The following is a 71372-nucleotide window of genomic DNA, read 5'->3' on the forward strand; positions in this document are numbered from 1 at the left end:
TTGCACTTCTGGGCACTAAATAAAAATGCATTTTGGATTGAGCAAACTGAGTTGTCCCCCGCTGTGTCTTTTGCGCCTTGAGATCCCTAAAATGAATCATCAGGTTCCCCGCATATATTTGCGGACCCTGACAGCTTTTCAGCTGTGGGGGGGCAAGGGACAAAGGCAGCGTTAGAGACACATTGGGGCCACTGGGATGGACTGGGAGGCAGGGGAAAGCAAGGGGGTACCTGGGAAGAAGCCTGTGGGGAGCAATGGGGGGGTGCAGGAGCTGCTGTGTTCCTGCCCAGAAGTTGTGGGGTCCTGACCGAGAGGCACAGATGGGGCAGGGGCTGCGTCCTGAGTCATCCAGTGGGGTCCTGGGGTGACAGGGGCGAGAAGGCAACAGGGGCCCTGGGAAAGGGGGTTCCCTGGGAAAATTCCATGGGGCAGGGCTGGTGTCTAGGCGATCAGCAGGGGTGCACTGGGCCGTGTAGGACAGACTGGGATGACCTGCAGTGTGGTGGCCCTGTGGGGGTAGGGTCTGAGGCCGGCAGAATTCATGATACCCACAAGCAGTGTTTTCACTATTTCAACATTGTCTAAATCAATCTCCAGAGGGACCAGGAGACCTTGCAGGTCCCTGGGATGACCCTAGTGTCAGCAAGGGACAATAGGACCAAACTGCCCCTCCATTCCTAGAGGGGATGCCCTCCAATCCCAGCACCCCGCTCCTCATCCAGTGATCATTTTCAGCCCTTTTCAGGAGTGCCTGGAAAGGATTGCAAAGGTCTGGGCTGGATTGGGCCTTGTAGGGCTGTGGGGGGACACGGGTGCATGGATCAGGGTGGAGGTGCAGACAATGGGATGGGGGTTGAGAGCCTCCAAGGAGATGAAAGACACTGAAGTGGGGTGACCTGAAGAGCCCAAGGGACTGGGCTGAGGGTGTGGAAGGGGCCCTGTTGGATACAGGGGAGAAGAAAGGAATTCCATTGTAGGGACATGGGATTGCAAGGGAGGGGCTTGATGGAGACAGAAGAAACAGGATAGATGAGGACAAAACCAGAGAGGCTGGGAGATGGTTTGGGAGTAGGTGAGGAGTCCAGGAATGGCATCAGGAGATGGTGCTGCCGTGGACAGGGAGATAGGCAAAGGACTGAGGGGGAAAAGGGGGGAAAAAGAATTGGGAATGATCAGTGGGAGGGAATCCAGCCAAGAGGAGAACCTGGAGAGGAGATGTCTGAGGAGGCCAAAAGGATGGGATGGTAGGCTACATAGGGTAGGATATAGGGACATTGTGATATTGGGCCTCATCTTGGCCTGTACTGGGAGGCACAGCAGGATGGGGAGGAGCAGGGCCATGCTGAGCAGAGCCACCTTCATCTTCCTATCACACTGGGCAGCTCTGGCTGAGGTGGCACCAGAGCGGGAGCACCTTAATCCCCTCCAGAACTTCTCCCTGCCCCCTCCCGTACATGCCTCAGGCCAAAACCCAGTTTAGCACAGCCCTCAGCCCTGGCTATGAGCCCAGCCTTGGCACAGAGTCCATCCCTCCTGCGGCCCTGGCATCTCGCCGACTTCCTGCACGGGCCGCCTGCCCCTGTAGGGCCCAAGTACCTCTGGGGGCCAAGGGATTTGGCAGGGAGCTGAAGGCAAGTGGATCCCTACTCCAACACTATCCATCCTCCAACAGTCCCCCAGATCCCCGCATCTCCCAGTGCTCCTCCCCTCTGGGAGCTTTCCCTGCAGGACACTCTAGAGCTGAACCCAGCCCCAAAGTGGAATGTGGGAGAACAATGGGGTCATGGCTAATAGGATCAGCCGCATAACTGGGATCTCCAGGCAATGGGGAATGGTGAACACCTGCAGACACAGCTGAAGCTTTGAGAATTACTCAGCTGTAGCACTTGCCACATCCACAGCGCCCCATTTCTCAACCCTGCAGACACCAAACTGCTTCTGTCTCCAGCCCCAGAGCAGATTCCAGATGGGAGCATACCCTGCCTTGCCTCTCGCCCTGTCACACCTGCAGCCACTCTGCCATCTCAGAGTACCTGGCTCCCTCTCTGCACAGCTGCCCCGCACAAAGACTCCCAGGGATCCCATCCCCAACAAGGCTCTAACTGCCCCAGGCTGGGACCTGCCCACAGCTCCCCAAGGGCCCTTGTCCCCACAGAGGGTCTCTGCAATGCCCTGGCAAGCCAAATACTAGGACAGTAGACATCTAGACACGTCCACACACACACACACACACGCACACACACACACACAGAGGGACACAACTCTGGATTTGCTGAAGGGGTTTATTGATCATTCAACAGGAATGTCCCTGGGCTCAAGGGAAAACAGGGGAGTCACTCAGGGACGATCATCTCCTGATGCCTGTGGAGCTCCCTGGGCGGCTGCTGGAAGGGGCCGAGCCGGGGACAGCGCAGTTCCCGGCCGTCCAGCAGCACCCGCTCCCTGTGCAGCAGAAGGAAGCCGTGGGGCGGGCGCCCGGGCGGCAGCGGCGGCCGCTCCCTGGGGAGCTGCTGGGAGCCGCAGGGCGGGCGCCTGCGCCCCTCCCGCCCCGCCGCCGGCCGCTGCCTGTTGGCCGCGCTCCGGCGCCTGAAGCGGAGACGGAGGTCGGGGCGGTCGCGGAGAAACCAGGGGTTCACGTAGTGGAGCCAGGCGCCGGCATCGCCCGGCGCGGCCGCGCCAAGCCAGCCCGGCACCTTGCGGCAGCCGTAGCAGTTGAGCTGGTGCAGGAAGTTGCGCAACCGCGTGGCCCGGAAGGTGTGCGGGGCCGGCCCCCGGGAGCCGCCCGGGCCGAGCAGCTCCCGCTGTCCCAGCGCACGGAGCAGACGCGGGGGCTGTTCGCCAGGCGCCACAGCTTGGCGGGGAAGGAGGGGAAGGAGAAGAGAAGAGAAGAATGTGACAGCTACTTTAAAACTGTCATGCCCATCACCAGTTTAGAGATGAATTGTAGAGTAGGATTATAGATAGGATTTTAGAGTAGGATTGTAGCAAGGATTTTAGTGTAGGGTTGTAGCATAGGTTATAAACAAAGTTTGTGAAACCTCAACTCCTTTCAAAGATTCCCCTCCTTCTGAGCCTGTGAGAATGCTCAACATCTCCTTCTGAACTGTTCATTTTTGCTTAGAGGTGGAATGTGACATTGATGCCTTCTTTGGTACGGTTTGAAGGGGGGGAAGGCTCTTCTTCCATCATGCTCTCCAGACCGCAGTGCCTTTGGAATATGGCCCACTGGCTGGGTTTTACCTAGCTGTGGCACTTGTGTTTGAGGCAGAAAGGGCAGTGGCATTTGCAGGCAGAACCAAAGGACGAGTGGGGCAGCCCAAATACCCTGTGCAGATGCAGGCCTTGAGCTCTGACTCGAGAGCATTTGGGTTCCTGCTACTTGCATTTGTATCCCTAAGTGCAATCTCTTTGTCTGGGGGACAGTTTTGCACAAGTGAGACAGCAGAGAGACCACCGCCCGCCCCTCTCTCCCCGCAGAGCAGCGCTCACCCTGGGCTGGCCCCTGCCCCTGTATCCCCGCAGAGCAGCGCTCACCCCGGGCCGGCCCCTGCCCCTGTATCCCCGAGAGCAGCGCTCACCCCGGGCCGGCCCCTGCCCCTGTATCCCGGCAGAGCAGCGCTCACCCCGGGCCGGCCCCTGCCCCTGTATCCCCGCAGAGCAGCGCTCACCCCGGGCCGGCCCCTGCCCCTGTATCCCCGCAGAGCAGCGCTCACCCCGGGCCGGCCCCTGCCCCTGTATCCCGGCAGAGCAGCGCTCACCCCGGGCCGGCCCCTGCCCCTGTATCCCGGCAGAGCAGCGCTCACCCCGGGCCGGCCCCTGCCCCTGTATCCCCGCAGAGCAGCGCTCACCCCGGTCTCCTCCCTGCCGTCCGCGCCGCCCCACGCGGGCAGCAGGGCCGGCCGCTCACTCGAGGCGCACGGGCGGGAAGAGAGGAAGCAGCCGCCCCCGGAGGCCAGGCCCGTCTCCAGCCGGGGCCGGCGGGTCCGGGCCGCCCATCCCGCCCCGCCCAGGCGGGACCCCGACCCTCAGGGGCGGAGCGGGGCGTGTGCTGCCCGGCCGCTCGCTGCACCGCCATCGCGGCCCGGGAGGAGGGAGGAAGGTCGGAGGGGTCTTCTACTAATCCAGGTTACTTCAAGCTCCGTTCGGCCTGGCCTTGAGCCCTTCCAGGAATGGGGCATCCACAAGTTCTCTAGGCAACCTGTGCCAGCACTTCGCAAAGGGTTTCTTCCCAATATCTAATCTAAACCCGTCCTCTCTCAGTTTGAAGCCATTTTCCCGAGTCCGATCGCAACGTGCCCTTGTAAAAAGTCCCTCTTCAACTCTCTTGTACCTTTAGGTACTGGAAGGTGCTCTGAGGTCTCCCCAGAGACTTCTCCAGGATGAACAACTCCAGTTCCCAGCCTGACCCTATAGCTGAGGCGCTCCAGGCCTCTGAGCATTCTTGTGGGCATAATTACCCACAGATGAACCAGTAACACAAGTTTATTTCATACAAGTTCAGGAAATGGCTGTGGGAGCTATGCAAAAAGCTGAGATTTGATACATAAAATTGATGCATTTGTATTTTAAAGTATTTGAATTTTGCCCTGCAGCCGAGAACGTACATCACTTCATCTCCCATTTCCAACCTATTCTCATTTTCCTTTGTCCTTTTTTCCTCTTTCTCTTCTGTACAAGGTGTTTTTTCCCTTTTCTTCAACTTTTGTTTCCCACCTCCATGTCTCTATCTTCATGGGAAAATACACTTCATCCTCAAGACTGCTGCAGGTTTATGCTGCTAGTCAGACGTGATCTCAGGTGTTCCCAATGCCGTGCAATTAAGCTTTCACCAAAAACTAAATTAATCTGATCTATTTTAGTGCCTAAATTGTTGTACTTATTATTGAAGTGGAGAAAATCACTGATGGATTTTATTGTTACATGTTCTGTACAGCAGGGAATAATTATCTCTGTTCACAGAGAAGTAGCTGAAGCACGGCTATTTTGCCTTAAGTCATTTGGCATCTGGCTGTGACAGTGTTTCAGTCTAAATCATCTGTATTTAAGTCTAGGATCCTGTCTGCTAAACTAAGCATTCTCAAAAGTGAAAAACACATCTGAGGACTGCTGAGTTTTCTCTCAGTGCTTTAGATACCACCTACTAAAGTCAGAGGAAAGGCTTCTCCTGGCTTACATGAACCTCCAGCCCCTAGCTCTAGCCTGAGCAGAAGCTGGGTGGATCAGAGGCTGCTCTTACAAGGAGAAGGAAAATTAGGTGGGATTTGGTGGGATGTGGTGGGATTTCAAGAAATCCACTTGCCAAAGCACTCAGCATTGCATATCAGAGTAGGCACACTTGTTATGTGGGAGATTGCGAGGAGACAGGGCAATCATGATCATACCGCCTTCATCATCTCCCTGCCCCTTGTCCCTCTGTCCCTAAGATTAGCCCAGTAATCTTCATGCCTAGGAAGAACTAAGAAATAAGGCACTAAGAAGTACTTCTCTGTCATTCAAACCTCTTAAAAAAAAAAAATTTAAAAAATTTAGGCTTTCTTGTAGCTTAAAACATCTAGACAAGGTGACCCAGCACCCTGTCCAGCTGAATCTTAAAATTGCCCAGTGCTGGGGAATCCACCACTTTCTTGGGGAGATTTTTCCAATGGCTGATTTTTCCTATTGCGAAGCATTTTACTCCTGTGTCTAACTGGAATCTCCCCAGAAGTGGTTTGAATCCATTATCCTTTGTCTTTTCCATGGGAGTCCATATAAAAAAAGGATTTTCCACCTTCTCTGTAGCCACCCTTTAAATACTGGGATGTGGTGCTAAAGCTTTCCCTGAGCCTTCTCTTCTGACAGCTGAGCAAGAACATTTCTCTCAGCTGTTCTTTCTATGTCAAACTTCTCAAACCTTGATGTTCTTATTTTTGGCTCCTTTTGGGCCAAATTTTGGACATTTTTGACATTTTTGATCTTTTTTATCATTTTGGGTGGTTTTGGCTCCTTTTGGGTCAATTTTGGACAATTTTGACTCATTTTTGAATATTTTTGGGTCATTTTTCAGCCATTTTGGGTCAATTTTGGGTCAATTTTGAACGACTTTGTGTCTTTTCATCATTTTTGGTACATTTTGGTTCATTTTGGGTCAATTTTGACGATTTCTGTGACTTTTTCTCTCCCCTCCCCTCCTGCCGCAGAGGAGGCGCCGGAGCTGGAGCTGCCCCTCCCCCCACGTGAGGAAATGGGGGGAAATCCCTCGGATTTGGGTAAAAAATGGGGAAATTGGAGAAATTTGGGTGGAAATTTGGGAAATTTCGGGGGGACATGGGAAATTTTAGAGGATTTGGGGTAATTTGGGGAAAAATTGGAGTCAAAAATGGGGAAATTTGGAGAAATTTTGGGGGAAAATTGTAAATTTTAGAAAATTTGGGCCAAAACCTGGGAAATTTCTGAAAAATTCTGGAAATTTTGGTGATTTTGGGAAATTTGGGGGAAAATGGGAAAATTTAGAGGATTTTGGGAGCTTTTGGGAAATTTTGGTGGAAATTTGGGAAACTCGGGTCAAAAATGGAGAAATTTGGAAAGGGTTTTTTTGGAAAATAGGGAATTCTGGGAAATTTGGGTCAAAACTGGTGAAATTTGGGAAAAATTTCAGAAAATTTGGGTCCAAAATTGAGAAAATTTAGGGAAAAATTTGGGGAAAAATTAGGAAATTTGGGGAAAATTTGGGGATTTTTGGGATAATTTGGGGGAATTTTGGTGGTTTTAGGTAATTTAGGGAAATTTTAGGGAAAATTGGGGATTTTTGGGGAAATTTGGAGGATTTGGGGGAATTTTGGAGAATTTTTATGGATTTTGGGAGATTTTTGGGAATTTGGTGAAATTTGGTGATTTGGGGTTTTTTCGGGGATTTTGGGGGAAAATTTTGGGGGATTTCAGGAAAATCAGGAAAATGTCTGGAAATTTGAGGGATTTTGAGAAAATTTTGGGGAAATTTTGGGATTTTTTGGGAATTTTTCGCTAATTCTGCCTCTCCCCCTCCTCAGAGCTTTTGCTGGAGCCGCTGGAGGAGGAGCCCACGTTGAGGCGGGGCCTAAAACGGAAGTGAGAGGAGCCAGAGCCCCAAACGAGACTCGGGGGCAAGGCCAAGACCAACGATGGGGCGAAATTCCCAAAGAAATCGTAAAAATACTGAGAAATTCTGGAGAGAATGTATAAAATAAAACGGTGAAAAAAACCAACATGGCGGCCAACAGCAGGTGGGGCTTAAACCGGAAGAGGGCGCGGCCTAAGCAGAACTTGAGTCGGGGCGGGACCAAAAACCAAAAATGGGGAGAAATTCCACAAAAAAAATTTGGGAAACTTTAAAGGAAAACTGAGATAGAGAAAGAAAAAACCCAAATGGCGGCCGGGTGGGCGGGGCTTAAACCAGAAGTGTGGGCGTGTAAACAGGAAATGGGTGGGGCTTCGAACCGGAAGTGGGCGGAGAAATCCGGATGTTGAGATTCTGGCAATTTTAATTGTCCCTAATGAGTGGGAGGAGCTTCAACAGGAATTTGGCGGCGTGAAATCCGGACGTGGGCGTGGTTTAAAAAGGACATGACACCGTTTAAACACAAAATGAGCTCAGGGTGAGAATGTCAAGAAGGGGGCATGTCCTGATGATGTCACGACTTCTCTCCCTCATTACCATCCCGCCCCTTCCGGCCCCATTCCCCGAGGTTGTCCCGGAAGTTCCGGAGCCACCAACGCTCGATCTCAAGAGGTGAAATCCTGAAATTTTGAGGGCGAGATTTGGGAATTTGGGGAAATTTGTGGGATTTTTGGGGATTGTTCCAAGTTTCTTGGGATTTGGGGGAGAATTTTGGGATTTTTTGGAGATCTTTTGGGGGGGTCGGTGAAAATTTGTTGGAATTTTGTCAAAATTGTTTTAAAATTTGTCCAAAATTCATCAAAATTTTGGGAAAAAATCGGGAAAATTTGGGGGAAAAATTGTGAAGAAAAAAATTTGTAGAAATTTGGTAAAAAAATTGAATCAAAATTCTTCAAAAATTCATCCCAAAACCATCAAAACTTTGGGAAAACTCGGGGAAAAATTCGGGATTTTTTTCCTGATTTTCCAGGAATATTTTAGGGAATGTTTTGTTAAACTTTTTCGGGATGATTTTGGTCAAGTTCAGTTCTGGTGTTTTTGGAGAAATTTTTCGCGATTTTTTGAGTCAGAACTTTGGATCAATTTTTAACAAATTTTTAAAAACAAATTATTGAAATTTAATGAAATTTGAATTAAATTTTTCCCAAATTTTGGCCAAAATTCCTCCAAACTTTACCTGATTTTCCTGATTTTGTTAATTACAATGTTTTAATTTTGGGGGGAATTTTTTGGGAACTTTGGCAGTTTTTCGGGGAATTTTGGGAATTTTTCCCCAAATTTCTCCTCCTCCCCCTCCCAGGCTGCTCCTTGACCACGCCCAGCCCCCGGAAGGGGCGGAGCTTGGCGCCATCCTCAGCCGGATTGGTCACGCCCCCTGGTGGCCGAGCTTGGGTGGGCTTTGGCCACGCCCCTTTCTCCTAAACCACGCCCACTTCCCCTTCAACCATGCTTTAAGCCCCACCTCTTCATTTCCCTCCACATTATCCCCCACCCACTTTACGCCACGCCCACTTGTCATTCAAGCCACGCCCACTGAAGCCCCGCCCACTTTCCTCAACCCGATTTTACGCCCACTCCCGTTTGGCCACACCCATTTAAGCCCCACCCCTTTACCTTTAAGCCTCGCCTATTTCCACTTTAAGCCCCGCTCACACAAGCCCCGCCCACTTTCATTATCCCTGCTATAACCCCACCCCTTTAAGCTCCTCCCACTTACATTCTGCCCACTGAAGCCCCGCCCCCTTTCCCCCAGACCTCGGTGCCGCTCATTGGCTGCAAGTGGAGCAGCCCCGCCCCTACGGCCCAATCAGCATCAAGCTCCCCCCACGGCGTCAATAAACCATGCCCACATGGCCGGAAATGGAGTTGTGAAGCTCGGGGGGCTGCCCTCGAGGGGCTGCGGGAAGCGGCGGGGGCTGGGCTCAGCCCCGCACGGCGCCAGAGGAGCCCGTTCAGCGGCCGGGCGGGGAAATGCCCATTGGTGGCAGCGTCCCCCTCGAGCCCAAGGCTCGGCAGCGCTGCCGTTGCCCCAGAGCTGCTCCCGCCCGCACAGCGGCAGCTGCTGCGCTCCGGCCGCGCTCTGGCTCCCTCTGTTTCTCGGTCTCCTGGCCCAAAAGCAGCGCCGGCATCCTGGCTTTGCAAGGCCGGAGCCAAGGCCGCATCCCCCGCACGGCATTTCCCCAAGGCTGAAGCCGCCGGGTCGCTCCGAGGGACGCCGCGCTTAGGGTGGATCCCTGCTCCGGGTTAGTTTGGGGGACCGGGGGCAGGGGGAATGGCGAACAGCAGCAGAGCGAAGGGAGCGGGGATGGGATAGGATGGGGCGGGAGGGGATGGACGAGTGGTTTAGGGTCCGTAGGGTGGAGGTGTCGGACTCTGAGGTGCCGTCCTGACCCATGGCAGGTGTGAGAAACCGCCTTGCTTGGTGGGAGGGCAGGACTGGATTCGTGTTGTTTGAGGGCGGGGAGGGGATGTTGATTTTCTTTCATTCTTTCTGCGGCCAAAACCTCGCCGGGCACTGGGCGGGGTTGGCTTTGGGGGGCCCGGGGACGCGAGGCTTCAAGGGAATTTCCCCGAGGCTCGGGGCTGCTAAAGCTCCCCCCCGGGGCGGACGTTGCGGCTCCCGCGCCCAGCGCCCCGGGGACGCGTGCCACCCAGCGGCACCGGGGACACCCGGCGCTGTCCGGGTGCTGCTTCTCGCTGAACCTCAACCCTCTGCCTCTTCTCCCTGCAGCATCTGCCCCGTGCATTTTCTGCCTCCACGTGAGCCCTGCCCGGCGCCGAGGCCATGGCGAGCCCCAGCCCCGTGCTCGAGGCTCAGGAGCAATCCAGCTCCAGCCAGGAGCAGCAGCAGCAGCAGCAGCGCCGCGAGGAGCCCAACATGCTGTGGCTGGTCAATCTCACGGGCGCCGACCTCGGCCTGCCTCCCATCTCCGAGGATCCCAATGATCGCTGCAGCATCTGGGAGAACCTGGTGAGCCTGGTGGACTTCCAGAGCCCGGGTTTTCCCCTGACCTCTGAGGAGCTCTGCGACTTCCTCGACATTCCCAGCACGGCCGCGTCATCCTCCTCCACCTCCAGCGCAGGCGAGGTGACTGCGTCCCTGCCCCAGACCGTGCCCAGGTCCCCTCCGGCCGCCGAGGACGTCGACTACAAAACCAGCCCGCATGTCAGGCTGCCCTATTCCTACGCCACCCTCATCTGCACGGCCATGGAAGCCAGCGGGAAGCCCAAGCTCACCCTGGCCGCCATCTGCAAGTGGATCCGCGACAACTTCAGCTACTTCTGCCACGCTCATCCCAGCTGGCAGGTAGGAGCCTTTGGCAGGACTTCAACCCTGGGGTTTGTTCTCTTTTGCATCTAGAGCGCCATCCGGAACAACCTGTGCGTCAACAAGCGCTTCGTCAAAGTTCCCTGGGACAAGGGGGAGCCGGGCAGAGGCGCCTATTGGAAGTTTCACCCTCAATAAACCAAGTGGCCCAAGAGCAGCAGCTCCGAGGGCCGCGGGGCGTTTCCAGAGCAAATCCCGCCAGCCTCCAGCAAGCGAGCCCAGCCAGCTGCTCAGCGTGCGCCCAGCCCGGCCCATGGCAGCCTCGAGGTGGGCGCGGAGCTACAGCAGCCACTCCAAGAGTTCGAGGAGTTTGGGAGCAACCTCTACAGCGATCCCATGGAGAACGAGGAAGGGCAGCAGGTCCCAGAGCAGTTCCCACAGCAGGTCCCGGAGCAGTTCCCGCAGCAGCTCCCGCAGCAGGTCCCGGAGCAGTTTCCAGAACAGTTCCCAGAACAGGTCCCGAAGCAGTTCCCAGAACAGTTCCCAGAGCAGTTCCCGGAGCAGTTCCCGGAGCAGTTCCCAGAGCAGTTCCCAGAGCAGGTCCTGGAGCAGTTCCCGGAACAGTTCCCGGAGCAGTTCCCAGAGCAGGTCATGGAGCAGTTCCCAGAACAGTTCCCGGAGCAGTTTCCAGAACAGTTCCCAGAGCAGGTCCCGGAGCAGTTCCCGGAACAGTTCCCGGAGCAGTTCCCAGAGCAGGTCCCGGAGCAGTTCCCAGAACAGTTCCCGGAGCAGTTCCCAGAGCCCTGCCCCACAGCCCTGGTGGCCGAGGCTTCTTGCCTGCCCAGCGATGCCCCGGGCGACCCCGAGGAGCCGCACGAGCTGACCGCACTGATGGGCAGCATTGACTGGGAGGCTCTGCTCAGCCCCTCCCTGGAGCAAGATTTCCTCGCTCTCGACAACCTGGAGCTGCCACCTTCCACCCTGGCTGAAGTGTTGCCCCTGTGCCCGGCAGGGGAGCAAGAGCAGCAGCAAATCCCCGCCGAGCCCGGCCTCACCACGCCGGGCTTGGATGAAAACCTGACGGCCACGGCTTTCCTGGAGGTTGCCTGGAACGAGGAGACACCGGAGAATCTCCTCCCCAGCTGCAGCTTCCTGGAGCAAGGGGCTGAAAACGTCCAGGCCTCGCTGCCCAACATGGATGTCATGGACTTTGTGGTCGACCCCTTTAAATCTTTCGTAGAGATGGGCGATTAGACTACATTAGATAGGATAGGATAGGATAGGATAGGATAGGATAGGATAGGATAGGATAGGATAAGATAAGATAAGATAAGATAAGATAAGATAAGATAAGATAAGATGCTGCTTCCCCTCCTGGGTGGGACCCGGGGGCGTGGGGGGGAGACAGGACCTGAACAGGATGGGGGGACACGGGCAGCGCCCCCCTGTCCCCGCTGTGCCTCCCCTGTCCCCGCTGTGCCCAGCCCCCCAGTGCCCCCCCCCCATACCTCCCAGCGCCCCCTGCCCCCCCCAGGCCCCTCCTGACCCCCTCAATGCCCCCCTGCTCTGCCCCCCTCACCTCCCCGGCGCCCCCCTGCCCTGTCCCCCACCCCTCCCAGCTCGGCCCCCCCAAATCCCACCCGCCCCCGCGTTCTCCGCTGCCCCGGCGAGCGGGGGGGGATGGGGGGAGTGAGGTTTGAGGTGAGGGGGGGTCTGGGGTGCAGGGATGGGGACACGGGGGTCAGGGAGTGTCCGGGGGGGGTCACCACTCACCCCAGAGTCCTGCCGGGGGGAAGGGGGGGCTCCGTCCGGCACCTGGGGAGAGGAAAAGGGGGAGGATTCCAGGGAGGGAAGAGCAGGGCAGGCAGGATGCAGGCTGGGGGGAGAGGCCAAGGAAAGCCCCCCGGGGTGGGGAGGCACAATTTAACCCGGAGTTTTTGGTGTTTGGTCCCAAAGGGATCAGGGGATGGCTGAGGTTGGAAAAGGCTGTGGTCACCCCTGGCCACGTCCCCAAGTGCCACATCCACACAGCTGTGAAACCCCCCCAGGGATGGGGAGTCCCCCTGCTCTGGGCAGCCTGGGCCAAGACTGCCTTTTCCAGGAGGAATTTTCCCTCAGATCCAACCTAAACCTCCTCTGGGAGCCTTTCTGCCTCACCATGTCACCCGAGAGCAGAGCCTGACCCTCACCTGGCTGCCCCTCCTGTCAGGGAGCTGTAGAGACCATGGAGGTCCCTCCTGAGCCCCTTCACATCCCTCAGCCTCTCCCGGTGCTCCAGCTCCATTCCTGAAACATTCATTTTGAAGAATTAAAGATTTTAGTTGAACCAGATATTGCTGAAGTAAGACAGATAGACTTCCCTTTTGATAAGCAGAAGCCGGATTTAAGGAACTGATAAATCATGGGGCCTGTCAACTTATGTTTGTGTATTCTGACTAATCAATAGGCTTCAAGAAGGACAATGAATTCATAAATCAAATACTCCTGGGAAAACAGGATTCAGTTGTCACGCAACACTAAAAGGTTAAAAAGTCAAAGCAAAGAAGACTCACTTACTTCATCATTTTGAGACCCCGCCCCATAAAAAAGACCACCGACCCATTTCAAAGAACAAACCACGCATGCTTAATAGCTTTTGGCTAATTACCATACGAAGCGGGGAATGGGATGCACTAAAGTCATGAATATACATTTGTGTTTTGGGTATTCAATACTTCTGTAGATAAAAAGACCCTGTGATCTTCTGTGAGCGCGCGTGTGTTTGGGAGCTATCCCGCAGGCTGCCCGGCATCGTAATTAAACATACACTTTCTAACTTTAAACTCTTAGAGAGTCTTTTGTCCGTCATAGTTGGATATCGGCATTAGGGCGATATTCATATTTTTTTAATAATTCATTATGGCGAGCCAGGCAGGAGCCTGCTCTCTCTCGCCAAGGGGGCCATCGGGGTCTAGGACCCTTTTGGGCGCCCCCCAGGATTTTCTGGGTAGAAGGCTCCTGCGACCCCCTGACGCCCCCGGACACAGACCAGAGCCTGCTGGAACTACGGACAAAAAGGTATGTTTAAAAAATAAAGTAAAGAACAAATACTGAAGACAGGTACCTTTGAATAGAGGCAGCTTGTAAGTCATAAGAGACGTCTTATGCAAAGCAGAGGCCTGAATGAGTTTTGGAAAAACTCCGCGGAGTATCGTAGATGGTTGTTTTGTTTCCAGGTAAAGAACCTGGCAGTTGGTGGCTGCATCCCGAGTGGCGGGGCAGCAACGGCGGCAGCAGAGCCGCTGGTCTAGGGTCTTGTTGGTTCTAAAGCAGTACTAGCTCCGGTTTCGGCTTGTAGTTTAAAGGTGCACCTTGGTAATGCATAATCTGAGGGGCTAGCCTGAGTTTTGAGATGCAAAGGGTCCCGTTTTGAGTCGTGGGCCCGCGCACCGGATGTGTGTGTGTGTATTGCGGGCAGATCTGTGTCTGCTTGGCGATCCCGAGGTTTTGTGATTGTGAATCAATTTTGTACCGTTTGTGCTGCGGTTTGTGAAAGCTTGTAGAGCAGTCGTTTCTGTTTGTGTAATTTTGGAATCTGCTACTAATCTCTAATCTCTGTGTTTTTGGAAATTCTGCAACATGGAAGAGATTTTAAAACCCCCGCTCATTGGCGGAGAGATACCTCTGTCTGAGAAGGAGAAGGGATTTGGGAAGGCTGTGGCGTCTCACGGGAAGGCTGTGTGCTAGTTTTGATCGTTTAACTGATAGTGTGACTTCAATTAGTTTGTTGTTCAGTAGAAAAGCCCCGTGAGTGAATAAACTGTTTGTAGAGAAAAAAAAAAAAAAAAAAGGAAAAAAAAAAGGAACAAAACAGGCAAGGAGGTTTTTTCCCCCTCTCTATCTATGCCTGACATAGCTGGTGATCAAGGGTACTTAGTGTCACCTTGGTAGTCAGACAACAGGCTGAACTCACAGCCTAAGGCTATGTTTCCCAGCTCTTTGTAAAACGCCCAGGGATTTTTGGCAAGTGGAAGTTTGCAATTGCCAGTGTGTGATAATATCTTCAAAGTGCTGTAGTCCTCGGCTGCAACTGCAGAAGAGCGAAGGGGGAGTGTGGGATCGAGCCCCGCCCCCCCTTTCCTGCAGGAGGGTCTGTGCTGTGTCCCGGCCGAAGTCTGTAGGATTTTAAGAATGTATTCAGAGTCATAGAGGATCTCCCCCCCACCTTGGCTGCTTCCTTTGCGAGCCTAAAACTGTGCCTGACTGATTGGAAAAGTTTTCGTTTGTCTGTTTTTGCTTTTTGTTTTTTTGCTTTAATAAAAAGACGTTTATCCTTTTCTTAACCATAAGTTCTTGTCTCAACAGGTAATGCTTCGAGCCTTAGTTTGAAAACATCTGTTTTGCTTTTTATGCCTCGAGCCTTGTTTTGATTTTTCCTTTTTTGCTTTTTAACCATAATTCTTTCCTCAACAGCTGAAAGTACAGCTAACTTTTTCCTTTTTAAAGTCAACAAACTGGTTTTTGTTTCGTTTTGTTGTTTTTTCTCTCTTGTGTTGATTTTGATATATGCCCAGGAATAGGAGGCACAAGAATTGGGAAGCTGGTTCAAAAGAGTTCCCCTGCCCAAGGAGGGGCTGCTACTGTAAGCAGTGGACTGTGCTTCGTGGTGCACTCTGTCAAGGCTCGTGGGTCCGATAAGGGTACAAGTGGCTAGTACCTAAGAGTGGAACCATAAGCCCGCGCAGCAGTAAAATATTTGAGTTGCTGGAAAACGAAATTTCAAAGATCTTAAAGAAACCAGTACAAATTCCTAAAGTTGAGTGTGGCCAGCATATTTTTGTACCAGAATAATACCAGGTGAAACTTAAGAATTAGAATAAGATCAAAAAGCATTAAAAAAAAAAAAAAAAAAAAAAAGAGAATTCTTAATAGACACAGGGGCAACATTTTCAGTGCTGAATAAGGCCCTAATACCTGTAAACAACGACTATGTTATGGTAAAAGGAGCAACTGGCCAATCTGAAAAAGCTTATTTTTTTTGCAAACCATTGAAGTATAAATTGAAAAACAATGAAGAATTCATTGATTTTCATATATGCCTAAAGCTCCATCTGCACTTTTGGGCAGAGATGTGCTAGAGCAGCTGGAGACAAAAATAGTATTTAAGAATTGGAAAATTATTTTGGAGGTAAAAGATCAACAATATGTAGAACTGTTAAGCTTAATGATGATAACCAAAGAAACTGAAGTTGCCAATGAAGAAGAGAATTTCAAAAAAATAATAAATCAAGTGTTTCCTGGGGTGTGGGCTTCTGACATACCAAGCAGGGCAAAGAATGCACTATCCGTATAGGTCAAACTTAAAGAAAGAAGGCAGCCAGTAAAAGTTAAACAATAGCCCCTAAAGAAGGAAGACAGAGAAGGGATTAGTCCAATTATTGAAAACATTTGAAGATAAGACTACTAAAAGAGTGTCAGTCTGATTTTAACACTCCTCTCTTGCCAGTGAAGAAGCCTAAGAGATCATACAAGCTAGTACAAGACTTAAAGGCTGTTAATAAGATAACTGAAGACTCGTATCCAGTAGCTGCTAACCCTTACACCTTTTTAACTCGTTTAATCCCTGAACTAACCTGGTTTACTGTTTTAGATTTGAAAGATGCTTTCTTTTGCCTCCCTCTCCATGAAGCTGGCCAGAAAATCTTTGCATTTGAGTGGGAGAACCCCAAAACTAGACGAAAAACTCAGCTCACATGGTGTGTTTGCCTCAAAAGTACAAAAACTCCCCCACCATATTTGGGGAACAGCTTGCAAAAGATTTGGAGTCTTGGGAACCTCCACCAGGAGAAGGACAGTTGCTCCAGTATGTGGATAACCTAATAGCCACCCAGACCCAGGAAACATGTGTGGACTGGACGGTAAGCCTCCTCAACTTCTTGGGCCTGCAGGGGTATCGGGTGTCCCAGAAGAAAGCCCAAATGGTGAGACAAACAGTAATTTACCTGGGCTATGAAGTGAGTGCTGGACGGAGAACCTTAGGGCAAGATCGCAAAGAGGCAATATGCCAGACCCCAAAGCCTCAGACAGTGAAAGAACTGAGAACCTTCTCAGGCATCACAGGATGGTGCAGACTGTGGATTTATAATTACGGATTACTTGTTAAACCTCTGTATGCCTTGATCGCGGAAGGAAGCAGAGATCTTCAGTGGACCAAAGAAGCGGCTCGAGCCTTCGACCAGCTAAAGAAAGCCCTCATGTCAGCACCAGCCTTGGGACTTCCAGATGTAAGTAGGCCATTCTTTTTGTTTTCTCACGAGAAGCAAAGGATCGCTTTAGGGATACTAGCACAAAACCTGGGCCCGTATTGAAGGGTAGTTGCCTACCTCTCTAAGCAGCTGGATACGGCAGCTAAGGGGTGGCCAGGGTGCCTCAGAGCCGTTGCAGCAGTGGCAGTGAACATCCAAGAGGCACGCAAGTTCACCCTGGGCCAGAAGACGACGGTGCTAGTGTCTCACAAAGTGTGTACAGTCCTGGAAGCGAAAGGGGGGCATTGGCTCTCCCCACAGAAATTCCTGAAGCACCAAGCTATACTGGTGGAACAGGACGATGCTGAGATTGTGGTAACTAACATTGTGAACCCAGCTTCCTTCCTCAGCGGAAGCATGGGAGAACCAGCGATCCATGATTGCTTGGAGACCATTGACGCCACCTACTCCAGTCGCCCGGATCTGAAAGATAGCCCACTTGAAAATGCCCAGACCTGCTTTACTGATGGGAGCAGCTATGTCAACAGTAGGAAAAAGCATGCTGAGTATGCAGTTACCTCAAGCAGAGAGACTCAAGGTATGCATTTGGAGTTGTGCATGCCCACGGAGCCACTTGGAGAAAGAGAGGACTGCTAAACTCACAAAAGAAGAATATTAAACACGCACAAGAAATATTGAGACTGTTGGAGGCAGTACAACTACCTGAGAAGGCAGTCATCATGCATATCAAGGCACACCAGAAGGTGAGCTCGGAATTGGAAGAGGGGATCATGCTGGCAGATAGAGAGGCAAAAGAAGCAGCAAAAAGTGAGATACCTAATGAGACAATTGAAGCAGCATTAATTCCAGATGGAAAAATTTCTATTGAGGGTAAGCCAATATACAATAAAGAGGATAAAAAACTCATTAAGGCAGAAAAGGCAAGTTATAACCAGGAGGGATGGGCTGTAACAGAAGAAGGGAAACTTGTAGTACCCTCCTATTTGTTGTGGGTATTAGTACAGACGGAGCATGAGAAAACACACTGGCGAATGGATGCCCTGTCTAACCATTTCAAAGAAAAGATCATGGCCAGGAAATTGCAGGGCACAGTGATACAAGTAACTCGTCAGCGTAGCCTTTGCCTCCCAACTAATCTCAAAAATGCTCCAAAGCCTAAAGTGGGACAAATTGGGAAAGGCTGTGGACCTGGGCAACAATGGCAAATTGACTTTACAGAGCTGCCCAGGAAGGGAGGACATCGTTACCTATTGGTGTTAACTGATACCTTCTCAGGATGGCCAGAAGCCTTTTCTGGCCGGACAGCTAAGGCCCGAGAGGTAAACAAGCACTGTTACAAGAAATAATACCGAAGTTTAGAGTTCCAGCCACCATATCCTCAGACAGAGGCCCACACTTTATTTCAAAAATTGTGCAGCAAATAAGTAATCACCTGGGAATAGATTGTGAATTGCATACCCCATACCACCCTCAATCTAGTGGTCAAGTGGAAAAAATGAAGCACTTGATTAAACAACAAATTGTGAGATTGGGGCAAGGAGTAAATTTGCCCTGGCCCCAGGCTTTCCCATTGGCACTATTGCAAATTCGAACAAAACCAAGGGCAAAAAAAGAAACTAAGCCCTTTTGAAATACTGTATAGAAGGCCATATGCAGTTCAAAAAAGAACAACACCCATGCAAGTAGGGGAAGAAACCCTACATGAGTATATAAAGGCCCTAAATAAACAACTTCGAGAAATTGAGAAATACGTGGCCGAAGCTCAAAACCGAGAATTAGATAAGCCAGTATGTATATGTTAAGTCTTTTGCAGAAAAGACCTTGGAACCACAGTGAGAAGGACCATTCCAGGTGCTTCTTACTACCTTCACTGCAATCAAGATCAAAGAACAGAAAGCCTGGATCCATCACTCCCGAGTGAAGAAAGCCCCAGAAGGAATCTGGAAGATCACACCAGGTGATAACGAACTGAAGCTGAAGCTCACTCAGAACTACGAAGAGATAGACTAAGAGTTATTGCGGACATTATGTGGAAAATTGTAATTATTGCAGTAATTACTGTAACTTATTTCCTTCAAAGAGTGAATGAGAAATTATTTTGCACAGCAGAAAAAAAAAATCCCTAGTGATCTAATTCTGAAAATATACTGTTTCCTTTAGAAGCATCTTGCTCAACACTCGATTTCAGAGTTTCACCCACAGATTACAATTCTTTGCATTTTGATGTCCCTGAGCTCCCCACCTTGTGGTTTCCAAGTGCAAACAATTTCCTCAGTGTTATTCACGGCCTGAGAGAAGGAAACGAGTGTGTTCGCCTTGCTGTTCCCCACAAATGCCAAGTGTATAAAACACAAATCCTACAGGTGAGTATCTGAGATATTCCCCTGGCCTTTCCTGGCACCACAACCAGCTCATCCCCGCTCAGGAAATGCGAAGGGAATTATTCCCAGCCCAGAGTTTCAAGGAAAGATTCATCCCAGCTTCCTTGGCTTGCAAAATTTGGTCATTTCTTAGGGGACCTCCAGGACTCACCTTCTTCCCCCGAGGCAGGAAAAATGGTGCTGTGCTTTCACCTGAGTCACAGCTGGGCCTGGGCTCCACATGCTCCTTGAGAAGGAGGAAAAAGAACAGGATTCATTGACAAGAACCTGGTTTGAGCAGAAGGAAATGAGTAAAGCAAGTTCTCGGATTGTTTTAGTGGAAATTGTGAGAAGCTTTCCCTCACAACTTGGTTTTTTTCTATTTTTAGTTCTTCCATTTGGGCAAATCCTGAATTCCACCCACCCCTGACCACCAGCACGAGGAATGGATCCCAGAGACTTGGGAAGGCCACAAGGGATTTTACCTCTGCCTGCTTCCACTGGGAACAACATTCCCAAAGATACTAAGATGTAAATGACTGTGACTGCACATAGGAACCAGTTTCCCCTTGGATGGGGAAGGAAATCCCACCAGGCTGACCTGGCCATGCACATCTCCTGTGGAATCTGCTTGGGTTACAGCCAGAGGAGCTGAAACCCTTTGGAACCACCAGTTCTTTGTCCTTTTAGAATCACCCCAAAATCCCTAAAGTTGGAAAAGACCTCCAGGAGCATCAGCCCAGCTGTTAACCCAGCACATCCACAGGATTGTGAAACCCTTTCAGGGCTGGGGACTCCACCACTCCCTGCATGGGAACCAGGAGATGAAGTCAGATGAGAAGAAACTGAAGAAAAAAGGAATGAATTTTTCCTTTTTTTTTTTCCTTATCTGGAAGGTAAATACTGTTTTGTTGTTGTTGTTGTTGTTGGGTTTGTTTGTTTGTTTGTTTGTTTGTTGGTGTTTTTTTTTCCTGGAAATTTGAGATCCACATCACAAAACATTCATAGAAAACACAACTCCAAGTCGAAATATCTGACATTTGCCAACCAGTGCCAAGGGTATGGCTCTGGAAAGCGATAGGGAGGGGAAAATGGGGAGAGAAAAGTGACCTCAGGAAAGGGAACAGATAAAAATCCCGCTTTAGAGAGCCACGCCAAGTCAGAACATCCCAGCCTGCAGTGGGGTGTTTGCTGCCTTGTTTGAGCTGCCTGGCAAACTGGGAACTCACACTTCTTATGTTCCACCCCAGCAAGAAAAGCTTTGGGGTAGGCCTTGGCTCCAGGATGTCCAGCTGAATTCCCTGGATCCAACTGAACATGGAGCCTGCTGGGGAACAGACTCCTCATTCCTTTGGGAATTCACCCCTGGGACTCTGCCCAAGCCCTGCGAAGCACTGGGCTCTTTTCCTTGGCTTCTCTGAGTTTACATCCCCACCCAAAGAGGAGAAACAACCGATGAGGTCTTTTGTCACTCCTTCAAATCTGATTCTTGCGGGGAATTGGAGCCAGCAGATGCACCGGAGATAAGGGGTGGGATGAGGCCCAGCTGAGCCCTGCTCTGGGGGTGCTGGGGAGGAGGGGATGGAACCACCACAAAATTCACAGCACAGCTCTGACAGTCAGGGACCCCAAATCTGTGTCTTCAGGAGCCCAAACACGCTGCGAATCGGTCATAATTCATCAGCTCTGTATAAATTCTTTTGTCTAGAATTCACATGTTCAAGCTTTCTCTTCTTTTAAGGCTGCCTGTTCCTTCCCTGCTGAGCATTCCTGCCTCCAGCCCGAGCTGTCCCAACATCATTTCAGCTCCGACTCCACACATTCCCAGCACTTTTTCCTGCACTTTCTGCCCACCAAGCAGAAATGGAGCTTTTTAGAAGCTTCTTACAGTGACACCTGAAAGAGCAGTGCTGCCGTCAGCACGTTCCCAGCCTTTCTTCCCTGGGAATATTTCTTTCCCAGAGCCAGCCTCACACCCTGTGTGCCCCGTAGGAAAAGTGCTTTCCCTTCAAAGCTGAAGGGATTTTCAGGGAGTCCCACCCAGCAGAAAATGCCTGAGAGGGGCTGTGGATGGTGTCCAGCAGCTCCTCGTGGCCCAGCAACCTTCCCCAAACACCGAGCGCTTCCAGGAAACGGGAAAGAAACACACATCCCATGGGCCTGGGAAGAGGGCCTGGCTGAATCTCTGCTCCTCACACACATCTTCAGGGGAAGGAGGAAAAATAAACGGGCTCCAAACAGGATAAATGGCTCCCTGCGGGGCTTGGCTGGGGGTTTATCCTACAGCCACAGCATCCCAGTCCCAATGGATGCAGGGCCTGGCTCAATCCCAGTTTGGGGCTGGAAGAAAAGCACCAACAATCAGCTTTGCTGAGGCAGAAGCCTGTGGTGGAGCTGTGAGAAAACCTTTGTGCTGTTGCAATGTTTTCCTCATTGCTTTTGTGCGCTCTGCAAACAGATTTGGCAAGCAGGCATTGTTACCCTGGGATCCTCCTCCAGGATTTATTGGGGGTGTTTAATACCTGCCACAACCACCCTGCATTTCCCTGAGCTGGCACTAAATGCTGGCCCTGAAGTGACAATTTATGGTTGGGTCTGTTGTCTCAGGATAAACCACAAAGCCAATAGTGGTTGTAAAAGTGCCACTCCCAAAGCGTCCCACTCCCAAAGAGTCCCCTTCCCAAACTGTCCCAAAATGTCCCATTCCCAGTGTCTCATTCCCAAAGTGTCCCATTCCCACAGTATCCCAAAGAGTCCCATTCCCAGTCTCCTACTCCCAGTGTCCCATTCCCAAAGTGTCCCATTCCCAAAGTGTCCCACTCCCAGTGTCCCACTCCCAGTGTCCCATTCCCAGTGTCTCACTCCCAAAGTATCCCGTTCCCAAAGTGTCCCACTCCCAGTGTCCCCTTCCCAGTGTCCCACTCCCAGGGCCTGGGGAAGATCCTGCTGGTCGTTCCCATCACCTCCCAGCTGAGGGACAAGGAAGAAAACCCAGGGATAAAATGTCTGCAACTCCTGTTCTGATAACAGCTGGGAAGGTGCTTTAGCCCCCAGGCACTGCCGCCTCCAATCCAGGTTATCTTTGGGTTGGAATCATGGAATTTGGGGTGGAAGGACCTTCAAGCCCCACCCTGCCACGGGCAGGGACACCTCCCACTGTCCCAGGGGCTCCAAGCTGGCCTTGGACACTCCCAGGGATCCAGGGGCAGCCACAGCTGCTCTGGGAATTCCAGCCCAGCCCTCCCCACCCTCCCAGGGAGGAATTCCTTCCCAAGATCCCATCTAAATCTCTCCTCCTGTAGTTTAAAGCCATTCCCCCTTGTCCTGGCACTCCAGGTCCTTGTCCAAGGTCCCTCTGCAGCTCTTTCAGGCTCCCTTGTGGTCTTGGGAGGCCCCAATGAAATCTCCCCAGGTCTTTCTCTTCTCCAGGCTGGACAGCCCCAACCCCCGGTCTGAGCAAAGTCTCCTGCCGCCAGCTGCAGAAAAACGCAAAAATATCCAACAACTTCTCCAATTCTGCATTTGTAGTTAATGAAACAGATTGATGAGGGAAAACCCAAATTGCTTTATCAGCAAGGCTGAGCTGAACCAGCCCCTCCTAAACTCTTGAGAAGTGACTTTGTAATTTTTTTCTCATGTGTAGAAAGCTTAAGATTCCGTGTCTGGAGTCCTTCAGCAAAGAAAAGTAGACTTTTTACCAGAAAGATCTTTCTTGTCCCAGTATCTTTTCAGAATACTTTTAAATAAGTAAATGCTGCACATTGTAGTCTCTTGATTTGCCAGCATTTCCTGTATCACTACTGGTATCCCAGGTTTTCCTCTGGCATAGAAATTGCAGGAGTAAACTTTTACTGCTTTTTTTTGGTAATACAGTACTGCTTGAAAGTAAAATTACTCATGTCAGGAATCTAAAGTTATTTCAGCATCAGACTCTTCTCTGCCGTGCAATGCTATGATGTTGTTTTTTTTATTTTTTTATCCTCCAGAATTATTCAGAGCTATATTTTGAGGGAAGAGGCTGGAACCCTCTCATCAGAGGCCTCTGACTTCAACAAAGTTCACTTGAGCAGGCGTGGTGGGATTATGGCATCTCTGTATACATCTCACCCTGCAGACAGTGGGCTCACCTTGGAACTCTCCTTAGAGATAAACAGGAAGCTTCAGGCTGTGTTAGAAGATACATTCCTGAAGAATATTACATTGAAAGTGAGTAGCTGTGCCAGTTCTTGTGCACATTCTTGTGGTTCTTAGATGCTTCCTTCACTGCATGCTGTGAAAGGCTTTTCAGAAGTCAGCTCATTGTGATTTGGTGCCACTGATAGCATTGAGGTTAACCGGGGAGTTACGTGACATGATGCCATGTTCCTCCAGTTTGGTACCCTCAGAGTATGCTGCACTAATGGGCTGCTGCTTGAGATAAGACCTGGAGTGCCTGTGCCTTCAGCAGGGCAGGGTCTCTCCATGCTCTCCCCTGGGCATGTGGAACCAGGAGCATGGGCTCTGCCTGCCTGGCCCTCCTGAGCTGCTGGGGCAGCACCTCTGCTGCCACGGAGAGCTGGCAGGCTGGAAAATGGTGTGCAGGCTGCCAGCTGGGCTGCAGGGTTGTGCACAAGCTGGAGATCTCTTCCTGTAATCATCATTTCCCTTAAATGCTTAGGGGAACTAGCATTCTACCTTCTGGGCATCCTGTGGAGTACTGGTAACTGCAAAAAAGGACTTGCCAAGAGCTTTGAGTTTTTTATTGAAATGAGTTTGGTTTTTTTCTGACTCTGATAATTTGCATTTGTTCTGGATACTTGAAAGTATCAACCTGCTGACATAAACACTAATTTTGACTTATTAGTGTATTTTGTGCTGATGGATTAATTTCCCTGTATAACTTATCTTATCATTTTTTTCCCTCCCACGAAGGAAAACCTGCAAACTTTAGGAACAGAAATAGAACGGCTTATTAAACACAAGCATGAACTGGAACAGAGAATAAAGCAGACATAACTAAAACTTCTGGGGACTAACCAATGTGAAGATGCAGAAGAGGCAGGTGCTACAGACCACTGTGTTTTGCATTCTGCCTGCCAGCACAAGCATCTGGGTTTTTGCAAAAGAAGCCTTTGGCCACATAGGCTCACTTGTGTGAGAGATCAGCAGGGTTTGGCATCTGTGTGGTTCCGTCTACCCAGTACCCCAGAGCCTGAGGTACTGCTGGAATTCACTGCACACTACATTTATCTGAAACTTCTATTTGAATTACAGATGCTTTGCAGTGCAGACTGTTTGGAGTGAGTTGCCATGAGATTTTAATTTCTGCACTGTGTAATTAATCAGTCTCTTAATGATGGAGCTTGAAAAAAAAATAAAGCCAATTATGTCTTAGTTGCTATTGAACATATCCAGTGTTACTGAGCTTTAAAGGCTTTCAGATGTTTATTTCCTTTCTTGCATATTATTTCTGATCTTTGGGTTGATTAAGCATTTTTGACATGTGCATGGAATAATGCTTTATTACAAAAGTTTGGGTTTTAAGTGGTGGCCATAATATTGCATATTTTTTGCTTTAGATTAACATTCAACTGGTCAATTTCTTTATTCCAGAGGAGTGAAACAACAGTAAAACTAAGGAGAATTTGAAAGTGTTCTGATTCAGTTCTTGAGTTCATTTAGTTGAAACCAATGTCAGTTCAGCAAATCTTGTAAACCCTTGATCCTTAGACATGCGGATCAAAAGAAGTTTGATACCAGATAATTGGTTAATAAAGTTCTCTGGGCTTCTGCATCACTAACAGCATTGAAGGAATTTAAGCTGCCCATTGTAAATCTATGTAAGTATATGCACACATGATGATTACATCTGTTTTCAAAGACAGCTGGAAGCTAATGAAACTTTCTCATTAGCTGTGACTAGACTAACTAGTGACAATATTGGTAAGAAATAAGAAATAGATCTAAATGGGATTCTAATCTATTGTTGTGAAAGTGGCACAGAAATCTGTGCGACTCCTTGATTTTACTGTCATGAAGAATTAATTGGTCAAAGTAACTGAAAACTGTTGCTTAGTCCTTCAGTGGCTGAGAGGGTGATGGGGGAAGAGTGACAAGGTTTGGTTTAGTCACAACATCATGTTCACATTTGAATTCCAGGATAAGTAATGTACAGGATCTGAAATATCTTTATTCCAGCAGTAAATGTGTAGTTTCTGTATCTATCACCTTTTGACCAAAATCAATTGATCAGATCACCGTGTAAATACATACTTCAGGTTTTTATTAAATACTTGAACTTCCTATTGCCATGTAAAAAAGAGTCAATGTACATTTACAATAGCAATGCTTTAGCTACTTTAATCAAAATGGGGAGTGTGGGGAGAATCCGTCTTACTGCAGGTACTGTTTGCGTTGTACACAAAACAAGGGACCTGAATTTGGCAGCACAGAGAAGGATAATTGATCAGACATCTGGGTGACTTAGGGGTGTGAACACTCGGCTAGAAGCAGCTGGACTGTCTGCAGACTGTTCTGGCCCCCACCAAGACTCTTCTTGTTGCCCTCGAGTGCCTCTTGCTGTAGGCAGGGGCTCCGAGCGGTGCTGCGGGGTTCTGCCCCTCCGTGCTGGCTGCCGGCCCCTGCTCGCCTATTGCATTTCACCTTTTTTTTCCTCATTTTTTTGGGTCAATTTTGGTCAATTTTTTGATCTTTTTTTTTGGCTTATTTTTTGGCTCCTTTTGGGCCAAATTTTGGACATTTTTGACATTTTTGATCTTTTTATCATTTTGGGTGGTTTTGGCTCCTTTTGGGTCAATTTTGGACAATTTTGACTCATTTTTGAATATTTTTGGGTCATTTTTTGGCCATTTTGGGTCAATTTTGGGTCAATTTTGAACCACTTTGTGTCTTTTCATCATTTTTGGTACATTTTGGTTCATTTTGGGTCAATTTTGGGTCAATTTTGACGATTTCTGTGACTTTTTCTCTCCCCTCCCCTCCTGCCGCAGAGGAGGCGCCGGAGCTGGAGCTGCCCCTCCCCCTACGTGAGGAAATGGGGGGAAATCCCTCAGATTTGGGTAAAAAATGGGGAAATTGGAGAAATTTGGGTGGAAATTTGGGAAATTTCAGAGGGACATGGGAAATTTTAGAGGATTTGGGGTAATTTTGGGAAAAATTGGGGTAAAAATGGAGAAATTTGGAGAAATTTTGGGGGAAAATTGTAAATTTTGAAAAATTTGGGCCAAAAACTAGGAAATTTCTGAAAAATTCTGGAAATTTTAGTGGAAATTTGGGAAATTTGGGGGGACATGGGAAATTTTAAAGGATTTTGGGAGCTTTTGGGAAGTTTTGGTGGAAATTTGGGAAACTTGGGTCAAAACTGGTGAAATTTGGGAAAAATTTCAGAAAATTTGGGAAAATTTGGGTCCAAAATTGAGAAAATTTAGGGAAAAATTTGGGGAAAAATCAGGAATTTCGGGGAAAATTTGGGGAATTTTGGGATAATTTGGGGGAATTTTGGTGGTTTTAGGTAATTTGGGGAAATTTTAGGGAAAATTGGGGATTTTTGGGGAAATTTGGAAGATTTGGGGGAATTTTAATAGATTTGGGGAGATTATTTGAGGAATTTTTGGGAATTGGGACATTTTGGGGAAATTTTGGAACAATTTTGAGGGATTTTGGGAAATTTTCAGGAAAATCGGGAATTTCCGGGGAAATTTGGAGGATTTGGGGGAAATTTTGGAGAATTTTTATGGATTTTGGGAGATTTTTGGGAATTTGGTGCAATTTGGTGATTTGGGGGTTTTTTGCGGATTTTGGGGGAAAATTTTGGGGGATTTCAGGAAAATCAGGAAAATGTCTGGAAATTTGAGGGATTTTGAGAAAATTTTGGGGAAATTTTGGGATTTTTTGGGAATTTTTCGCTAATTCTGCCTCTCCCCCTCCTCAGAGCTTTCGCTGGAGCCGCTGGAGGAGGAGCCCACGTAGAGGCGGGGCCTAAAACGGAAGTGGGAGGAGCCAGAGCCCCAAACGAGACTCGGGGGCAAGGCCAAGACCAAAGATGGGGCGAAATTCCCAAAGGAATCGTAAAATTATTGAGAAATTCTGGAGAGAATGTATAAAATAAAACGGTGAAAAACCCAACGTGGCGGCCAACAGCGGGTGGAGCTTAAACCGGAAGTGTGTGCGTGTAAACAGGAAATGGGTGGGGCTTTGAACTGGAAGTGGGCGGAGAAATCCGGACATTGAGATTCTGGCAATTTTAATTGTCCCTAATGAGTGGGAGGAGCTTCAACAGGAAGTTGGCGGCGTGAAAAGTGGACGTGGGCGTGGTTTAAAAAGGACATGACAGCGTTTAAACACAAAATGAGCTCAGGGTGAGAATGTCAAGGGGGCGTGTCCTGATGATGTCACGACTTCTCTCCCTCATTACCATCCCGCCCCTTCCGGCCCCGCCCCCCGAGGTCGTCCCGGAAGTTCCGGAGCCACCGACGCTCGATCTCGAGGTGAAATCCTGAAATTTTGAGGGCGAAATTTGGGAAAATTTGTGGGATTTTTGGGGATTGTTCCAAGTTTCTTGGGATTTGGGGGAGAATTTTGGGATTTTTTGGAGATCCTTTGGGGGGGTCAGTGAAAATTTGTTGGAATTTTGTCAAAATTGTTTTAAAATTTGTCCAAAATTCATCAAAATTTTGGGAAAAAATCGGGAAAATTTGGGGGAAAAATTGTGAAGAAAAAAATTTGTAGAAATTTGGTAAAAAAATTGAATCAAAATTCTTCAAAAATTCATCCCAAAACCATCAAAACTTTGGGAAAACTCGGGGAAAAGTTCGGGAATTTTTTCCTGATTTTCCTGGAATATTTTAGGGAATGTTTTGTTAAACTTTTTCGGGATGATTTTGGTCAAGTTCAGTTCTGGTGTTTTTGGAGAAAGTTTTCGCGATTTTTTGAGTCAGAACTTTGGATCAATTTTTAACAAATTTTAAAAAACAAATTATTGAAATTTAATGAAATTTGAATTAAATTTTTCCCAAATTTTGGCCAAAATTTCTCCAAACTTTGCCTGATTTTCCTGATCTTTTAATTACAATGTTTTAATTTTGGGGGGAATTTTTTGGGAACTTTCGCAATTTTTCGGGGAATTTTGGGAATTTTTCCCCAAATTTCTCCTCCTCCCCCTCCCAGGCTGCTCCTTGACCACGCCCAGCCCCCGGAAGGGGCGGAGCTTGGCGCCATCCTCAGCCGGGTGGCCACGCCCCCGGTGGCCGAGCTTGGGTGGGCTTTGGCCACGCCCCTTTCTCCTAAACCACGCCCACTTCCCCTTCAACCATGCTTTAAGCCCCACCTCTTCATTTCCCTCCACATTATCCCCCACCCACTTTACGCCACGCCCACTTGTCATTCAAACCCCCCCACCGAAGCCCCGCCCACTTTCCTCAACACGATTTTACGCCCACTCCCGTTTGGCCACACCCATTTAAGCCCCACCCCTTTACCTTTAAGCCTCGCCTATTTCCACTTTAAGCCCCGCTCACACAAGCCCTGCCCACTTTCATTATCCCTGCTATAACCCCACCCCTTTATGCTCCTCCCACTTCACTTCCCACTTACATTCTGCCCACTGAAGCCCCGCCCCCTTTCCCCCAGACCTCGGTGCCGCTCATTGGCTGCAAGTGGAGCAGCCCCACCCCTACGGCCCAATCAGCATCAAGCTCCCCCCACGGCGTCAATAAACCATGCCTACATGGCCGGAAATGGAGTTGTGAAGCTCGGGGGGCTGCCCTCGAGGGGCTGCGGGAAGCGGCGGGGGCTGGGCTCAGCCCCGCACGGCGCCAGAGGAGCCCGTTCAGCAGCCGGGCGGGGAAATGCCCGTTGGTGGCAGCGTCCCCCTCGAGCCCAAGGCTCGGCAGCGCTGCCGTTGCCCCAGAGCCGCTCCAGCCCGCACAGCGGCAGCTGCTGCGCTCCGGCCGCACTCTGACTCTCTCCGTTTCTCGGTCTCCTGGCCCAAAAGCAGCGCCGGCATCCCGGCTTTGCAAGGCCGGAGCCAAGGCCGCGTCCCCCGCACGGCATTTCCCCAAGGCTGAAGCCGCCGGGTCGCTCCGAGGGACGCCGCGCTTGGGGTGGATCCCTGCTCCGGGTTAGTTTGGGGGACCGGAGGCAGGGGGAATGACGAACAGCAGCAGAGCGAAGGGAGCGGGGATGGGATAGGATGGGGCGGGAGGGGATGGACGAGTGGTTTAGGGTCCGTAGGGTGGAGGTGTCGGACTCTGAGGTGCCGTCCTGACCCGTGGCAGGTGTGAGAAACCGCCTTGCTTGGTGGGAGGGCAGGACTGGATTCGTGTTGTTTGAGGGCGGGGAGGGGATGTTGATTTTCTTTCGTTCTTTCTGCGGCCAAAACCTCGCCGGGCACTGGGCGGGGTTGGCTTTGGGGGGCCCGGGGTCGCGAGGCTTCGAGGGAATTTCCCCGAGGCTCGGGGCTGCTAAAGCTCCCCCCCGGGGCGGACGTTGCGGCTCCCGCGCCCAGCGCCCCGGGGACGCGTGTCACCCAGCGGCACCGGGGACACCCGGCGCTGTCCGGGTGCTGCTTCTCGCTGAACCTCAACCCTCTGCCTCTTCTCCCTGCAGCATCTGCCCCGTGCATTTTCTGCCTCCACGTGAGCCCTGCCCGGCGCCGAGGCCATGGCGAGCCCCAGCCCCGTGCTCGAGGCTCAGGAGCAATCCAGCTCCAGCCAGGAGCAGCAGCAGCAGCAGCAGCAGCGCCGCGAGGAGCCCAACATGCTGTGGCTGGTCAATCTCACGGGCGCCGACCTCGGCCTGCCTCCCATCTCCGAGGATCCCAATGATCGCTGCAGCATCTGGGAGAACCTGGTGAGCCTGGTGGACTTCCAGAGCCCGGGTTTTCCCCTGACCTCCGAGGAGCTCTGCGACTTCCTCGACATTCCCAGCACGGCCGCGTCCTCCTCCTCCGCCTCCAGCGCAGGCGAGGTGACTGCGTCCCTGCCCCAGACCGTGCCCAGGCCCCCTCCGCCCGCCGAGGACGTCGACTACAAAACCAACCCGCACGTCAGGCCGCCCTATTCCTACGCCACCCTCATCTGCACGGCCATGGAAGCCAGCGGGAAGTCCAAGCTCACCCTGGCCGCCATCTGCAAGTGGATCCGCGACAACTTCAGCTACTTCTGCCGCGCTCATCCCAGCTGGCAGGTAGGAGCCGTTGGCAGGACTTCAACCCTGGGGTTTGTTCTCTTTTGCATCTAGAGCGCCATCCGGAACAACCTGTGCGTCAACAAGCGCTTCGTCAAAGTTCCCTGGGACAAGGGGGAGCCGGGCAGAGGCGCCTATTGGAAGTTTCACCCTCAATACACCAAGTGGCCCAAGAGCAGCAGCTCCGAGGGCCGCGGGGCGTTTCCAGAGCAAATCCCGCCAGCCTCCAGCAAGCGAGCCCAGCCAGCAGCTCAGCGTGCGCCCAGCCCGGCCCATGGCAGCCTCGAGGTGGGCGCGGAGCTGCAGCAGCTGCTCCAAGAGTTCGAGGAGTTTGGGAGCAACCTCTACAGCGATCCCATGGGGAACGAGGAGGGGCAGCAGGTCCCAGAGCAGTTCCCGCAGCAGGTCCCGGAGCAGTTCCCGCAGCAGCTCCCGCAGCAGGTCCCGGAGCAGTTTCCAGAACAGTTCCCGGAGCAGTTCCCAGAGCCCTGCCCCACAGCCCTGGTGGCCGAGGCTTCTTGCCTGCCCAGCGATGCCCCGGGCGACCCCGAGGAGCCGCACGAGCTGACCGCACTGATGGGCAGCATTGACTGGGAGGCTCTGCTCAGCCCCTCCCTGGAGCAAGATTTCCTCGCTCTCGACAACCTGGAGCTGCCACCTTCCACCCTGGCTGAAGTGTTGCCCCTGTGCCCGGCAGGGGAGCAAGAGCAGCAGCAAATCCCCGCCGAGCCCGGCCTCACCACGCCGGGCTTGGATGAAAACCTGACGGCCGTGGCTTTCCTGGAGGTTGCCTGGAACGAGGAGACACCGGAGAATCTCCTCCCCAGCTGCAGCCTCCTGGAGCAAGGGGCTGAAAACATCCAGGCCTCACTGCCCAACACGGATGTCATGGACTTTGTGGACGACCCCTTTAAATCTCTCGTAGAGATGGGCGATTAGACTACATTAGATAGGATAGGATAGGATAGGATAGGATAGGATAGGATAGGATAGGATAGGATAGGATAAGATAAGATAAGATAAGATAAGATAAGATAAGATAAGATAAGATGCTGCTTCCCCTCCTGGGTGGGACCCGGGGGCGTGGGGGGGAGACAGGACCTGAACAGGATGGGGGGACACGGGCAGCGCCCCCCTGTCCCCGCTGTGCCTCCCCTGTCCCCGCTGTGCCCAGCCCCCCAGTGCCCCCCCCCCATACCTCCCAGCGCCCCCTGCCCCCCCCAGGCCCCTCCTGACCCCCTCAATGCCCCCCTGCTCTGCCCCCCTCACCTCCCCGGCACCCCCCTGCCCTGTCCCCCACCCCTCCCAGCTCGGCCCCCTCAAATCCCACCCGCCCCCGCGTTCTCCGCTGCCCCGGCGAGCGGGGGGGGATGGGGGGAGTGAGGTTTGAGGTGAGGGGGGGTCTGGGGTGCAGGGATGGGGACACGGGGGTCAGGGAGTGTCCGGGGGGGGTCACCACTCACCCCAGAGTCCTGCCGGGGGGAAGGGGGCGCTCCGTCCGGCACCTGGGGAGAGGAAAAGGGGGAGGATTCCAGGGAGGGAAGAGCAGGGCAGGCAGGATGCAGGCTGGGGGGAGAGGCCAAGGAAAGCCCCCCGGGGTGGGGAGGCACAATTTAACCCGGAGTTTTTGGTGTTTGGTCCCAAAGGGATCAGGGGATGGCTGAGGTTGGAAAAGGCTGTGGTCACCCCTGGCCACGTCCCCAAGTGCCACATCCACACAGCTGTGAAACCCCCCCAGGGATGGGGAGTCCCCCTGCTCTGGGCAGCCTGGGCCAAGACTGCCTTTTCCAGGAGGAATTTTCCCTCAGATCCAACCTAAACCTCCTCTGGGAGCCTTTCTGCCTCACCATGTCACCCGAGAGCAGAGCCTGACCCTCACCTGGCTGCCCCTCCTGTCAGGGAGCTGTAGAGACCACGGAGGTCCCTCCTGAGCCCCTTCACATCCCTCAGCCTCTCCCGGTGCTCCAGCTCCATTCCTGAAACATTCATTTTGAAGAATTAAAGATTTTAGTTGAACCAGATATTGCTGAAGTAAGACAGATAGACTTCCCTTTTGATAAGCAGAAGCTGGATTTAAGGAACTGATAAATCATGGGGCCTGTCAACTTATGTTTGTGTATTCTGACTAATCAATAGGCTTCAAGAAGGACAATGAATTCATAAATCAAATACTCCTGGGAAAACAGGATTCAGTTGTCACGCAACACTAAAAGGTTAAAAAGTCAAAGCAGACTCACTTACTTCATCATTTTGAGACCCCGCCCCATAAAAAAGACCACCGACCCATTTCAAAGAACAAACCACGCACGCTTAATAGCTTTTGGCTAATTACCATACGAAGCGGGGAATGGGATGTACTAAAGTCATGAATATACATTTGTGTTTTGGGTATTCAATACTTCTGTAGATAAAAAGACCCTGTGATCTTCTGTGAGCGCGCGTGTGTTTGGGAGCTATCCCGCAGGCTGCCCGGCATCGTAATTAAACATACACTTTCTAACTTTAAACTCTTAGAGAGTCTTTTGTCCGTCATAGTTGGATATCGGCATTAGGGCGATATTCATATTTTTTTAATAATTCATTATGGCGAGCCAGGCAGGAGCCTGCTCTCTCTCGCTGAGGGGGCCATCGGGGTCTAGGACCCTTTTGGGCGCCCCCCAGGATTTTCTGAGTAGAAGGCTCCTGCGACCCCCTGACGCCCCCGGAGACAGACCAGAGCCTGCTGGAACTACGGACAAAAAGGTATGTTTAAAAAATAAAGTAAAGAACAAATACTGAAGACAGGTACCTTTGAATAGAGGCAGCTTGTAAGTCATAAGAGACGTCTTATGCAAAGCAGAGGCCTGAATGAGTTTTGGAAAAACTCCGCGGAGTATCGTAGATGGTTGTTTTGTTTCCAGGTAAAGAACCTGGCAGTTGGTGGCTGCATCCCGAGTGGCGGGGCAGCAACGGCGGCAGCAGAGCCGCTGGTCTAGGGTCTTGTTGGTTCTAAAGCAGTACTAGCTCCGGTTTCGGCTTGTAGTTTAAAGGTGCACCTTGGTAAAGCATAATCTGAGGGGCTAGCCTGAGTTTTGAGATGCAAAGGGTCCCGTTTTGAGTCGTGGGCCCGCGCACCGGATGTGTGTGTGTGTATTGCGGGCAGATCTGTGTCTGCTTGGCGATCCCGAGGTTTTGTGATTGTGAATCAATTTTGTACCGTTTGTGCTGCGGTTTGTGAAAGCTTGTAGAGCAGTCGTTTCTGTTTGTGTCATTTTGGAATCTGCTACTAATCTCTAATCTCTGTGTTTTTGGAAATTCTGCAACATGGAAGAGATTTTAAAACCCCCGCTCATTGGCGGAGAGATACCTCTGTCTGAGAAGGAGAAGGGATTTGGGAAGGCTGTGGCGTCTCACGGGAAGGCTGTGTGCTAGTTTTGATCGTTTAACTGATAGTGTGACTTCAATTAGTTTGTTGTTCAGTAGAAAAGCCCCCTGAGTGAATAAACTGTAGAGGAAAAAAAAAAAAAAAGGAAAAAAAAAAGGAACAAAACAGGCAAGGAGATTTTTTTCCCCTCTCTTTCTATCTATGCCTGACATAGCTGGTGATCAAGGGTACTTAGTGTCACCTTGGTAGTCAGACAACAGGCTGAACTCACAGCCTAAGGCTATGTTTCCCAGCTCTTTGTAAAACGCCGAGGGATTTTTGGCAAGTGGAAGTTTGCAATTGCCAGAGTGTGTGATAATATCTTCAAAGTGCTGTAGTCCTCGGCTGCAACTGCAGAAGAGCGAAGGGGGAGTGTGGGATTGAGCCCCGCCCCCCCTTTCCTGCAGGAGGGTCTGTGCTGTGTCCCGGCCGAAGTCTGTAGGATTTTAAGAATGTATTCAGAGTCATAGAGGATCTCCCCCCCACCTTGGCTGCTTCCTTTGCGAGCCTAAAACTGTGCCTGACTGATTGGAAAAGTTTTCGTTTGTCTGTTTTTGCTTTTCGTTTGTTTGCTTTAATAAAAAGACGTTTATCCTTTTCTTAACCATAAGTTCTTGTCTCAACAGGTAATGCTTCGAGCCTTAGTTTGAAAACATCTGTTTTGCTTTTTATGCCTCGAGCCTTGTTTTGATTTTTCCTTTTTTGCTTTTTAACCATAATTCTTTCCTCAACAGCTGAAAGTACAGCTAACTTTTTCCTTTTTAAAGTCAACAAACTGGTTTTTGTTTCGTTTTGTTGTTTTTTCTCTCTTGTGTTGATTTTGATATATGCCCAGGAATAGGAGGCACAAGAATTGGGAAGCTGGTTCAAAAGAGTTCCCCTGCCCAAGGAGGGGCTGCTACTGTAAGCAGTGGACTGTGCTTCGTGGTGCAGTCTGTCAAGGCTCGTGGGTCCGATAAGGGTACAAGTGGCTAGTACCTAAGAGTGGAACCATAAGCCCGCGCAGCAGTAAAATATTTGAGTTGCTGGAAAACGAAATTTCAAAGATCTTAAAGAAACCAGTACAAATTCCTAAAGTTGAGTGTGGCCAGCATATTTTTGTACCAGAATAATACCAAGTGAAACTTAAGAATTAGAATAAGATCAAAAAGCATTAAAAAAAAAAAAAAAAAAGAGAATTCTTAATAGACACAGGGGCAACATTTTCAGTGCTGAATAAGGCCCTAATACCTGTAAACAACGACTATGTTATGGTAAAAGGAGCAACTGGCCAATCTGAAAAAGCTTACTTTTTTTGCAAACCATTGAAGTATAAATTGAAAAACAATGAAGAATTCATTGATTTTCATATATGCCTAAAGCTCCATCTGCACTTTTGGGCAGAGATGTGCTAGAGCAGCTGGAGACAAAAATAGTATTTAAGAATTGGAAAATTATTTTGGAGGTAAAAGATCAACAATATGTAGAACTGTTAAGCTTAATGATGATAACCAAAGAAACTGAAGTTGCCAATGAAGAAGAGAATTTCAAAAAAATAATTAATCAAGTGTTTCCTGGGGTGTGGGCTTCTGACATACCAAGCAGGGCAAAGAATGCACTATCCGTATAGGTCAAACTTAAAGAAAGAAGGCAGCCAGTAAAAGTTAAACAATAACCCCTAAAGAAGGAAGACAGAGAAGGGATTAGTCCAATTATTGAAAACATTTGAAGATAAGACTACTAAAAGAGTGTCAGTCTGATTTTAACACTCCTGTCTTGCCAGTGAAGAAGCCTAAGAGATCATACAAGCTAGTACAAGACTTAAAGGCTGTTAATAAGATAACTGAAGACTCGTATCCAGTAGCTGCTAACCCTTACACCTTTTTAACTCATTTAATCCCTGAACTAACCTGGTTTACTGTTTTAGATTTGAAAGATGCTTTCTTTTGCCTCCCTCTCCATGAAGCCGGCCAGAAAATCTTTGCATTTGAGCGGGAGAACCCCAAAAGTAGACGAAAAACTCAGCTCACATGGTGTGTTTGCCTCAAAAGTACAAAAACTCCCCCACCATATTTGGGGAACAGCTTGCAAAAGATTTGGAGTCTTGGGAACCTCCACCAGGAGAAGGACAGTTGCTCCAGTATGTGGATAACCTCCTAATAGCCACCCAGACCCAGGAAACATGTGTGGACTGGACGGTAAGCCTCCTCAACTTCTTGGGCCTGCAGGGGTATCGGGTGTCCCAGAAGAAAGCCCAAATGGTGAGACAAACAGTAATTTACCTGGGCTATGAAGTGAGTGCTGGACGGAGAACCTTAGGGCAAGATCGCAAAGAGGCAATATGCCAGACCCCAAAGCCTCAGACAGTGAAAGAACTGAGAACCTTCTCAGGCATCACAGGATGGTGCAGACTGTGGATTTATAATTACGGATTACTTGTTAAACCTCTGTATGCCTTGATCACGGAAGGAAGCAGAGATCTTCAGTGGACAAAAGAAGCGGCTCAAGCCTTCGACCAGCTAAAGAAAGCCCTCATGTCAGCACCAGCCTTGGGACTTCCAGATGTAAGTAGGCCATTCTTTTTGTTTTCTCACGAGAAGCAAAGAATCGCTTTAGGGATACTAGCACAAAACCTGGGCCCGTATTGAAGGGTAGTTGCCTACCTCTCTAAGCAGCTGGATACGGCAGCTAAGGGGTGGCCAGGGTGCCTCAGAGCCGTTGCAGCAGTGGCAGTGAACATCCAAGAGGCACGCAAGTTCACCCTGGGCCAGAAGACGACGGTGCTAGTGTCTCAAAAAGTGTGTACAGTCCTGGAAGCGAAAGGGGGGCATTGGCTCTCCCCACAGAAATTCCTGAAGCACCAAGCTATACTGGTGGAACAGGATGATGCTGAGATTGTGGTAACTAACATTGTGAACCCAGCTTCCTTCCTCAGCGGAAGCATGGGAGAACCAGTGATCCATGATTGCCTGGAGACCATTGACGCCACCTACTCCAGTCGCCCGGATCTGAAAGATAGCCCACTTGAAAATGCCCAGACCTGCTTTACTGATGGGAGCAGCTATGTCAACAGTAGGAAAAAGCATGCTGAGTATGCAGTTACCTCAAGCAGAGAGACTCAAGGTATGCATTTGGAGTTGTGCATGCCCACGGAGCCACTTGGAGAAAGAGAGGACTGCTAAACTCACAAAAGAAGAATATTAAACACGCACAAGAAATATTGAGAGTGTTGGAGGCAGTACAACTACCTGAGAAGGCAGTCATCATGCATATCAAGGCACACCAGAAGGTGAGCTCGGAATTGGAAGAGGGGATCATGCTGGCAGATAGAGAGGCAAAAGAAGCAGCAAAAAGTGAGATACCTAATGAGACAATTGAAGCAGCATTAATTCCAGATGGAAAAACTTCTATTGAGGGTAAGCCAATATACAATAAAGAGGATAAAAAACTCATTAAGGCAGAAAAGGCAAGTTATAACCAGGAGGGATGGGCTGTAACAGAAGAAGGGAAACTTGTAGTACCCTCCTATTTGTTGTGGGTATTAGTACAGACGGAGCATGAGAAAACACACTGGCGAATGGATGCCCTGTCTAACCATTTCAAAGAAAAGATCATGGCCAGGAAATTGCAGGGCACAGTGATACAAGTAACTCGTCAGTGTAGCCTTTGCCTCCCAACTAATCTCAAAAATACTCCAAAGCCTAAAGTGGGACAAATTGGGAAAGGCTGTGGACCTGGGCAACAATGGCAAATTGACTTTACAGAGCTGCCCAGGAAGGGAGGACATCGTTACCTATTGGTGTTAGCTGATACCTTCTCAGGATGGCCAGAAGCCTTTTCCGGCCGGACAGCTAAGGCCCGAGAGGTAAACAAGCACTGTTACAAGAAATAAAACCGAAGTTTAGAGTTCCAGCCACCATATCCTCAGACAGAGGGCCACACTTTATTTCAAAAACTGTGCAGCAAATAAGTAATCACCTGGGAATAGATTGTGAATTGCATACCCCATACCACCCTCAATCTAGTGGTCAAGTGGAAAAAATGAACCACTTGATTAAACAACAAATTGTGAGATTGGGGCAAGGAGTAAATTTGCCCTGGCCCCAGGCTTTCCCATTGGCACTATTGCAAATTCGAACAAAACCAAGGGCAAAAAAAGAAACTAAGCCCTTTTGAAATACTGTATAGAAGGCCATATGCAGTTCAAAAAAGAACAACGCCCATGCAAGTAGGGGAAGAAACCCTACATGAGTATATAAAGGCTTTAAATAAACAACTTCGAGAAATTGAGAAATACGTGGCCGAAGCTCAAAACCGAGAATTAGATAAGCCAGTATGTATGTGTTAAGTCTTTTGCAGAAAAGACCATGGAACCACAGTGAGAAGGACCATTCCAGGTGCTTCTTACTACCTTCACTGCAATCAAGATCAAAGAACAGAAAGCCTGGATCCATCACTCCCGAGTGAAGAAAGCCCCAGAAGGAATCTGGAAGATCACACCAGGTGATAACGAACTGAAGCTGAAGCTCACTCAGAACTACGAAGAGATAGACTAAGAGTTATTACGGACATTATGTGGAAAATTGTAATTATTGCAGTAATTACTGCAACTTATTTCCTTCAAAGAGTGAATGAGAAATTATTTTGCACAGCAGAAAAAAAAAATCCCTAGTGATCTAATTCTGAAAATATACTGTTTCCTTTAGAAGCATCTTGCTCAACACTCGATTTCAGAGTTTCACCCACAGATTACAATTCTTTGCATTTTGATGTCCCTGAGCTCCCCACCTTGTGGTTTCCAAGTGCAAACAATTTCCTCAGTGTTATTCACGGCCTGAGAGAAGGAAACGAGTGTGTTCGCCTTGCTGTTCCCCACAAATGCCAAGTGAATAAAACACAAATCCTCAGATACAGGTGAGTATCTGAGATATTCCCCTGGCCTTTCCTGGCACCACAACCAGCTCATCCCCGCTCAGGAAATGTGAAGGGAATTATTCCCAGCCCAGAGTTTCAAGGAAAGATTCATCCCAGCTTCCTTGGCTTGCAAAATTTGGTCATTTCTTAGGGGACCTCCAGGACTCACCTTCTTCCCCCGAGGCAGGAAAAATGGTGCTGTGCTTTCACCTGAGTCACAGCTGGGCCTGGGCTCCACATGCTCCTTGAGAAGGAGGAAAAAGAACAGGATTCATTGACAAGAACCTGGTTTGAGCAGAAGGAAATGAGTAAAGCAAGTTCTCGGATTGTTTTAGTGGAAATTGTGAGAAGCTTTCCCTCACAACTTGGTTTCTTTCTATTTTTAGTTCTTCCATTTGGGCAAATCCTGAATTCCAACCACCCCTGACCACCAGCACGAGGAATGGATCCCAGAGACTTGGGAAGGCCACAAGGGATTTTACCTCTGCCTGCTTCCACTGGGAACAACATTCCCAAAGATACTAAGATGTAAATGACTGTGACTGCACATAGGAACCAGTTTCCCCTTGGATGGGGAAGGAAATCCCACCAGGCTGACCTGGCCATGCACATCTCCTGTGGAATCTGCTTGGGTTACAGCCAGAGGAGCTGAAACCCTTTGGAACCACCAGTTCTTTGTCCTTTTAGAATCACCCCAGAATCCCTAAAGTTGGAAAAGACCTCCAGGAGCATCAGCCCAGCTGTTAACCCAGCACATCCACAGGATTGTGAAACCCTTTCAGGGCTGGGGACTCCACCACTCCCTGCATGGGAACCAGGAGATGAAGTCAGATGAGAAGAAACTGAAGAAAAAAGGAATGAATTTTTCCTTTTTTTTTTTTTTTTTTTTTTCCTTATCTGGAGGGTAAATACTGGTTTGTTTTTTTGTTGTTGTTGGGGTTTTTGTTTGTTTTTGGGGGTTTGTTTTTTTTTTGTTTCCCTCCCAGCCAGGAATTCCTTCCCAAAATCCCATCTCTCCTAGTTGGAAGCCTCCCCCCCTGTCCCGTTAGCCCACACCCACGGAAAGAATCACTCCTCCTGTTGTTTTAAAGCCCCGCCCCGAGAGCGACTCACCCGCTGAACCTGCGTTTGCAGAGCGGCCGGGTTGTCGTAGCAGCTGCCTGCGGGGAGAAGGGGACGGCTCAGGGCTCCGCGCCGGCTCCCACACCCGCCCCCCCCTCACACGGCCCCCACACGGATCCCCCGCGCGCCGCCCGCACCGAAGCCGAGGAAGCGCATGAGGGCCAGCACGAGCAGGCGGTGCGGGAGGCGGCGGGGATCGCAGGCGGCGGGCAGCGCGGGGAGGGCCCGGGGAGCCGCCGCCATCGCCGCCCTCAGCGCCGAGCAGCGCCCGCTGCTCCTCGTCCGCCATCGCGCCCGCCGCGCGTGAGCCCCGGCACGTGACCCGCCCGGCACGTGACCCGCCCGGCACGTCACCCGCCCGGCACGTGACCCGCCCGGCACGTGACCCCCCGTTGCCACGGCAACGCCGGACTGAGGCCTGAGGGCCGGGGGGGGGGGGGAACTCTGGGAAATAGGAACGTGAAATAAATATTAAAAATATGTCAGTGTCAGTGTAAGCGTGAATGTCAGTGCTAGGAAAATTAACCCGCAAACGACACAGGTTTATGTGCGAAAAGGAGCCAGAGGAGTGCTTTTACTTTATAAATGATAATTAATAATAAAAGAATAAAGGGAGAGGCCATGGGGCATTTCCCCTGAGGTCTGTGAAATTTTGGAGGACGCAGCCTCCTATTTATCCCAATTTCCTGGCCCCGTTTCCCTCTCTTCCCCTGTTGCCTGAGGTGCTTGAGAGTTACATACTTCCCGGAGTGCCCAATACCCAAAATTCCTCCTTAACGTACAACCCCCTTTAAACTTTGAATTTTTATGGAATTTATGGGGTTTCCCCATTGTTTCTTTCATCTTTCAACATCCATTTTCATTTATCAGCAAACCTACCGTTTGTTTGTGAAGGCAAACGTCTTCTTTTCCATTCATCAATCAGTGGGATCCTTCCCATTGTTTCTTTTCTCTCTCAGTGCTGGTTTTATCCACCAGCAGACCCAGAGTTTGTTTGTAAAGACAAACCTGTCATTCCTCTCAGAAGTGTCAATGTAAAGATAAATGTCAATGTTTAGAAAGGTGATGAGTGTATTTTCTGATTGGGACAGAGTGTGAATAGCAGAAAAATTCATTTTTTTCTTTGTGACATCTGAGACTGACCAAGCCAACAATTATGAGGGAGAGGTCATCACCCTACATAAAAGCTGCTGGATTTCTAGTTTCTTTATCAAAATAAAACCAGCCAAAACCCATGTTACCAAACACAAGAAAAACGCCCACAAACAAATCAATCAAATAAGATAATTAGGAAAACTTAAAACAAGCAAACAAAAGGTTTTAATATCTATTGAATATGTCAAACAGCAATCCTTAAAAACACAGCCATTGAAAAGAGAAGGGTGTGTGCTTTCTGGTGAGGCACCCCAGCTGAAATGTTTCCTCTTATGTCTCCTAATTGTCTGTCTTTAATTTTTATTCAACTCATAAACATTTGAAAAGAGAGTGGAGCTCGTTTTTCACACAGTGGAAATGAATTCCCTCCTGTCCTGGCAGTCCCTGATGAACACTCCCACTCCGGTTTCCCTGTAGATCTTTCAAACACTGCAAGTTTTCTCTTCTCCAAAGTCATTTTGTTCTTGAGCTCTTTGCTCCAAAAGGTTCTTGCCATATTATTCAAACCCTTGAAAAAGCTATTTTTTTTAACTGTGAAAAGCTCCAGTCTGCTATCAAATTTCATCGCCTTACACCAAAAACGACCTGAATCCTGTGTGCCCATCAATTGCTTTCTGATTAAAAGATGTTCTTCTTAAATAAAATGTGCTTTTAACGAGGCAAAACCACGTTAAAAAACTTCTGGATTGAAGCCAGAGGATTTATTTACCTCTTCAAGGTGTAGAAAGCAAAGGGCTGAGTTTTACCTGAGATTTTGAACAACACGTTCACTTTCCAGCGACTCAGGCATGAATTTGAGAAGGAACCACAGAAGAAAAAAAAAAAAAGGTCAAAACAACTTCTCTCAACACGCAGGTATCATGTTGGGAATCAGCTGCAAACTCCTCTTGGACATAAAACGCTTCATTTCCCTTGATCCGTGTCTTTTCAGAGATCTGTCAGAAGAGAACTGTGTTATTAAATGGATCGCCTTCAACTGCTCTGAAGTGGTTTCGATTCCTGGAAACCCAAGCATCTCTGTTTGCTACAGCTGCTGTGAAAAACACGGGCTCGAATGACAGGGCTTCGTTAGGAAAGGAGTTGTGCAACAAATTGGGAAGTTTCAGGGACCAGCTCAAGGATTTCAGTGACAAACTCGAGGGGTTTTGTACAAAACTCGAGGGTTTCTGTGACAAAGTTGAGGATTGCAGTGACAAACTCGGGGATTTCTATTGCAAACTCCAAGATTTCTATGACAAACTCGAGGATTTTTATGACAAACTCCAGGATCTCTATGACAAACTCGAGAATTTCTATGACAAACTCGAGAATTTTTTGTAAGAAACTCAAGGATTTCTGTGACAAACCCCAAGGTTTCAGTGCCACTTGAGGGAGCTCAAAGATAATTGACCTCGCAGAGCCACCTGGAGTTTCCTAATTCCAGGGAAACAATTTCTATCCACAGATAAAACGCGTAACTTTGGAAAGCTAAAGCTAAACCGAGCCTGGGGTTGTCTTTTTCTTGTTCTGTGTAACACCAGGCTCTTTATCTGAGTAAGAAATTTAAGCCACGTATTCGGAATATTTACCAGGAGAAAAGGACGGTTTTCCATTTGCTAATTCCCAAGATTTGCCTTTCTCCCCTGTCACCTTCAGCTTGGCTGTGACCTTGCTGTGCCCATGATGTTCCTGTGAGTTCAGGCACATGCATTGCAGGGGAGTGTTTATGTGCCAAATAAATACAGTGGATCGCTCTTAAACTCAGCTTTAGGATGTTTGTTACAGATGGAGTTGCTGCCTCTCTGTAAATCAGAGCACTTAAAGTGCCATATGATCCCACAAAGGCTGTGTTTAGCAGCAGTAAATGCAGGAAAAGTTGTGTACAGGACTTTAGAGGGGCCATAAAATCCTGCCCTCCTTGCAGTGCAGGTGCAGGGAGCACTGAGGGCAGTAAAAACTCCCAGGAGACAAGGATGAGTCTCAGGGTTCAGCTCCTCAGAGTTATTGCTGTCTTTGGGAAGGTGCTCCAAAACTGCAGCCAAGCAGGAGCTGTATTTCACGTGATCAAATTGACTCCACCATCAGTACCCCATTATCCAGTTTCTGGAGGAAAAATCTCACGTTTTCCCCTCAGAGGATGAAGGATCTGTCCCACGCAGGCATGCAAACAGTTCTGAATCACTCCATGTGCTGAGGAATGGGTTATTATAAACCTCTCTGTGTCACTCGAATGTTATTGGGCGTTTATGCACCATCCCAAGACAAGTCTGATGTCTTCAGAGTGCTGGGAAGAGGCTGACAGAGCTTTTCTGCCCCACAAATCTCAGTGAGAGCAAAGATCCTGGCCTGAGGAAGCTCCTGTGCCAAAGCAAACAGCTCCTGACTCCGCTGAGTCACACCAGCAGGGTGGGTTTATGGCTGTCCCACACTGTTAAATGCTGTTCTGCATCCTCCCCAAAATTCACAGCTTTTCCCGAGGGCAGCTGGTGCCAGGCTCCTTCTCCAGCAGCCAGCTCAGGGAATGGAGTGAAAAACACCCCCTGGGAGAGTGCAGGAGCACCAATAATGTTGTGCAGCTTCTCAGCTGAGCCAGGACTTCCAGGAGGAATTTTTTTTTTTTTTCTTTTTTTTTTGGATGCTCCAGGTCAGGTTGGACAGGGCTTGGAGCAGCCTGGTCGAGTGGAAGGTGTGGGGAATGGTTTGAAGGCCTCTTCCCACCCAAACCAGTCTGGGGTTCCTTGATCCTGGGAATTCAGAGCTTTGGGCTCTGGGGACCGGAATTGAATTTCTAGGTAACACCTGAACTTGGCTCCATGCACAAACTTTCCTGTTGTGCCTGTTTTCCTCAGGATACACAAACTCCTGGAGGATCTTCCAGGTTATTTGGTGGAAATCCTGAACAACTGCAGCTGCCTGAGAGCCACTGAAGCAAAGCATTTCCTGGGTAGTTCACCTTTGAAAAGATGCATTCTGAAAAGATTTAAACTCCTTCAAACTCTGCAGTTTCTTCCAGCGGGATGGACACGAAGGATTGCGTCGCTAAGGGCTGGAATTGCAGGAGGAAGCTTTGATCCTGAATCAGATGCTGGAGGTTGGTGTCACCCAGGCTGGGAGTGAAGGAAGTTCCCAGCCTGGGCAAGGGCTCTGCTTCCCTTCTCTGGCTGAGGGCCGAGGAGAGCTGGTTGTCACCAGGGCTCCTCATCCTCTGGGAGCACAGAATGGATGGGACAGGGAACTGCTCCCCACGTGGCAGGGCTGACACAGAAACCATCCTGTTCCCAAATCCAGGGCTGTGGGACAGCCCAGCAGCTCCTCACTGCAGGCTCCTGCTGTCCCCTCTGAGCTCTGTGTTCTCTCCCTCAGTTCTTTATCCCAAGGGCAGAGCTCCAGGCAGGCTCCTGCTTCTCCCGCGCCCAGGGCTGAGCATTTTCTGCACATCCAGCAGTTCCTCCTCAGGCATTTCCTCTGCCCTCCAGTGCCTGAACTTTGCTGGAGACTTTCCAAGACCTGGCTGAGGTGGGCTGGGTTTCTTTCCTTCTTTCTGCTGCAGCCTGGAGAATTTCCCAAGCAGACAACTTGATTCAGTGCTCCCCTTGTTTCCTCAACTTGAATTCCTTTGCTGATACACCTGATCCCTCACTTTTAGATTAATTCCTCCCCTCTGTGGAATTCCTTCTCAGCAGCTCTGCCAGGCCTTGGATCTGAGGAAATTCAATTAAATTCTACCCCTGTAGCTGACATGGTTGTGTTAAATATTCTCATTGGGTTGAGATGGTTTAAAATAAAACCCAAAAAGAAAAGTCACAATTATTCCAATAATCCTGAGTCATCTCCACGTATCCAGGTTTATCTCAGAGCATGAAGCTTTGCTTCATAACCCAAGAAAGTGATACCATGGGGGAAAAAAATGACAAAAAGCTCTAATTTGGATGAGAAAAGGGTGGGAAAGGGGGAGCACAATCATTTCCTTATAGGCAAAGAATTGGAAACAAGCTGGAAGAGGGGAGGAAAAAACCATTTCACAAACTGATAATTCAAATTAGAGGACAAGAAATTCTGCCTAGGTATACATTAAAGTAAGGAGCTGGAGAGGGAGGTGAAACGCAATTTTCTTCTTTATTTCCTTCAAAGAGTGAATGAGAAATTATTTTGCGCAGCAGAAAAAATCACTAGTGATCTAATTCTGAAAATATATTGTTTCCTTTAGAAGCATCTTGCTCAACACTCGATTTCAGAGTTTCACCCACAGATTACAATTCTTTGCATTTTGATGTCCCTGAGCTCCCCACCTTGTGGTTTCCAAGTGCAAACAATTTCCTCAGTGTTATTCACGGCCTGAGAGAAGGAAACGAGTGTGTTCGCCTTGCTGTTCCCCACAAATGCCAAGTGTATAAAACACAAATCCTACAGGTGAGTATCTGAGATATTCCCCTGGCCTTTCCTGGCACCACAACCAGCTCATCCCCGCTCAGGAAATGTGAAGGGAATTATTCCCAGCCCAGAGTTTCAAGGAAAGATTCATCCCAGCTTCCTTGGCTTGCAAAATTTGGTCATTTCTTAGGGGACCTCCAGGACTCACCTTCTTCCCCCGAGGCAGGAAAAATGGTGCTGTGCTTTCACCTGAGTCACAGCTGGGCCTGGGCTCCACATGCTCCTTGAGAAGGAGGAAAAAGAACAGGATTCATTGACAAGAACCTGGTTTGAGCAGAAGGAAATGAGTAAAGCAAGTTCTCGGATTGTTTTAGTGGAAATTGTGAGAAGCTTTCCCTCACAACTTGGTTTCTTGCTGTTTTTAGTTCTTCCATTTGGGCAAATCCTGAATTCCACCCACCCCTGACCACCAGCACGAGGAATGGATCCCAGAGACTTGGGAAGGCCACAAGGGATTTTACCTCTGCCTGCTTCCATTGGGAACAACATTCCCAGAGATACTAAGATGTAAATGACTGTGATTGCACATAGGAACCAGTTTCCCCTTGGATGGGGAAGGAAATCCCACCAGGCTGACCTGGCCATGCACGTCTCCTGTGGAATCTGCTTGGGTTACAGCCAGAGGAGCTGAAACCCTTTGGAACCACCAGTTCTTTGTCCTTTTAGAATCATCCCAGAATCCCTAAAGTTGGAAAAGACCTCCAGGAGCATCAGCCCAGCTGTTAACCCAGCACATCCACAGGATTGTGAAACCCTTTCAGGGCTGGGGCCTCCACCACTCCCTGCATGGGAACCAGGAGATGAAGTCAGATTAGAAGAAACTGAAGAAAAAAGGAATGAATTTTTCCTTTTTTTTTCCTTATCTGGAATGTAAATACTGTTTTTTGTTGTTGTTGTTGTTGGGTTTGTTTGTTTGTTTGTTGGTGGTTTTTTTTTCCTGGAAATTTGAGATCCACATCACAAAACATTCATAGAAAACACAACTCCAAGTCGAAATATCTGACATTTGCCAACCAGTGCCAAGGGTATGGCTCTGGAAAGCGATAGGGAGGGGAAAATGGGGAGAGAAAAGTGACCTCAGGAAAGGGAACGGATAAAAATCCCGCTTTAGAGAGCCACGCCAAGTCAGAACATCCCAGCCTGCAGTGGGGTGTTTGCTGCCTTGTTTGAGCTGCCTGGCAAACTGGGAACTCACACTTCTTATGTTCCACCCCAGCAAGAAAAGCTTTGGGGCAGGCCTTGGCTCCAGGATGTCCAGCTGAATTCCCTGGATCCAACTGAACATGGAGCCTGCTGGGGAACAGACTCCTCATTCCTTTGGGAATTCACCCCTGGGACTCTGCCCAAGCCCTGCGAAGCACTGGGCTCTTTTCCTTGGCTTCTCTGAGTTTACATCCCCACCCAAAGAGGAGAAACAACCGATGAGGGCTTTTGTCACTCCTTCAAATCTGATTCTTGCGGGGAATTGGAGCCAGCAGATGCACCGGAGATAAGGGGTGGGATGAGGCCCAGCTGAGCCCTGCTCTGGGGGTGCTGGGGAGGAGGGGATGGCACCACCACAAAATTCACAGCACAGCTCTGACAGTCAGGGACCCCAAATCTGTGTCTTCAGGAGCCCAAACACGCTGCGAATCGGTCATAATTCATCAGCTCTGTATAAATTCTTTTGTCTAGAATTCACATGTTCAAGCTTTCTCTTCTTTTAAGGCTGCCTGTTCATCCCTGGTGAGCATTCCTGCCTCCAGCCCGAGCTGTCCCAACATCATTTCAGCTCCTACTCCACACATTCCCAGCACTCTTTCCTGCACTTTCTGCCCACCAAGCAGAAATGGAGCTTTTTAGAAGCTTCTTACAGTGACACCTGAAAGAGCAGTGCTGCCGTCAGCACGTTCCCAGCCTTTTTTCCCTGGGAATATTTCTTTCTCAGAGCCAGCCTCACACCCTGTGTGCCCCGTAGGAAAAGTGCTTTCCCTACAAAGCTGAAGGGATTTTCAGGGAGTCCCACCCAGCAGAAAATGCCTGAGAGGGGCTGTGAATGGTGTCCAGCAGCTCCTCGTGGCCCAGCAACCTTCCCCAAACACCAAGCGCTTCCAGGAAACGGGAAAGAAACACACATCCCATGGGCCTGGGAAGAGGGCCTGGCTGAATCTCTGCTCCTCACACACATCTTCAGGGGAAGGAGGAAAAATAAACGGGCTCCAAACAGGATAAATGGCTCCCTGCGGGGCTTGGCTGGGGGTTTATCCTACAGCCACAGCATCCCAGTCCCAATGGATGCAGGGCCTGGCTCAATCCCAGTTTGGGGCTGGAAGAAAAGCACCAACAATCAGCTTTGCTGAGGCAGAAGCCTGTGGTGGAGCTGTGAGAAAACCTTTGTGCTGTTGCAATGTTTTCCTCATTGCTTTTGTGCGCTCTGCAAACAGATTTTGCAAGCAGGCATTGTTACCCTGGGATCCTCCTCCAGGATTTATTGGGGGTGTTTAATACCTGCCACAACCACCCTGCATTTCCCTGAGCTGGCACTAAATGCTGGCCCTGAAGTGACAATTTATGGTTGGGTCTGTTGTCTCAGGATAAACCACAAAGCCAATAGTGGTTGTAAAAGTGCCACTCCCAAAGCGTCCCACTCCCAAAGAGTCCCCTTCCCAAACTGTCCCAAAATGTCCCATTCCCAGTGTCTCATTCCCAAAGTGTCCCATTCCCACAGTATCCCAAAGAGTCCCATTCCCAGTCTCCTACTCCCAGTGTCCCATTCCCAAAGTGTCCCACTCCCAAAGTGTCCCACTCCCAGTGTCCCACTCCCAGTGTCCCATTTCCAGTGTCTCACTCCCAAAGTATCCCATTCCCAAAGTGTCCCACTCCCAGTGTCCCCTTCCCAGTGTCCCACTCCCAGGGCCTGGGGAAGCTCCTGCTGGTCGTTCCCATCACCTCCCAGCTGAGGGACAAGGAAGAAAACCCAGGGATAAAATGTCTGCAACTCCTGTTCTGATAACAGCTGGGAAGGTGCTTTAGCCCCCAGGCACTGCTGCCTCCAATCCAGGTTATCTTTGGGTTGGAATCATGGAATTTGGGATGGAAGGACCTTCAAGCCCCACCCTGCCACGGGCAGGGACACCTCCCACTGTCCCAGGGGCTCCAACCTGGCCTTGGACACTCCCAGGGATCCAGGGGCAGCCACAGCTGCTCTGGGAATTCCAGCCCAGCCCTCCCTACCCTCCCAGGGAGGAATTCCTTCCCAAGATCCCATCTAAATCTCTCCTCCTGTAGTTTAAAGCCATTCCCCCTTGTCCTGGCTCTCCAGGTCCTTGTCCAAGGTCCCTCTGCAGCTCTTTCAGGCTCCCTTGTGGTCTTGGAAGGCCCCAATGAAATCTCCTCAGCTCTTTCTCTTCTCCAGGCTGGACAGCCCCAACCCCCAGTCTGAGCAAAGTCTCCTGCCGCCAGCTGCAGAAAAATGCAAAAATATCCAACAACTTCTCCAATTCTGCATTTGTAGTTAATGAAACAGATTGATGAGGGAAAACCCAAATTGCTTTATCAGCAAGGCTGAGCTGAACCAGCCCCTCCTAAACTCCTGCCCCTTCCTTGCTTTGGAAACACAGCAAATGGAAAGATGGAAACAGATGGAAACACAGCAAAAACAAAAGAAGGAAGGATTAATTTGGTTTGATTTTTGGTATTGACCTTCTACCCCCTCACATTTCTTTTAGCACACATCCCATTTCTGTTGCCTTCTCCAGCTCACTGAAACCTTCTGTGACTGCAGTGATGGCCCCTCCTGAGCCAGGCTTCTCTTGCCCTGGGGCAGAATTGTTTTCTGTTCCCTTCATGATGAGCAATGCTGCCAAAAAAACCTGGGTGAATTCAGCCCAGGTGCTGTGACTCTTCCCCTGGCACTGCCAGGCGTTTTCTCTCCCAGCCACATGAAATATTAACATCCCTCCCCTCCCTTTTCAGAGTCTTGTGAAGAAATGGCAATTTATCCCTAAATCCAATTTACTCTGCTGCCCCTCAAACCCTGCAACCACCACAACAAACATGGAAAGCTGATCATTAGACTTCAGAAGGCTGGGAAAAGGAATTGATTACAAAGAAATCTCTGACCTTTGGAGCTGTTCAGATCAGTGTAACTCCCCCAGCAGCACCTTCTGAATGCACCAGGAAGGTGGATCTCGGATGTCTCCTTGTGCCACTGGAATACAGGAGTTTTCCAGGTTGATAACAATTCCCTCAGGGAAGAGGCTCATGGATCCCGAGGCTGGAGCAGAGCCAGAGGATTTGCCAGGGGAAGGAAAAGGGCTCGGTGGTGATGGGAGCGTTTCCCACGATTGTGCTGTAAATACCCTCAGCACTCACTCCCCTCCCATTGTTCTCCTCTGGAATCAAGGGCAGGCAGGATCAGGGGAAAAAAGGAAAGCAAAATGTCAGCACAGGTTGGAGCTTTCTGCAGGGAAACTCTGCAGTGGCTAACACACACAGAAAGGGGAAAGTTCTCCCTGAAATACTCAAATTAAAAATCCTGCCAGAGGGAAAGGTGGGTGATATCAGGGATTCAGGCACAACATCACTTCAATCATGGGTTACACTACGTATATAGATGTGTTTATTTATAATTTATGTAGATGTGGCACTGTGGTGTTGGTAAACACATCACCAATCTAAAGAGATCTATGCTTAATAAATAATTATAGCAGCAGGCTCTTAACTGGCAGCAAATTATTTCATCTGGGATAATTTCATTCATTTCATCCATACAAATAGTTCAGCACATTCTGGAACCTGGAAGAATAAAATTCCACAATTCTGAAGGGATTTTTGTTTTGGAAAAAAACCCAAATTACCTAACCCGTCCTGGACATGCTTTTATATCCTAAGCCAAACCCAAATATTATAACCCAAATCCCTCCCTGGGAGGGTGATGAGGGCTGGGATGGAATTCCCAGAGAAGCTGTGGCTGCACCTGGATTCCTGGAAGTGTCCCAGGCTAGACTGGAGCAGCCTGGGACAGTGGGAGGTGTCCCTGCCCATGGCAGGGCTTGGGAATGAGAGATTTAAGGTCCCTTCCAACCCATCCAGCGTGGAATTCCATGATTCTGTGAACATTTGAAGGTACCGAATCCTCATTTGCCTCCACCCACCATGCCACCGACGCCACATAGAGCAAATAGACTGCCCTCATCATACAGCGCACCCATATTAAAAACCCAAATCGCCCATAAATTTTAAAAATAATTACAAACTGACCAGAAAAAAAGCCAAGACTTTAGTCTCACAGAGAAAGAAAAGCAAGAACAAGTGACACAAGCTAAAAAAGCTCCTCCGTACAACCAACTGCCGGCAAAAAAAACACGCTACGCCCTTTTCACTGACCGTTCCTGTCGCATGGTAAAAATGAACCGCAAGTAGAAAGCAGCCATATAAAACCCCACACAACAAGTTGCAAAAGCCACTGAAAGGAAAAAAAAAATCGTGTCAGCTTGCTAAACTCAAAGCTGTCCAATTAACCCTTGACATTGCTAAAAACAAAGAGTAGCCAAAGCTCTACCTCTACACTAATTCGTAAGTAGCAGCCAATGCTCCGTAGAGTTGGCTAAAAAAGAAGAAAAAGGCCAATTAGCAATGTAAAAAAAAAACAATCTAAGCTGCTGATGAAAAAAAAAAATTGCCACTCGCGTAAAAAAATTACCTGTAAAAATCTGCCACGTAAATCCCCATGTTCCCAAAAATCAAGTTAATAAAAAACACCAAAATAATAAGCAAGTCAATCAAGCTGCCAAAATAAAAGTATCAAAAATAAATTTAAATTAGCAAGACAGAAAAAAGTTGTTCCTAGCTCAATAAGCCCATAATGCCTCGAATCATCCAAGCAAAAATGCCACCTCTAAGTGAGCCCAAAACCAAGAAGTAAATTTAACCATAGACAGCATTTCTCAAGTTATCCATAACTATAAAACATGTGCTGCAATCAAGCAAGCCAAGCAAGTAAAGCCCTTATGGTAAAGTAAGCAGTAGTCCAAATATAAATATAAAAAACCCTAACAAATTAACTACATCAGCCTTCTCCAAACCCGCCAGGGCAAGCGCTATGTACTAACAATAGGAAAAGCCATCACTAAATAGTTAAAAACCTACCCTGTGCCTCATGCTACTGTCCAAAACACCATTCTGAGCCTAAAAAACAAGTCCTGTGAAAACACAGCACCCCTGAAAAAATCAAATCAAACAATAAAACCCATTTCAAAAATTGTCTTATAAGCACCTAAGCTAAAAAACATAGCATTAAGTAAGTATGCCATATTCCTTATCATGCACCAGCGGTCGAAAAAATTAAACAGTGCAATAACCTGCTTAAAGCTACCTTAAAAGCACTAAGTAAAAAAAACTTTCAAAACCTAAAGTATTAATTTAGCAAAAGCCACATAGCTAGTAAACACTCAAAGTTCCACCAACCGAGCAAATCCTGCCCAATCTAAGCCCGTGCAAACAACAACAAAAAATAAAGTTCCAATAGTACACATGAAAAGTATACTGAAAAAACCTGTTTAAATTAATCCTGCCTCCAGCAAAAACAATCTCATCCGTGAAATTGTCTTCTCTCAGAAACCAAGTTGCACCTGGCAAATAATGCAAAAAAATAATAAAAAAACCCCAATGCATACCTCAAAAAAACCTTGTCTTAAAGTAAACTACCCATGACAATGTGACTGTATCCATATTTGCATGTATATATATATAAATATATATATATATTTTAACAGTTTAAACTCAATATAATATGTTAGTATAAAAAAAAATTCAAAGTAGATAATGTTGGGAGTTAGGTTTGTTCCTTCTTTCTCTAAAGAATTTTTTCCCCATAAGTTACCAAAGAGACCAAATGTTAAACACTTCAAAATACTTAGCTGAAACAAAAACAGAAACAAAGTAACAAAAAACCCCCACGCAAGTAAAAAACAAACCTTAAAGCAGCTAGAAGCTGTCCTTTTTTTTTTTTTTTTTTTTTTTTTTCCCCGACATTCAAAAAAAAGAAGAAAAACACCGGCTAAACTGTTGCTAACTGGAAAAGTTTCACTGTAGCCAAAAAAAATCCAGTCCTCAAAAATCTACTCTGGCCAGTTCAGCCGGAATCCGGAGCCTTCTCTGCCACCCGCAGGAGTTAAGCCAGCCCTGCCCCGCCTTCGGCTTCTTCAGCGCTGCTCCTCTTGCTGCAGAGTGACCCTGCAGCCCCGCGCTGCCGGGACACCCTGCCATCCCAGCTACCAGCCCGAAACTTTCCACTCTTTCAGCTTGCTGCTCTAAAAATCCTGCAAGAACACCAAAACCAAACTGCCCTAAGTTTTGTAAGACAAAGCCCTCAAAGTTCTTAATACTGTTTTTCTTTTGTTATTAACACTGTAGTTATTTGAAGGGGGTTTTTTGTTTACTTTGTAATACATACTAATAAAAAACTGCTATTCCTATTTCCCAAATCTTTGCCTAAAAACCTCTAATTGTAAATCTATAATTTAGCAAAAAAAAAGTTTACACTCTCCATTCCAAAAAACCCTCCAACTTTTACCTAGCAAATACCTGTCTTCCCAAACCAAAACAAGTTGCCATGCTCATCCATAAGGATAAAGTGGCTAATCCAGCCTTTGCCAACTCAGCTGAGTGGAAGGGGGAAGAGGAGGAGAGGATCAGCAGTGACCCAAAAAGAGAAATTAAAGAAGAATTGGTCATTTTGGATCGAGCAGCCCTTTGGAGATCTTAGCTGCCCAAGGGTTTGCCTGCACTGAGCTGGGTTTGAAGTGAAAGTCTGACTTTGGTTGAAGACAATTATCAGCTGAGAGAAGGGAGGCCGTGCCAGCTTCTGTGGCAGGCCCCGTGCCCTTCCCGCTGCGGCTGCGTCGGCAGCCCTGGGGGCTCCTTCTGCCGCCCTGAGCCCGCAGAGCAGGGCAGCGGTTGCCGATGGCTCGAGCCATCAAATCATTCAAGGTCCTGTTGGGCTCTCTTAGACACTTGGGCTGAGGGATTCCTTCCGACCTGGGCCACTTTGGGTGGAGCGGGGGCAGGGCCGGGGCAGGTGGCAGGGTGTGCATGGGCCCTTTGTGACACGGTGCAGCAGCGTGGTCACCGTGGCAGGGAAAGGCACAGGGTGTCCGAGGAGCCTTTGTGACACGCGGTGACATAGGTGCTGGCAACAACGCAGCCACGCCACAGTGCTTGGAGCACGCCACGGGACAGGACGCGCCAGAGAGGTGCTGTGAGGAGTTCCCACACAGCCCGCTCGTTTGTGCCCGACCCGGAGCCTTTCCGAAGCGCTGCTCCTGCAGCTGACCTCGCGGCCAGACTGCGGGACTTGGTGACTCGGAGCTTTCCCGAGGCATCTCCCAACCCTGCGGTCGGTGCCCTCGCGGCCAGACCACAGGATCTGGTGACCTGAAGCACCACAAGGAGTCTCCTGTCGTTGTGGCAGGAGCCCTCAAGACCAGTGTGCAGGACTTGCTGTCCTGCAGCCTTCCTGAGGCTTCTTTGTCGCAGGTGCCTTCAAGGCACAACTGCACGACTTGTTGCCTCAGGGTTTTCCCTGGTTTCCTCAGAGGCATCTGTCTGAAGGTGCCCTCGAGGCCAAACGCTGACATGGCGGGCAGATTTCGCGACCTCTTCACAGTTTGCTGGAGGAGAAGAAATACAAGCCCTGGAGATGCTCCAGCACAACCCCCTCAAGAGCTGGAGCAGTTCCAGCCACAGCAGGATGGTGAGTGGCAGAGCCGGGCCACAAGGTCGATGGCTGCGGACAGCTTGGCCCCATCCCATCCCATCCCCGTTCCCATTCCGCCCACTGACAGGATGGAAAAGGGGCCGAGGCTGCCCCTGCAGCAGCTGTGCTCCATCCCCTGGGGCATCCCGGGGCTGTCCCTGCCTGGGGAGAGCAGGGCTGGCCTCTCTGGCCGCTCCTGCAACCCCTCAGCTCTGGCTGCGCTCGCTCTTTGCCAGATGCAACCATGGAGCAGACACAGGAGAAGAAGCCCACCCGTGGCCGCTTCCGCAGATCACTGAAGGTACGTGCAGCCATCCCCGCCTGGGCTGGGCCTGCTGTCACTGCTCGGCCGAGCTCCGCGCTTGGAGCACTCCATGGAACGTGTCTCTCTTCCCTGTCCTTTGCTCTCCTGCAGATGTTCCGGAGGCTCGTGCCCATTCGGCGTAGGATGACCAGAAGTCGTGCAACAGCTGAGCCTGACCGCAGGCCGACTGAGCTCCAGGCAGAGCCCAATGTCAGCCCAGATTTGGCTCAGCGCTTGGATGCTGCAATCAATGACGCAGCAAATACGGACATGGCAGTGACTGAGTCCGTGGCCTTCAGAAACGCCAACACAAAAGAGACCCTGAGTCTTGGAGGCCAGGAGAGTGTGGCGGGAGGGGAAGCACTTCTTGGGGAAAGCTGCTCCCTTGGGCAGCGCTCCAGGTCTTCCCCATGCCTCCTCCAGGTGCCAGCCATGGTGAAGGACCTTCACCAGAGACTGGCGGCCTGTGTCACTTTGGATGCCAGGATGCGCTTGGACTTTCTGAGGCTGGCCGAAGACCAACCTGCTGACGTTGTGCTGACCCTCCTGCGCTGTGCCCCAACGTGTGACAGGTATGGGGCCCACCTGCCCTGAGAGCTCAGGGCTCAGCAGCCTTTAGAGCCCATTGCCCTGCAGAGCCTGTCCAATGGGCTCTGCCAGACAGGCGGAGCGGTCCAGGACCCTTGGGCCCCTCTGTTCCACCAGCCTGCTGCCATGCTCCCTCCCTGCCCCTCAGGGCACCAGGGCTCTGTCACCTGGGCCTCCACAGCTGCACAGGGCATGCTACTGTGACTGAGACGGCCCTGACACAGAGCTCCAATCCCACAGAGCTGCTGCAAGCATGTGGAGAGCCATAGGCTCATCGGCTGTGACAGCGGAGAAGGTGCTGCCAGCACTCATCCGCGTGATGGAGGATTGGCCTCTGCATACAACGACCACCTCCGATGGCGACGACGAGGACGTTTTTGCCCTGGCGGTGAGCTTCTGGAACCGGCCTCTGCTCGCTCCCCGGTCGCCTCTCCATCAGCTCTCCGTCCTCTCCCTGCCTCAGGCACTGGCTTAGGGCAGGCTCAGGGGGCTCCAGGCCCGTCGCTCCCCCTGCGTCTCCCCTCGGGCCCTGCCACACGGACATCTTAGCACTGAGCTCTGTCTCGGGCTGCTTCTTTTGCAGGCAACTCTGGGGCTGTGGCTGACTATCCAGGTTCCCAAATGCCACAGGGCAGTGCTCCTTCATTCAGCCCGTCTGTTTGTTGCTCTCCTCTTCCACATTGTCATCACCACACAAGAGATGCCAGTGGAAGTTGCTGACTTCTGGAGAGCGTGCCAGGAGGAACACGGCCTTCCCAGCAACCCCAACAGGTGCCAGTCCTCCTGTCTTTTCAATGTCCTTGTGGCCGGCGCCAGCGCTCGCCGTGTGACCTGGGTTTTGCTCTGCACACAGGTTTGCAGTGCAGGCCATGAAGGCTCTGTTCAGCCAAATGTGGTGGAACACAGAGATGATGGCTATGGAGCGCAAGCGTGGCTGGGACACGCTGCTCTGTGCTGACACCCAGCACTATGCCGTGGGTCTGCTGGCCAGGTGAGAACCCCTTCTCTCCCACATTTGTCCCCTGTGCCCCACACAGTCCCTGTGCTCATGGCCTCGAGGGCCTCGTCACCGAGGGACGGCCAAGCCAACTGGAAAAGGCTGGCAGAGGAGGGTGCCCAGAAGGGGCCGCCTCCCAAAGCGCCCACATCCCCCTCCAGAGATACTGGGGAAAGACCGGACCTGTGAGTTAGACCTCCTGGGAGAAGACTGTCCCCCCCACCTCAGGCTCTTGCTGCCTTTTTCCCCCTGACAGGGAGATGCGCCGTCACTTGGGCCACACCTGTTCCCGCATTGGCTTCTACCTACTCCAGCCACTAAGCAGGGAGGAGCCACGCTGGGATCTGCCCTCCCTGGCATTCCTGGTGGAGGTGAGCCAGCGCTGCCTCGCTCAGCTGCCTCTCAGCCCTCTGCCCTCTCGTAGCTGCAGCTGCCTGGGCCGGTGCCCGAGCCCTGTGCTGCTGCTGCTGCTGCTGCTGCTGCCTGGGCCCGGCCCTGTGCGCTTCTGGGCTCCTGCTGTTCGGGTCACCTGTCACTGCCCTGTGCCTTTCAGGTCATCAAGGACCTGGACCTGAGGGAATGCGCAGGCCGTGTCCTGGAGGAGATGTCAAGGCACCTGCGGGGCACGTGCAGGCAGAGACGTCACCTGGCGCTCAAAGGCCTTGTGCTGCTCAGCGAGGAGCCCTCGATGGTGAGAAGGGGGCAGCGGCTGAAGCTGCGCTGGGGAAAGCAGCCCCTTGGGCTGGCTGGGCTTCAGGAGCTGAGGCAGCTGCTCCCAGCTCTCCTGCCTCCTGCTCCAGCTGCTCGAGTGCTTCGGGACAGGCCTTTGGCCTCTGGGCCCAGCAGCGGCAGGGTGGGCTAGCAGAGCCAGGGCAGTGTTGGCGCTGCAGCTCTTGGTGGCTTCCCAGCACAGCCTTGTGTTCCATACAGGCCGGAGGTGTATGCAGCCTGCTTCCAAGCCTCCTGGAGCAGCTTGGTGATGCCGACGGAGAGGTGGTCGCCATGTCCCTCGCTGTGCTCACCAATGTGTGCCAGCGGAAAGACTCCGTGATCGGCAGGACCACTGCCCTGAAGCTAGCCGACCTCCTCCTGTCGCTCTTTGGAAACGTAAGGCTCTGCGTGCCACGGGCATTAGCTGCTGCCCAGAAACTTTGTGCCCTGGGGATTTTTAGGCTTTTGCCCGGCTGGGCTGGAGAAATTGGCGCTGAGGCCTCTTCCGCTTCCTTTCCTTCAGGACAACAGCCACGTGCAGCTGCTCTCCATTCAGCTTTTCCAAAAGGTGATGGGCTTGGTAGCGGATGAGGGCAAAGAGCCACTGAACACAGTTGTGAGCCAGAGCCTGCTCCCACTCTACTTGCACTGCCACGAGGTGAACGAGCGCGTGGCCAAGGTGAGGCGTTGTGTGATGCCGGTGCATCCCTGACAGGGGGCTCGGCTGCCTCCTGCCCGGGCACCTCTCCCGGCTCGCAGCCTCCTGCTGGCCCTGGCGCAGGGACGCAGGGCCCGTGCCCTGGGCTGGGCTGCGCTGCCAGCTCCCGTCTCTGCTGCTCCCCAGGCCTCTCGGGAAACGCTGCATTGTGCGGCCGGCTTCCTGAAGAGGAGCGACCTCCAGCACATGCTGAAGACGGAGAAGCTGTTCAAGTTCGCCGAGTGCGTGGTAAGGACGGCCTCTGGAGAAGCCCCCTGACGGCGGGGCTCGGTGTGCGGGGCTGGCAGCCGTGGCCCCTGCCCAGCGCCGCACGCAGGGGCTCCGGCCTGCGCCCCACACGCCGCTCCCTTCCGTGGGGCCGCGCAGGCTCTTCTCCAGGCTCCTGTGCCCCGAGTCGGGCGCCGACGGAGCGCCGGCCCAGCGGGGCCGTGGGGCGGGGCGGCACCGCGGCTCCCCGGGCAGCACCCGGCCCTCCGCCCCCTCCGGAGCCCGGCGCCCGCTGGCCGGGCCTCGGGGCTGTGCGGGCAGCGCAGGCCGGGGCTGGGCGCCGGGAGCGCCCGGCCGAGGGGCTGAGCCCGCGCCAACCCTTCCCTCTCTCCTGCCGTTCTCTCCAGCTGGCAGACGACAGGAGCCGAGCGGCCGAACACCTGCGCCTGGCCCTGCCCTACCTGGAGCACCCACAGGAGCCCCTGCGAGAGGCGGCCATCAAGCTCATCGGTGAGCCACGAGCCCGGGCTCCCTCCCAGCCCCAGCCCCAGCCCCAGCCCCCGTCCCGGCAGCGGCATCCGCGCCCGGCGCCGTGGAGCCGCGCCTGCCCTCGGGGCTGCTGCCGCCCTCTGCGGCCGTGCCCTTGGGCGGCAGGATGCGGCAAGGGCCCGGGCCGAGCCCTGCCGGGGCAGGAGGCCGTGTGGCCACAGGGCTGGCAGCGCCGCTGGCAGGGCGCCGTGCCGCTGGGGCCCTGACAGGCTCTGTGTTCCCAGGGATCGCCGGGGTGCGCCTGAGGAGGCAGAAGGAAGAGCTCCAGGCCCTCAGCGAGGGTGAGTGAGGGCAGCGGGTTCTCAGCGGGGCTGCCGGGGGGAGCCGCAATGCTCGCGCAGGGGGCTGCAATCCCTGTCCTGGCTGCGGAGGGCCTGGCTCCCTGTGCGGACAAGGGCTGGCGTGCGCAGAACACGGAGAGATTTCGGGGACGCGGGCGGGGCGATTCGTGTTTAGCACCTTGCGGCGAATCCCGTTGGCCCCTCTCTCCTCTCTTGTGGTGGCCACGGCAGGAGCTGGCTCGGATGGCCCTTGGCAGGAGGGTCTCCTTGGACTCCCGCACATCCGGGCTCTGACCGGGGCTCTGTGCCTGTCTCTTCCAGCTCTTCAGGCCCTGAGAGACGACGACAGCCCCTCCCAGATAAGCCTCTTTGTCCAGCTGATGTTCGAGGAGCGAATTGCAGAACTGCAGTCATCTGCTGGCTCAGAAAAACCGGTGGCCTTAGAAGACCTTCAGGGGCCACAGAAGATGAGACCGCCTGGAGACGGAGGAGCCGGAGCTCCAGGCACAGCTGATGATTGACGCAGCTGATGCCTGTGGGAAGCTCCCGTGCTTGTTTGTTATCCATAAATGGAAAGCATTTAGCTTGTTTTAACAACTTCCTAAAAAAAACAAGATTCAATTGCAACATTTATTATCTAAAAGCGTTCTGGTCAAAATAAAAATGAAACTCAAAATTATGAACCCTTTTTATGAAAATAGCTGATACTTATTAGGCAATAAACTCTTGCTCTCTCCTGTTTTTATTTCCTCAAAAAAGCAACATAAACTAAAACAATGTAATCTCATGTGTTCAGGCTCCATATTTGTTGTTTTGAGAAAAGGCTTTATAACAGCTTCATTGAAGGCTCTTTAAGAAACTAAATCTTTCTAGTTTAATAGAGTGACAAGGTGTATATGAGGGCATCAAATGAAAAGGAAAATGAGCTGTCACAATAAAGTACTACTGAAAGCCTTAGCACAAACTGCATGACAAGCTAAAAGAAAAAGTATTATTTTGTTCCTTTTGCTTTAACCAAAGTCCTAACACTTAGGACCTGCAAACCGCTGCCATTTTAGAGCCAATCTGTATTTTAAGTGGATGTAACTAGCCCTAGCAAACGTAGCAAAAAGTGAAATGTTCTCAAATTGGTCTTAGCATGTGCACTAATCCATCCACACCACATCAGACGTATCTTGTAGTTGATAATATTTTACGTGCTTACAATAATTACTGTAATTCAGAACCTTGACACCCATTTTCCTAAGATAAATCAACGTAAGAAAAATTATTCAACCTCCCTTTTCTTCTAAGGGTAAATGCAAAGCAGTTTGAAGCTCACTGTAGGTTTAAATTTTAATCCAAGGGCTGATGGTCTGCAATATGATTACAGTCTTTCCAATGTCAAAAGTTAACAGAGGAGTGGAGTCTATTTCAAATGACTGGCTCTAAACATCTCATAATTACATTAGATAAATTACACTTTACACATAATTGCAACAAGTTTTTGCCGTATTAGGCACCGGTCTGAAATACTTGGCAGTTTCACAGTGAAACACTATTCCTCTTGATGCATTTGGATGAGGTCCTTACCCTTCTACCATCACAGTCAGGGATCTGCCACTGGCATAAAATTCCAGATGGATAATGCCAGCAATCCTAACTACTTCACAAAACAACAGGTAAGGAGGGAAATTGATTAATATGCTGTTCTTATCCCCTTTCAACTGACAGAAGTTTTGCATGCTTAAAAAAAACAAACCGGTTTTTCCACGACATCATTCGGCTTGAATACTAATGCTTTTCCTTAATGCAACTACATGTACATGGATGTACAACTTCTCTTCACACAGAAGCAATGCCCAACTTTACATGTTTTTCTTTACTCTGTTTCCCCTGATTATAATTCTAAGATCCTTTCTGATTTTTACGCCATTTCCCTGTCTTAATTCTTCAGTGTTGTTAAATGAAGTGTCCCTCTCCATTCTGTGAAGATAGAGTGATTTACAGCAGCTGAAAATCAGGGGACTGTCCAGTAATTACAGCTTTTCTCAGTAAAGTAGTAGTATTGGATTCATTAACAGTGTTTGGATTCATTAACAATTAAAGTTTATTTCACTGAACAACAAGAACAAAGCTGGGTCAAGCTCCCTTGTTAGGCTTTGACACTTCCTTCAGGAAGACTACAATTCAACCCAGGGTTTCATTTTCTGTTTGGCTGCTTGTAAAATAGAAGGCATCTTGAAAATGATACTTCCATTTAGGGCTCTTACTGTGGACCTTACAGGCACTGTAAATGTGGAGTGGCTTTGTCTTAAACAGCCTAATCCTGCCCATTCCACAGAACAGACATTTGGAGTACAACGACGATGGGAGCATGAAAACGCAGCATTAACAACTTCTTCAGTGCAAAGAGTAAGCACAATCCAAGTCTTGCTATTTCCTTGGTAAGACCATAAGAAATGAGGCAGGGAAAGTGAATGTTTTGGGCTTGCAAGCCATTTTCCTTGAGCTGGGACATCTGCTGATTGCAAGGGGTTTCAGTTTGGAACTGAAGGCATGCTTTTTACACCGCTGCCATTAGACAGATTCTATCTGACACCCTACTTCAAAATTAAAACAGCAGGCAAGTGGGTAAATAGGAGCAAAAATTGAAATTTTCAGTACTTGCTCACCCCCTATTTTCAGATATTCTCCAAGATAGGGAGCAGCACCAGTGAAAAGCACGTTTGCATCAACAGGGCCTGGATGGACTATCCCAGGTGATACAACCACTAACCCACAGATGACGTGAGAGGTTTCACAGCACAGTGTTTAAAATTCAAGCAGCAGAAGCCCTTCCACCAGAATTTCACCCTGCTTTGGGAACAGATCTTCTGTCTGTATCATTAATTTCTTTGTTTTCCAACTGAGTTGCCGTGCAGCAAGTATTGCAGCATCACTAAAGAAACAGAGCTGGAGCACAGAGCAGCTCAACTGAGTGAACTTGCAGCTCAAACCATCAGAACCACCAAGAAAAAAAAAGGCTGGGCCAGCTTTCTCAGCAGCCTGCTTGTGGCACTCAGACCTGAAATTACTCACTGCAAGTGTTCTCTCTAGGGTCTGACAGGACTTACATATATTGGAATATATATAACAAAATGACAATGCAGCTTCAAAGAGTGACTCACAGAAAACCGGTGCTGGAGCACTCAGAATTCATAAGGGACTTTAACCACAGTCACAACCCTCAGTTATTTGGTTGGCCTCCTTTATTCCTTTATTCTTGGGCTTTTCTTCCAGCTTTCTATCAACTGTGATATAAAACCATACTAATTAATCAAAATAAGCACATGTGCTATGTATTTCTTTCAAGATGGGATAACTACATACTCATCATTCCTGAAAACAAGCCCACAGTAACCAAAACCGGTCAAAGCAACACTGTTGTTATAAATTATAGCCCACAGCCATGGGTGCTCCTTGATGGAAGAAGAAGAAATATCAACCCAACCTCCTGGTCTGCTATGAGAACATTTGTTATAAATCATGTTTTTCCAGTGTTCTATTTCAACTGCATAGATCAGTATCCAATAGAGAGCTCCTTAAGTCACAGACAAACCCACAAAAACTGCTTAAGACCAACATTCCACAAAAACATGACAAAAAAATTCAAAGCAACCTTACAGTAGAGAAAATGCGGATTTAATAGGAGCTTAACATTAAGAATCCCATCCTCAAAATAATGCAAATTGATTTAAAGTGGATTTAGGTTTTTAAATGTTAAGAGCATAAAATTGAAGAATTATTGAATTTACTGTCGGTTCAACATTGCTAATGTAAATGATAGATAACTGTATCGGTCATTCTTGACTAAATTAAGCGCTATCTACCATTATTACATGACTAAAGGCTTTAAAAAATTCTGTTGTTAAATGCAATCAACTTTAAATTAAACTATGTGCATTCAGTCAGTGTCTTAAGCAATGATGAGGCAGAGATGCCTTAAGGTGGTAGTAGGGATTTAGACCTCCACAACTTTTGATGTAAAATTTAAATAAGTTAGAATTTGAAAAAGCAAATTAACCTGTACTGCATTTTGCCCACAAAGCTCTTCCTTCCATTTTGATTTACCACTGGTCTCCACTCATTAGATCAAAGCTCACAAAGTATTTTTGAGACCAACCAGCACTTTCAGCCCAATTTAAAAGTCACTGAAGGCAATGAAAATTACTTCTGTCGGCTTCAGTAAGGCCTTCCACAATCTCAGTACTCAGTAGCTACAAGGAGTAGGACGGAGAGGGTCTGACCAACTTTGCTGAGGATATCACTTGGCAATCAAACATCATTGGAAAAAATCAGAGATTACTATTTATATTGCTTCAGCACAGCCACTGCTGTTCTGAGATTACCTGCTGCACAATGGAAAAAGCAAAAAAAACGGATGTGAAAATACATATACCGACACCTGACTTATACACATCAGTATTCATCAATTAAAAGAGCCTGTGATGACTTCTCCAAACTGTCACTGGGGAATGACAAGCAACAGTCATTTCAGCCAAACTGGTACTCACATATCCTCTTGGCTGTGGGAATTCTGGGTCACACCCACTTCTTTTACCATTTTTTCCTGCAATGTAACTGAAAGTGACATTGACATTTGTCCCTTGGAAAAGTTACTGTTATCCTCCTTGTTGTCAGGATTATTCTACTGCCTGATCTTTTGTTTATTTTCTAAGCAATTGTCAAGAATACTGTCTGTGCCTGTCATCTGTCTACATGTTGACTGGTATCCACGCATCACACTGGAAGATCAGAATCCTTAAAAGAAACTTTCCTTCTCAACTCTTGAAAAGACATTCCCAACACCGCCGGTAGAATCTGAAGATGCCAGCTATTAGGAGACAGAATTGACCACAATTTAGTCAAAGTGCACCATCACACCTCCTACTAAGAAGGTTTTAAGAACTGGAAAGTCCGTTCTTGTGGGAAATCCGCAGCGGGAGAAATGTGGCACTCAATATGAGTGATCGGCAAATCTCGTTTATTGTTAATTCACACAATGCTTTTAATAATAACACTAATAAGCTCATGCATATTGCAAAAGTTAAGCTCAGGATTGGTGCTCAGACTAAAAGTCAGCTACGCCTCTTTCTACATTTCTTTGTGGTTACATAGTTTGAGTAAGTTTTTTGTTTTACCGTGCTTCTCCCTCATATCTTTCAGCTACAAGGTCTTGTTATCGTATCCCAGCTGTGCTCAAGGACATGCGAAGCTTACCGCCTTGCTGGTTCTCATGAGAGTGCCTGCGTGCTCAGCAAAGCTCTCTCATGTCTACGTGACCTTTTGCAGCTAGCCAGTTATCAATCACACTCTCCACATGTTCTATTCCTACTGTACAAGTCCTTGACCACGTAATTCCCATCTCCTGCGCTGGCCACTGACAGCTTTTCTACACAAAGTACATTAAGCAATCATCAACTCATTCAAGTTTGACTGTTGAAAAGTGCCATTAAGTATTAGCAAACATTAGACACAATTAGTTTTGTCTGAGGGCAGGTAATGTTCCTAATCACATTTCCCTCACTCCCACATTTTAGGGATGAAAGTAGATCTTCTGACAGACCTGAGCTTGCTTCCATCATAAATCAAACGGGGTAAATTCCTGCAGCAATGGGTTCAGAGATCTCTTCCCTGCTTTGGAGGAAGGAGGAGGCTGGACAAGCATGGATGGGGTTGCTGAGGATGCAAAGAGACTCTCCACAAACACTGTATGCACATGTCAGACCCCTGAATAGCTCCGCTCCTGTGAAATTCCCAAGCTCAAGGCATGATTCACTAATAAATTGTATGGATTATGCAGCATTTGCTTGAGGACAGATGTATCACTGCCTTCTGCAGGAGAAACTGTCAGACCCTCTCTGTGCTCATCAGTTTACAATTTTCACACCTTCTAGTGGCTGATCTGGAAAACACATCAGCCATTACCACGATGGATATAAACAACTAATATCCAAAATTCTTGTGAGGCAGCCCCTTCAGTACAGCTTGATAGCACAGGACATAGGTAGCCTAGGATAAATGCCAAACAGAGCAGAGAATTTCACCCCTGAACTGACATTTAAGAGTACATTTCAATGGCTTATGCAGTGCAGACTTTCTAAAGTTCTTTCTCCATCATTTTGTTAAGATTACACGTCCAAACTTTCAAAGCACAGCATCCAAAATACAGAAATGCTCTCCCTAGACTGAATTTCTCCCCAGAGTTAATGTTAGGATCAGATCAGCTGCAAAGCTACTGGTATTCAGATGTAAAACTTTTCAATTGAAGCAGACCATTGTCTTGGACAAAATCAATTAAGTGCAATAAATTTCATACATAGACCCCAAGGCTGGCAAGTGTCCCCTAATGTCACACTGAAGAAACCTGAGCCAAACAAATACCACCCTCCTCAGTCCTTTTCACGTACTCTTTTTGCTCATCAGTTGCACGAGAAAAGAAAATGCCCGTTTTTCCTGCTTGCTGGAGAATAGAGATACACATACCTTCAGTTAGACGTGGTTTTGGTAACACAAGTGATCTATAAAGTGTTCCTTTCGGGGTACAACAAAGAAAATAACACCTTCCAACAGTTTCCAACATAACCTTAACCAGCTGAGGAGACAATTCAGAGAGAAGAGCATTTAAATTACTGTACACGCTCAAATAGAACATTTTTGTTCCTCAGCACATTGCTAAGGTACAGACTGCTGCACCTTGTGACAACACCATGGAGACGAGCTGCTAAAAAACTACCCTTTATTTTTTACCTTCTATTAGTAAGGGTGTACGACTTTTCATATGCTCCCAGATAGATGCAAGATAACAGAAACCCACTCCATAAAATATTTCAAAACACACTCAAGAAATTTACATTCCAGAAGCTTGGATTCTTGATGCCTATTCCTGCTACCTCATGTAAAGACCTTTTAAGGAAAGCACACAGTAAGCAGTATTTCTGATTCTGTTTTGAAGAACTCCACCATTAAAAGGAATTATTTATCTGCTTTTTTCTACAACTTCCTAAGAAAGTATCATTTATATTACACACTTATATTATTTAGACTAAAAAGGACTGATTTCAGCATCAAGACTGTGTAGTGATCTCAGTTTCATCTTTCTATTCAATCCCTTTAAACTCACATTAAAAGAATATTTAAATGCATAGACAGAATATTCCAAATGCAAAAAAAACTATGGCAAACACATGGATACAAATGTACAACTAAAACTTAGCCTGCCAGGCCCACATGCAATATTTTTCTCTCTCTCTTAGGTTAACTGTGCAATTTAACAAACACAAAAAATGGCACAAAAATTATGGATATTGAATGTGAATGCTCTTGTAAATTAGGTGACACAGCAAACAAATCAAAATGAAAATACACTAAGAAAAAGAAAAATTGGAAATATTAACATAAAGCAGGCTTCACAAATGTATTCAGGAAATCCTAACAGTTGCTTAGGAAAAATGGGAAATTAGCAGCTGCATTTTTAAGGAACTACGTAGTATTTCAATAATGTATATATGTGTGTGTGTGTGTGTGTATATATATATATCTCAAAGATATAGAAACAAGAATGGGGGGAACAAATTTTGAAAACACCTTAATGTACCTTGATAATGTTGAAAGGCAGAAGTCATTTAAACAACAGGAAACCCACAAACCCAATAGCCAACATGAAAGAAACAATACTAACACTTAAGATATTGATAACAAATATTAGTTTTCATTAGGAATGCAAGTGTACCATCAGGCCCATAGTTCCATTTAACCCCATCAGAAGGGGTTAATTAACATTAATTTTTGGTAAATTTCTGCATAAGAGTTGAGCTAGTAAATACTGAACCTCTCTGAGCAGAGGTGAGCAGGCAGGAGCAGTACAGCATTACTCAGATCACGAAGGCCATCGTGACCCCAAAGAGCTGTGACAAACCTGCAGCAAGCAGAGGGTATGGCTCTCAGATGTGGACACCAGGAGGATTAATGGTCAATTTAGTCTAAGACACAGGGTTCAGAGGGCTTTGCTCCCCAGACTGTCCTTTAAGCCCTACAGGATCTCCAGATTTATGGATTTATGCAGGGAGTCACAGAAAATACAACTCCCTTCTTTTAGAAGGTATATGGAAATGCAAAATACAACTCCCTTCTTGAAAAAGGTGTATGTAAATATATGGAAAACCTACACATGGACCCACCAACACAATCCAGTCAATTCAATGTTGGCCTGAATGTACCACCAACATGTAATTTTGGAATACATTCAAGTTACACTAGAAATGAGCATAAAAAACCACAGAAAATCCTGCCATATTTCTGGCACTCCTTGAACGTTAGGAGACTACATTATTTTCCAACTTATTATCAACTCTATGAAAATAGAGAGTGACATTCCTTCTAGCTGGAAGAAAACATGTTTATATTTAGTTGACTCAGAACTGCAACATTGAAAGAACATTTAGTCTCCCAAATGTGAAATAGCCTCCTACCTTGAATGATCTGTTCAGCGTGTTGCTTTTCAAATCAGCAAAATGATCTTTTTTTTTTTTTTGACAGATCACTAAATAAGCTGGAGAAGGCAGTGCATCAGCAGCACAGGACAGTTATTGCCTCCGACACCTGGCTGCAGCAGAGGAATTCCTTTGCAATGGAATGGAGAGTAACTAACCCATGCCTCTGCTGACTCCAGCTGTCAGTCAGCACTGCCAGCTGGATGCATCACACACCTCAGAGATGGAACCAGAGCCCCACACTGGACAGACAGCAACATTATGGGACTGGATTTGGGCAGCCAGAGGAACACGAGTGGCATGATACAAATCATATCAATCAGAAAACTGGAACTGCTGTTGAAAAAGCACTAACTGAGGCTACAAAATGCAGGATTTTTGCAGAGCAACACTGGTTTCACACAGCTGACTTGCAAAGCCATCCTACTGCCTGACTGCAGACCTAGTGAGCTGCTGCACATGTGTTATTGTTACATGGTCTCTGCACTGAGTTAAGTTTACAAGGGCCTTCAGCACTGAATTAATTTAGATTCTACAAATAAGTCAATGCTTTTTTAGTTCCAACACTTCACTACAGAAACAGTTTTCCAGCATTTCACTAACTAAAACAATGAACTAAATGTATTCTAAATGTATTTACAAGATATTTTTCAAGCGTATTTAAGTCTAAATGACACAGAAAGCAAGCATTCCCCAACAGCTAACATGTTCTTGTAACTGTGTAACTGTGACTCTTCCGTCTTTGTATCAGTCGGTTATTTCCCAAAACAGAGCAAACAAATCAGGCCAGCAGACTCCTGGGCTAACAATGCCCATCAAGACGGATCTACAAGATGGACAAATGCAGCATCACACCAACATTACCATGCTGCCCCTTGGACTACTTGATCCCTGTCAGGACAGCAGTCACAAATCATTCCTAAATCTCCACACCCGTTCTTCTTGCACCTTGACTGCCCATGCTTTTCCTCTGTTCCTTGGGGTATTCCTTCAGTCCATTATCCCAGACAACCGAGAGCCACCCCATTTGACAGAAACAGGGGATGCTTCTGCCATGTTTTCAATGGACTTCAGGAGAAAAATTATTGGCGACTTTATTAACATGTTGTTACATTCCACTGCCCCCAGGCTCCCAAGCTGGTTTATCAATTCAGGCATCATTCAGCCTGAATAAAATTGGGAGCCAATGTAATTTATAAAACAGTTAAAGACAGAAGTAGACATCCACATCAGAAGAATCCCAGCACTCCAGTTAGTTACCTCAAATCAGTTATAAATACTTGCCAGAGATATCTCCTGTTACAGAGAAGGAAAAGACTTCCCAGGAGAGCTAATGGAACTGCAATTTGCAGCAGCAAGGGACACAGTTGCATTCAGAGCAGGTCCTCACAAGTGCTTTGCACAATACCAGAGCTGGATGCAGAGCCCAGATGCCACTACTGCAATTTTCAATATTTGACCCGAGTTACACTATGCAGATGACATTTCTGGCAGATTCCAGCTGAAGACAGATTAACTAAACTAGAGCAAAGGTATCATACTGCTGTATTTGCATCTAATGCATGACTGACATGGCTTGTGGCATCAGGTTTATCAAGAAAATGACCTTGAGTGCTTTTTTCATTGTAGAAAACGTGATTAACAGTTCATCATAAACTAGAAAAGTCTCAGTTGCTCCAACACATGCAGAATACTGTCTCTTCCTTTACTGTAGCATCCATGTCACTCCCACTGGCCCCTTTGTACAATCATCACAAGCCACATCACTGGCTCCAAGCAACAGGCACTGCAGAGCTGCAGCAAAATGCTTGAACAATAAAAACATCAAAGTCAGATCAAGTTAAAAGGGTGCCAGTTGCAGGATGATAGCCACCATTCAATAAGAAATTGTTCCATAGGCATTAAGAAGCCTAGAATGGCTCACAGGGGGAATTAGTAGAACAAGAGGAAAATGAGATATCAAGTTACAGGTCTGATTTACTGGGCTTTTCAGTAGGGTTCATAAGAAAATTGCTTAATGCAGAGAAGGTCACAGAGTAGCTTAACTTACTATAAAGGAAAAACCTGACAGAACATTTCCCTTTCAAAGGCAAGTGAAGCACAAGCCCGGGTATAACACTGTAATCACATGAACTGTTGGATGCAGAAATCTTTTTGTAGCTGCAGTTTCCGTATTTTCCCCCCTGCATTTGGATCCTTGCTGTTTTTCACCCCCAATAGTATGTACTAAGACATTGTCATAGGAATGAAGTTTTGAAAAGTTATTGCAAAACCTAAACACTTAGAAAAGACCCATGGGAAAGTCCATGCATATCACATATCCAGCACCAGCTTTCACAAAATATATGTCAATACAATAGTAACAAATATATTATCAGATAAGACCCCAAAGAATTTTTGACTTTAACGATTACATGCTAGATTTTGGGGGTTTTTAGGCATAGGAAGGCATGCATTAATTGTGTTTTGGTATTTTCACACATCAGTATTTGATGTCAAACACTCTTTCATCATATAAGCCTTGAACCAAATATAGATTAGAAGGACGATAGGTTCTATTTAGACAGTGAATGAAAGTGTAATTAAAGGAAAATTGCTGCAGACAGGAAACAGCTCTTGGTCCCAGTAGAAACAAGTCACCTATACTTAAGTCTAAAATCACTGATACAATCCAAGTACAGGTGATTTCCCTAAATTTCAAAAAACCCTGTTATCAGAAATGCAAAATGAACTTCTGGCACTCAGTTACTTCTCTCACCCTCAGTCTAATGCATCAAAACAGAGACCAGAGGCCAGCACAGCAGGAAAGAGCATCTGTCCAATTGGTCACCACATCCAAGTGACTCAATGTCACACCGAGCAGGACCAACAGAGATCCTGAAAATCCTGAGAAACTGGTTTTATGGAAAAGAAAAATCAAATTCTGTCAAATCTTGTTATGCTAAGGTTTATATGCAGGAAATTATGCCTCATTATGCCTCAGAAAATAAATTCCTATCACATGGATGTCATTTCACATCATTTAAGTGAGAAACATGTACTAAGTATATTAATACCCACATTACCTTTAATTTCATCACTTTTGCACTCATAAGCAAACACAGACCCAGTGTCTCCTTCAGCCAACCACATTTTCTTCTGGGCTGCAGAAGCAAAGCTGTCCCTGTCACAGGAAGGGCCAAGGGCATCCTGACACACCAGGGTTGTTTTAAGCCTGTTTTATAGACAACTGAAACTTGGATGGGTCATGTGAGTATGAAAACATCTGCTGACACTGACACGGGAGACCATTCCTGAGGCCACACAAGTTTTCTTCAATGTTTTAAGCAGGAATGAGAAGTATTACAAAATCTTTGGAAATACCTTCCCAGTATTTGTAGGCTATCGCTTATTATGCTGAAATCACAGGTTTTTAAACTGCTTCCAGTTTTCAGCTACAAAACCCTGCTTTTTGATTCAATAAAAGAAGTTATTTCATCTTAATTTGGCCCTTTTACACTCTTTAGTTTTTATCTCAACCACTCCTATTTTATTTTGAAACTCCATAATTGTGAATACAAACAGCTCTAATCTATTGAATGAGTCATCATGTTATTTTTAAGTTCATTCTGTGGTTTTTGGGTTCTCTATGACATTTTCCTGTAGGCTACAGAACACTGAATATTCCAGCACCAGATAAGTACAGCAGTAATTGAATATTAGTCCAGATGCTTGTGGGCAGGGTACTTATGAAAAAATATCTGTGGGCAAAAAATGAAAAATCTTTTTGCACTGTGCAAAGCCAGTCAACACACTGGTTACTAAAAGGAAAGGATTTTCAGTGCAGTTATTAAAATTTGATTTCCTTCACCTTCAACACTCTACTACTGTGTATATTCTCCAGTTTTCCAAACCAGTGCAATTAGAGAACGGTTCACAGACACATTAAGATGGACATGGAAAAACTGAGCAGATCTCTAAATCCTACAGAGATAGTCCTCAGTCCTTTAATAAGTTTGAGTCAAGAAAACCTGGCACTCTGGTGGAGCCTGTGACAGTAACAAAGCTCCTCAAGCTTATTTCAAAATATGATTTTACAAGTAAGAACTACACATTAGATTGAAAATTTGGCACTCTGCTTGAAGATCTAATTCTACATTCAAAAGCATTTAGTAATAAACTAAGTATTACTCTTCCCTTTCAAAACATTGATGACTAATTCATGCTCACAGTTTGGATTCAGCCAGCAGGGAAAGGAACACAGCTAAATGCAATCTTTCAAATTAACAGGCTCTCTCTATAAACCATACAATTATTCTTTAAACAGAACTACTGTTTTATTACTACTGGGATCTTAGGTTCATTATGTTCTCATAATACTCGCAAACATATCTATTAATCTGCAGAATTACAACAGCCAAGAATTAATTTCAAACAAATGCAATAAGTTGCTTATTCATTCTTGATTTCAGCAACAATTTTCACTACAGATATATTTCAAAGAAATTTCCAGTGCATAATAAAAATTCTGTCTTATTCCTAACATCACAAGCGTGGCTGCTAACACAAATACCAAATGTAACGAAAATTAAGTGCACCAAGATTTTCTTCTGAGT

General features: G+C 48.5%; 1 long non-coding RNA gene and 2 pseudogenes across 1 annotated transcript; all 3 read left to right on the top strand.

The window, feature by feature from the left end:
- Nucleotides 1-7221: 7221 nt before the first annotated feature.
- On the top strand, nt 7222-11654 carry LOC136303605 (forkhead box protein J1-like; annotated as a pseudogene).
- An 11083-nt stretch (nt 11655-22737) lies between these two features.
- On the top strand, nt 22738-25000 carry LOC136303615 (uncharacterized). The gene is made up of 3 exons (XR_010724266.1): nt 22738-22869; nt 22992-23211; nt 23917-25000. It is a non-coding gene; the product is annotated as an uncharacterized lncRNA (long non-coding RNA).
- A 352-nt stretch (nt 25001-25352) lies between these two features.
- On the top strand, nt 25353-31128 carry LOC136303606 (forkhead box protein J1-like; annotated as a pseudogene).
- Nucleotides 31129-71372: the final 40244 nt, after the last annotated feature.

The sequence above is a fragment of the Chamaea fasciata genome, unplaced genomic scaffold, assembly GCF_029207755.1.
Source record: "Chamaea fasciata isolate MVZ Bird 193981 ecotype frontalis unplaced genomic scaffold, bChaFas1.0.hap1 SCAF_39, whole genome shotgun sequence".
NCBI classification, from domain to species: domain Eukaryota; kingdom Metazoa; phylum Chordata; class Aves; order Passeriformes; family Sylviidae; genus Chamaea; species Chamaea fasciata.